Source organism: Onychostoma macrolepis, chromosome 03, assembly GCF_012432095.1.
Source record: "Onychostoma macrolepis isolate SWU-2019 chromosome 03, ASM1243209v1, whole genome shotgun sequence".
In the NCBI taxonomy this organism is placed as follows: domain Eukaryota; kingdom Metazoa; phylum Chordata; class Actinopteri; order Cypriniformes; family Cyprinidae; genus Onychostoma; species Onychostoma macrolepis.
Genome location: NC_081157.1, coordinates 5037313 through 5108852, shown reverse-complemented (window position 1 = coordinate 5108852; position 71540 = coordinate 5037313). Strand labels below are relative to the sequence as shown.

Here is a 71540-nt window from a genome sequence, read left to right as displayed (position 1 = left end):
AATCTAGATTTTTAGCCTTCTGTAGAACAGTTTCTGTGCTGTCAATTATACAAGTAGTGTTTGGGAAATGATGGTTAAAAGCCTGTGGCAGAGTGGCCTTGATGGCTTCACGGGGCAGCCATGGAATAAGATGCTTGGTGTGCTTGTACAAAGCATCTATCCAAAGTTTCACTGTTTTGTCTGTGTTATATTTTCACAGCAAAATCAGTCATTGTAAGCAGCAAAAATCAGAAAAGAAATCCTGCAAAATCCTGGAGGGACTGATTCACATTTGTATTTTAATCTAATTTATATCTGGTATTAAATGGTTTTCTCACCATAGTTTCCTAATATATTTTATTGGACAACATACATTTAAATATGTTTTTCACGCATACCTCAAACTCTGAATTTCTATCAACTCTTTAATTATTTGTATATCATGTTCTATGTAAATGTTTTTGGACAGCAGCGTGTGAACGGGACTTTTATTTTGGCGCGGTGATGTGACGTCATAAGCACGCGCCGCGCTCCTGCATCTGTTGAGACTCGACTGAAGAAAGGTTTGTGTTTAAAGCGTCTTTAAACACCGTTCAATTGACTCGAAAGTTTTACAGAGCGATGGAAAATTAATTGTTTATTGACTGTATTATAATGCCTTATCTAAAGTTTATTAACGCACTTGTGAGTAAATAAGCGCATCCACACACGAGTAACAAAAGTAGCGTCTCATTTCTGCTGAATCGGTTCATCATCATAAACATGAATTCAGTGATGGAGAAACCAGCTGTTTAAACTCCGAGTCAATTGAATCAAATGATTCGCCAAATGATTCGATGACGTCACATGCTGGTCAAAACACAAACGTGTTTAATGCAAACTTAAACCATGAGAAAATGTTTTCATTAAAGTGCAGTCTGATCAATGTGGTCAACAAATCATTAGATACAAAATATAAGTCATAAATACCTAAATCTTAACTTTAATGTTGTAGTGCTAGTTTTGAGTGTTTTGTGTAATCAGGTAATTTAAGGCCATTAACTCTCACTCTGACTGACTCCCTTAACTGACTACTGAACTAGTGTGCTGACTCCCTTACTAGAGTGCTGACTACTGAACTAGTGCGCTGACTACTGAACTAGTGTGCTGACTCCCTTACTAGAGTGCTGACTACTGAACTAGTGCGCTGACTACTGAACTAGTGTGCTGACTCCCTTACTAGAGTGCTGACTACTGAACTAGTGCGCTGACTACTGAACTAGTGTGCTGACTACTGAACTAGTGAGCTGACTACTGAACCAGTGTGCTGACTCCTTACTAGAGTGCTGACTACTGAACTAGTGCGCTGACTACTGAACTAGTGAGCTGAGTACTGAACTAGTGCGCTGACTACTGAACTAGTGAGCTGACTACTGAACTAGTGCGCTGACTACTGAACTAGTGTGCTGACTCCCTTACTAGAGTGCTGACTACTGAACCAGTGTGCTGACTACTGAACCAGTGTGCTGACTACTGAACCAGTGCGCTGACTACTGAACTAGTGCGCTGACTCCCTTACTAGTGTGCTGACTACTGAACGAGTGAGCTGACTACTGAACGAGTGAGCTGACTACTGAACTAGTGCGCTGACTACTGAACTAGTGTGCTGACTCCCTTACTAGTGTGCTGACTACTGAACTACTGAACTAGTGCTGACTACTGAACTAGGGAGCTGACTACTGAACTAGTGCGCTGACTACTGAACTAGTGCGCTGACTACTGAACTAGGGAGCTGACTACTGAACTAGTGAGCTGACTACTGAACCAGTGTGCTGACTCCCTTACCAGAGTGCTGACTACTGAACCAGTGAGCTGACTACTGAACTAGTGCTGACTACTGAACTAGGGAGCTGACTACTGAACCAGTGCGCTGACTACTGAACCAGTGCGCTGACTACTGAACCAGTGCGCTGACTACTGAACTACTGAACTAGGGAGCTGACTACTGAACTAGTGAGCTGACTACTGAACTAGTGAGCTGACTACTGAACTAGTGTGCTGACTACTGAACTAGTGAGCTGACTACTGAACTAGGGAGCTGACTACTGAACTAGTGTGCTGACTACTGAACTAGGGAGCTGACTACTGAACTAGTGTGCTGACTACTGAACTACTGAACTAGTGTGCTGACTACTGAACTAGGGAGCTGAGTACTGAACTAGTGCTGACTACTGAACTAGTGCGCTCGCTGACTACTGAACGAGTGTGCTGACTACTGAACTAGGGAGCTGAGTACTGAACTAGTGCTGACTACTGAACTAGTGCGCTCGCTGACTACTGAATGAGTGTGCTGACTACTGAACTAGGGAGCTGAGTACTGAACTAGTGCTGACTACTGAACTAGTGCGCTCGCTGACTACTGAACGAGTGTGCTGACTACTGAACTAGTGTGCTGACTACTGAACTAGGGAGCTGAGTACTGAACTAGTGAGCTGACTACTGAACTAGTGCGCTGACTACTGAACTAGGGAGCTGATGGAGAGATTTAGTTTGGGTTTATTTTGCTCTCTGTTTATTGTTCTCTTCATCTTAAACACACAGAAAAACTCCTGCTGAAGCGACTGAGATCCACGTGACACTGTTATAAAGATGGCGATTATTAAAGAGGAGAGTGAAGACTTCAGGATTGAAGCAGTATTCAGAGTGAAACATGAAGATACTGAGGATCAAACAAAGACCGTGTTTATTAAAGAAGAGAGTAACGATGTGAAGATTGAGAAAACATTCAGAGCCAAACATGAAGATACTGAGGAACAAACAGGTTGGTTTCATTCTCAAAGCTGAACTCAGTCATTTGATCCTGATTAAATGTCCAGCTCTGCAGGAATGAATGATATTTATGAAGAATGTGATATGAGCGTCCTAGTTAAAGAGGTTTTATTTGATGCCTGCCTTCATGTGAACCTGAGATTCGTTATTACGACATGTCACATATTAAATTAAGAAAAATAATAAATAATGCAGACGTTGTCTGAACAAAAACCTTCTTACGCTTAAATATTGTTCACAAATCTGTCTAAATCTGTGTTAGTGAGCACTTCTCCTTTGCCGAGATACTCCATCCACCTCACAGGTGTGACATATCAAGACCATCACCTCATGTTGCAGCATGATAATGCACGGCCCCATGTTGCAAGGATCTGTACACAATTCCTGGAAGCTGAAAACATCCCAGTTCTTGCATGGCCAGCATACTCACCGGACATGTCACCTATTGAGCATGTTTGGGATGCTCTGGATCGGTGTATACGACAGCGTGTTGCAGTTCCTGCCAATATCCAGCAACTTCACACAGCCATTGAAGAGGAGTGGACCAACATTCCACAGGCCACAATCAACAACCTGATCAACTCTATGCGAAGGAGATGTGTTGCACTGCGTGAGGCAAATGGTAGTCACACCAGATACTGACTGGTTTTCGGACCCCGCCGGAACCCCCCAATACAGTAAAACTACACATTTTAGAGTGGCCTTTTATTGTGGCCAGCCTAAGGCACACCTGTGCAATAATCATGCTGTCTAATCAGCATCTTGATATGCCACACCTGTGAGGTGGATGGAGTATCTCGGCAAAGGAGAAGTGCTCACTAACACAGATTTAGACAGATTTGTTAACAATATTTGAGAGAAATAGGCCTTTTGTATACATAGAAAAAGTCTTAGATCTTTGAGTTCAGCTCATGAAAAATGGGGGCAAAAACAAAAGTGTTGCGTTTATAATTTTGTTCAGTGTATGTGTAACATTAAACCCAACAGTATATAACAAAAATGTTTATTTTACGTAAGGCAAACATTGAAACGTTATTGATCAACTTTACATTCTGTAGAGTTACTGCTGCTGTACGCATTTGTTCTTCATTTAAAGGGCTTGGATGAGCAAATAAAACCAACAGTGGGCACTAATTTATAACAAACTTAGGTCACACTTTATATAAGGTGGCCTTAACTACTATGTACTTACATCAACAAAATAAGTACAATGTACTTATTGTGTTCATATTGTATTGCAAAACACTTTTACTGCTATTGAGGTGATATATGGGTAAGGTTAGGGACAGGTTTGGTGGTATGGGTAGGTTTAAGGGTGGGTTAAGGTATAAGGGATGGGTCAACAGTGTAATTATAAATGTAATTACAGAAATTAATTACATATAGGTATTTTTTAAAATATAAGTACAATGTAAAAACATGTATGTACACAATACATGCATTGTACCGAATTATTAATTTAAATGTAAGTACATAGTAGTTAAGGCCACCTAATATAAAGTGGGACCCAAACTTATTATATTTTTTTGTGAGTGGCAAACAGTTCAAATCAAAGACTGAAACTAAGAAAACATCTGTTGTGACTAGGGCTGCACGATGAATCGAAATGAAATCGCGATTAGGCAGAAGCTGCGATTGTCATGCGTATCTTTCAGTGAAGCACGGTTCTGTGATCAGTAGTAAATCTCCATCCGAAGGCCAGAGAAACTCCAAATACGCCCCGCAGAAGAAACCCAGGATCGCTGCAGCTGAATAAACAGAAGATTTAAAGGGGTCATCGGATGCCCATTTTACACAAGTTGATTTGATTCTTTAGGGTCTTAATGAACAGTCTATAACATACTTTGGTTAAAATTTCTCAATGGTAGTGTAAAACAACACCTCCTTTACCCTGTCAAAATCAGCTCTGTTTTCAGCAAGCCGTTCTAGTCCATGTTACGCAGCACGTTTGAGCTTCACAAGAACCAATGAGGTTCATTCTTGCGTTATGCATCACGTTTGAGCTTAAGGGAATCACATGACTAGATTGGAACCATGACTAAGACAAAATAAAAGACGTGTAAACAATGAACATGAAACAAAACCAAAAACAGGCATGACAATCTGCACAAAACAGAAAAAGCAGATGGGCTGAATGAGATGGTTTCACTCTTTGACAGCAGGTGGCGCTTATAGAACAACAGTGATACAGCGTTTCCGTGGTTGCCACTGTTAAACACAGCAGCGCTGCGCCTATTAACACTAATTTAAATGCGTTATACGGAGGCAAGATGAAAAGAAAACACCATGTATACTTTTCTGAAAACAACCAGTTCCCCTCAGAAACACATTTATCTAAAATTCAAAATTTGGATTTTCGTCCTATATTTCACGCATCGTGAACAGTGATCTGGTTCTGTCTGCTAAGATATTTTCTCCTCTTTGCATCTTCAACGTCTCTGGCCTCTGTTAACGGCCGTTTACAGACTAATTATAATAACAATATTTCCACACAATTGGCATTTGGGGAAAATGATTGCAGTGCAGTTTTTGTGCACTCCACTGTATAAATTAAATATAGATTAATCATTGTTAAAGATTACTAACAGATTAGATCACTTGAACTTTAAAATTAACAAGGCAAACGATAACCTTTCGTGACGACACTGCAGTGGCCCAATCGGGCAAGTGACAAATCCGTCAACTCTCCCGAGCATCCTTCACGCTGGCCTTGGGCCATCGGGCACTCCTTATTGTCGAGCCCTGCCCCTGGCTGTGGTATGGAAACACATCTTTGCACACTTGTTTTGAAGTCCAAAGCTTTGATTACAATATAAATAATTGGTTATCAGGCAAATGTTACATCTCGTCCATCGAAACATTTGGATTCATGCTTAATGACAGAGGCTTTTTGTTTTGTGGCTTGATCACTCGAATTTCCACATTTTAATATTAATAACAACTAAAATGAGGGAACAAACAAATAGGTTAAGGCATGGCCATGTTGTACTAATTGTTGTACTTAAAGAGAGAATAAATCAATGTAACATGAGCCGTGGCCACAAATTTAAGTCATATGAATGAATTATTAATATTTTTTATATCTACATTCAGCATCACATTTCACACACTTGAGTAATTCAGTGTAGCTTTCCTCCAGCACAACATCTAATATAAGTGTCTGGCTCGTGCAGAAAATATTATTCATTTTTTGGACGTTACGAACAGTTTCAGTTTCTTTGGATTGTTATTATTTTAGTCAATGAATCAATCAGTGATTAATTATTAGCATCCCTAATTGAGATAAGTTTATAATCAACTATACCTCCTGGGTCAAACTGTGCTTTTTTTAATAAAGGCCAGCTTAAAGGTTTTTGGGACATGACCTAAATAAATTTAGTAATATTGTGAAGAGCAGCGTTTCTCAACTCTGGCCCTCAAGGTCCCTTTTCTGAAATGTGGTTAAAACTACCCTGCCTTTAGCTTTCAAATAATACAGAAGACCTAGATTAGTATGTACAGGTGTGTTTGATTAGGGTTGGAGCTAAACTCCAAAGGAAAGGGGGTTTCAAGGGCCAGAATTGAGAACTTCCAACAGGTGTTTTGGGGCAAGTAGGACAGTGGCCTCCAGAGCAGGTTTGGACATTTCTGATACAGGGTTTAGCATACATGCTGTTGGTTTTGATGTATTACATACCTTAAAATTTTGATGTCTGATGTATTGTGCCATTAAACTGGGGATAACTTTGATTTGTTTGTGTTTTTTTCACCCTAATAGCAATAAAAGTGGAGAAAGAAGTACTCAGTGAAATTGAAGAGAAAGATCAATATGAGAATCTTCATGATTTCACAACTGGAAAAAAATATTTTAGACATTTGCATACTGAAAAGACTGCCACACAAAAAAAAGCTCAAATAAGTTATTTCACTTTCAATCATCAAGGAAACCTCAAAGTCCACACTGTAGAGAAGCCTTTCACCTGCCAACAGTGTGGACAAAGTTTTGCTAAACATGGAAACCTTATAGTTCATATGAGGATCCACACTGGAGAGAACCCTTTCATCTGCCAACAGTGTGGAAAAAGTTTTGCTCAACATGGAAACCTTACAGTTCACATGAGGATCCACACTGGAGACAAGCCTTACACCTGCCAACAGTGTGGAAAAAGTTTTGCTCAACGTGGAAACCTGAAAGCCCACATGATAATACACAATGGAGAGAGTCCCTTCACCTGCCAGCAATGTGGAAAAGGTTTCACTTTTAAAGGAAGCTTTAACGCCCACATGAGAATTCACACTGGGGAGAAGCCTTACACCTGCCAACAGTGTGGAAAGAGTTTCACTCGAAAAGGACACCTTAACTTGCACATGACTGTTCACACCGGAGAAAAGCCTTACACTTGCCCTGAGTGTGGAAAGAGTTTTGCTCAGCATGGAAGCCTTAAAGGCCACATAATAACTCACACTGGAGAGAGCCCTTTCACCTGCCAACAGTGTGGAAAATGTTTCACTCGTAAAGAAAGTATTGACAGGCACATGAGAATTCACACTGGAGAGAAGCCTTACACATGCCAACAGTGTGGAAAGAGTTTTGCTCAACTTGGAAACCTTAAAGCCCACATGAGAGTTCACACTTAACAGAGTCCTTTCACCTGCTAACAGTGTGGACAAATTTTCAATCATAAAGGAATCCTTAACAGGGACATGAGAATTCACATTGGAGAAAAGTCTTACACCTGCCAACAAAGTGTAGAAGTTCCACTCCAAAAGGAAACTTTAACAGACACACCTTGTAAAGCCCACATGAGAGTTCACACTGATTAGAACCCTTACACCTGCCCTCAGTGTGGAAAGTGTTTCACTTAAAAACCAGTCTTTAATAGGCACATGACTATTCCCACTGGAGAGAAGCCTTACATCTGCCAACAGTGTGGAAAAGGTTTTACTCAACATCAAACCTTGAAAGACCTCATGAAAACTAGTAAGACTTCTCTCCAATGAGAATTATTAATTTGTTCTTTACTTAAGGGTTAAAAAGTTCAAAATACCTGAGCAGCAGGCTTAGTTAATCCCAAGTGGTGTTTAGCTGAATATGTATTTCCTTTCAATAACAAAATAAACAGTATTTGTGGAAGCATCTGATCATAGTGATGTTGATTTTATTCAGCACTGCAGTCAAGTCTTGTCCCATTTATTTATACAATTGATTTCTATAAAGCAAGTAGCTGTAGCATCTGCTTGGGAATCATTGATGATTATTTCACCTTTATGTCTTAAGCACTATTCGGACGGGACTAGTTTTCTAAACTACGTTTGAGTTTCGATTCTTATCACCTAACGTCTGTGATTTTCATGTACCAATTCAGACGGGACTAACATCTCTGTGTTTATTACAGAGGTGGGAGGGGCTGTTTTGTACATCTGGGCGTTTCAGAGATCACGTGCTCTGAATGCGTGCATTGCGTATAGTTATTCGGATTGATTACCATTAGTATAATCACAGCTTTACTACAAATACCATGGTGAAGCTAAATGGCTAGCATAGCAAAACCATGTTAATGTGTGGTTACTTTAGTTCAGGGGTAGGCAACGTTGGTCCTGGAGTGCCAATGTCCTGCAGAGTTTAGCTCCAACCCTGAAAAAAACCTCACCTACCTGTAGCCCGAGTAATTCTGTAGGCCTTGACTAGCTTGTTCAGGTGTGTTTGATTAGGGTTGGAGCTAAACTCTGCAGGACAGCGGCACTCCAGGACCGACGTTGCCTACCCCTGCTTTAGTTTAACTATTTCATTTTTTTATTTATTTGTAGTAATCCCATGTTTAATTTTCATAAAGGCACATATGTAATTAAAACATTATGTAATTGAGTACAGAAATGAATGTGAATAATCTTACCTGATGCTGATATTACAATAGCCAGTCTTGACAGTTTACGTGATCTGGCTCTTGATTTTATTTGCCACCTGTACGTCAGACTTCGTACTTCCACTCCATTTCAGTTGGCTTCTGTACTCAGTCTAATATAGCAGACCATCTCCCAGTTCATCTCCGGCTCCGCAGCAGCCGTCCAACCAACGAACAGAGGGCGGGCTGAGAGCCGTGACGTAGACGCTAAAGGCCGAATTTAAGATTGTAGTTTAGGTGAGGGAAATCTAAAACGACAGCGGACATGGAGACACGGGATGCTATTCGCTCTGTTGTGGAGAATATTCCCGGCATTTGCCAACTGAAGCCCGAACAAGAAGAGTGTTTGGTTCACATTTTGAATGGAGGTGATATTGTGACCCTACTCCCGACAGGTTTTGGGAAAAGTTTTATTTATCAACTGTTACCGATCGTCAACGAGAAACTGGGGAGGCCAAAGGCGAAAATTGTGGATGTGTAGATTTACTTCACAGCCATCTTCACTCTGGTATTTCGCTCGATGGTTTTGTTTTCGCCGCATACCTGTGTTTACAGCGGAAGTTCGAGGCGGCTGAGCCGGCAAATAACATACTTCATATCCAAACGTTATGTGATTGGCTTACAGGTACACCAATGATTTTAAACTTCAGACAAGCGCCCGCCCACGAGAAAGTAAATGTTTGCTAATTATGCCCTTCCAGACTCTGTCTACGAAGCAAAGTGAAGTAGCAGAGTTTGGTATTATCAGGCTAGGGAGATGGTGCTGCCCAGGAACCTGAATGACTCCACTGCAGTCACAGTGCTGTTCATGATGGTGAGTGGGGGGAGAGCAGGGGGGTTTCTCCTGAAGTCCACGATCATCTCCACTGTTTTGAGCGTGTAGAGCTCCAGGTTGTTAAGACTGCACCAGACAGCCAGCTCCTTAACCTCCTGTCTGTAAGCAGACTCGTCGCCGTCCTGGATGAGGCCGATGACTGGTGTCGTCTGCAAACTTCAGGAGTTTGACAGAGGGGTCTTTAGAGGTGCAGTCATTTGTGTAGAGGGAGAAGAGCAGTGGGGAGAGAACAGAGCCCTGAGGAGCTCCAGTGCTGATGGTGCGGGTGCTGGATGTGTGTTTTCCCAGCCTCACTAGCTGCTGCCTGTCTGTCAGGAAGCTGGTGATCCACTGACAGATGGAGGTGGGGACGGAGAGCTGAGTTAGTTTATTCTGAAGGGTATCTGGGATGATGGTGTTGAAAGCGGAGCTGAAGTCCACAAACAAGATCCTTGCATGTGCAGATGTTGGAGAATGTAGTGCAATCCCATGTTGACTGCATCATCCACAGACCTGTTTGCTCTGTAAGCAAACTGCAAGGGGTCCAGCAATGTCCTTCAGGTGGGCCAACACGAGCCTATCAAATGACTTCATCACCATAGACGTTAAAGCAACAGGTCTGTAGTCATTAAAGGTGCAATAGGAGATCTCAGAAAATGCTAACTTTAGCCTGATAGCACTGAAAGCGAATGTCCCACCCTCCCTGCAATCACTGTCCAAAGCCACGCCCCCTGAACACGCATACGCAAAATACCAGAGACAACATACTACAATAGGCTATATCAATGGTTTCCAATTACAGTCCTCGCGCCCTCCCCGCTCTGCACTTTTCATATGTATATCTTATCACGTCTGACAGTTGTTCTATTCGACCGTAAGTCATAAGTGCCCTGCGAAGTGGACATCACCAGATATTCTGCCATGATTCCAGTTCAAAGCGAGCATATATGTTCCATACAGACGACATTAAAGTGTGCAAGATGTGAATTTAAACTGTATTTATTTACAGAGGTATATTATGTCACACTTCTCTAGTAAGTTTCGTCTGTGTGTAAGACGCTGTGCAGCGCAAATCCATGAGTGAATGTTCCGAGGTGAAATAAACTTCAACAGATTTCCCTGCTCAGGGAGTAGGGAGCAATGAACACTGTGTAGGGAGCATGTCAATCGGAACACAGTTCATGCACGGAGCTCTCTTCTAACGAGCTGGTCATCTGAACCGAGTGTGTTAACTAAGCGAGACATGCAAAATATGCAGAGCAGGGAGCGCGAGGACTGGAACTGGGAACCGCTGGGCTACATCATGTGTCATTCACCGGTGAGAAAACGTTATAGCACACTACAATACCAGGAAGGAAGACTGGGTTGTTGATGTTTGCCTGCCATTCTCGCTCTGTCTGCAATAGCGTACGTGATCGTACGCTATTCGTGATCGTACGCCTACATTCCTCGTACGCTATACGTGATCGTACGCTATTCCAATGAGAAGAAAGTCACATTCTGTACCAGGCACCAAATGCCTGGAGGCCAGCGAACTACCCCCATGGTCAATACACATAACGCACATACATAAAGACATTATCTGTATTTAGGCCATAATTAAGTGCTTATAAATTGATCTAGTCAAGTCAAGTCAAGTCACCATTATTTATATAGCGCTTTTACAATACAGATTGTGTCAAAGCACTTAACAGTATCAAATTGGAGGATCTAGTATATATGCATGTTGTATATATTTTCCCCTATCATATTAGCCTAGTTACAACTCCTTTATTTGTATTAGTTCAACTCTAAATGCTTATATCCAGGTGCATGAATGTATCTCTGCTTTAACAGTGAGAACGTTATTCTTCTTGGCCAGTAGAATAATCTTTGAATTGATAAAAGATTGTACTATGCGTTCGGTGGACGAACGGATCAGTGATTGTAAAATTAATTATAGTACAGTAATCTTAAAGCTGATATACATAATAATTAGTTATAACAAGTTTTGAATTATTATTAATAATAATAATAAGAAAAATAATCTGCCAGTGGGGTAAGCAAAATAATCTTGATTTCAAACAGAAATCAAGATTATTTTTCTTGTTTCCAGCAAAAACTCACTTAATTTTGACTTGTTTTTCCTGAAAACAAGACAGTAATTTTTACTTGTCTAGAAAATCCTTGATTCAAGAATGTTTAGATATTTTGGCTGGAAACAAGACAAAAAAAAATCTAAGTGAGAAAGCATTTTTTGCAGTGCACTTCCTGATGATTTTTTAAAAGATTTTCTACGACTAAGCGACTAATAAAATTTTGGTCGACCAAGCGTCTTCTCGTCAACTAACAGTCGACTGTTGGGGGCAGCCCTAGTGATTACATAATGTATGTTGCATGTCATTATAAGTAATGTGCTACATGTGATGCATTACTTTACTTGTTACATCAAAAATGTCATCTGATTACGTAATGCATGTTATACTTGTACGCATTACTCGTAACAGACAATAATAACACACCAATATTGTGTGTAATTTTTATTATGTTTAATACAGTGTCTCTAAAGTTAAAAACAAATGCATACAGTCCATTCAACTGGACATATGAAAATCTCTTTGAAAAATGTGTGTGAAAATTCAATCAATTCAAATCTTGTTTTTCATGCCTTAAGAGGAATAAAAACACAGAAAAAAAAATCCTGACTATGGTCATCATAATTCATGCATGAAAGGGTTAGGTTGTAATTTATAATATTTGAGAAGGTCTGTCTGGTGGTGCTTAGTTCCACTTAAAGCACGAAGGCTGTCTTTATACATGCTGTAGTGCACCGATATTCAAATGGTGGACCAAACAGACATAACGGTAAAGTGAGCAGCGCTTCAAAATGATGTTTTATAAAGTACGTTTGGGAGGAGCAAGTTCAAATGATCTAACAAATCAGCTTGAGAGGAGGCCTATATATATATTCATAGCCGACTCGCCTACATTCCTCAGCAGTTTTTTGCATGAGTCTTTCCGGCGGTTCGCCCCGCACACTTACCCAGTCAACCACACCATTCACAAGGCTCACATGCTGCTCGATGCAGTTCCACAGTATGCCCATCTGTTTGAAATGACTAAGCTACCCTCCTTCGACTGCCAGCAGGGCTTACCCATCCAATGCTGTGAGTATTGAACTCCCGGTCGAAGCTGCTGAGCCCTATTTAAGTTAAAACATTTGGACGGATAAGCCCTGCCAGCAGTTTGAGTACTGAACTCCGAAACTGCAAAAGCCCTCCTGATCCAGCGACCAATTCCCCCCCAGTGATCACCGCACCATCAGCTTGCACGCTGCTGTTTTGGGAGGCTTGTCGATATAGTTTCCTGGGTGCTGTCCTGAGTTTGTTTGGCATCATTGGGGAGTACTCTGGGTTCGGGCCAAATTACGAGCTCTGAGCCCTCCCCTCGGACAACACGCCAAATACGCATATTTTACACTTTTACTCTATTTGATCATTTGTAAGTTGTGAAATGGATATCTGAGTGATGTATGTGTGCTATTGTGTAGTAGAAATCACTGTTGTCAACACTGTTAACATGAAAATAGTGTAAACATAAGTTATCTAATTTATTTTTAAATTTTAGCACAACAGACAGATAGGACTCAGAGGTAAACTCAATCTCAAGACGTTTATTCACAGGTTTGTAGAACAGCATACGGGTGAGTATCAGAAACAGAGTTGAATTCAATGGACTTAACTTGTTGGTAACAGTTCTCTTGTTTGTTGCAGGTGGATGCCGGTTTGCAAATCTGTATCGTGGTGTTAAGGAACAGATGCAGGACGTGAACCAGGTGAGTAGCCAGGTAAGTTTCTCCGGCGGGACCAACGAGACCAGCCACTGAGGTGTGTGTGTGTGTGTGTGTGAACTGCTTAAGTATGTGTCCTGATGAGCTGGTGAAAGGTGCAGGTGCAGGTGATAGAGAGAGGGGATCATGGGAAGTGCTGTGCTGAGGGTGACAGGCATGGTGAAAGGAGCTGGTGAACTGGTGTTAGTATTGTTGAAAAATTGAGGAACAATTGTGTTGGATAAAAAGTGAGTTAACACAACAGTAAATACCTCAACATGTGAATGCAGGATTGAGCAGATAAATCACAGCTGACTGACTCTTGTCTGGATGTTACAGGACAGATGAGACACACGTGTGTTTATCCGGTAGAGATCGACTGATGAAGGCATCAAAGGCTTTGAGTGAATATACTATAGAAATGAATAAAACATCATCTTAAATCTCAAGTTGCATTTTAATTACTGCAATTGTAATTAGAGTTATTATAGCACAGGATTAAAGGAAAGAAAAAAAGGAAATACCTGAAACAAAAAGACTTCTTTTGTATTATGTTTGTGCATTTTTTGTAGGATCTGAAATGTCCGCAGACTGATGTGAGCACTAAGGATGGGAAGCCCACAGCAGCATCCAGGAAGTAGTATATTGCCATGAATGAGATGAGACCCTCCATCACTCCACCTGCCCTTATTACCTCAGTCAACTCACTCCACTGACTGATATTATAAGAACAGAAATTAGCAGGGCAGACTTGACAAAAATGACCTTTTGTGTTCAGAAGACAAACACAAACGCATACACACACACACACACAGAGGGATCGAACAATGTCAAGATGAGAAAAAGTATTTTCTAAAGCAATTTTTAACTCATTTCAAATTACATTCATGATTTTTAGAAGGTTATGATAGACATCCCACCCTGCAAAAACCCATTTCAGGTAGGCAGTTCAAACTGCCCCAAAAATTAGCGTGAAACCTGGCATTTATTTCCTGCCTGGAGGAAGAAGAAAACCAAACAGAGCGAGATGCAAGAACCTGACAGCTGCAAATTTTATATTTGGTTGAGATATACATCATATTGAGATATATTTATATCTTAGCATATTTTATATTTTTTGTTTAATTAATAAAAAAAATAAGTACATAAAACAAAACTTTCATCGGTGCGTCACTTAAGGACGCGCAGTTACCTCTAGGGCTGGGCAATATATCGAATATTAGCAATAATATCGCAATACTTTTGACGACAATGTAATATTTTTAAATATTGTGAATATCGAATATTTCAAATTCAAGCATACTTTCCCAAAATAATGCTTAGAACGTCCAATATTATGCCCCTTACGTATTACCACGCAAGAAACGTGAGGTGGGGGAGGGTCCTTTTTTTTTACACATTAGCAAAATGGAGACTAGTGTTCATTTCGTTTATAAAAAATATGACGAAAAATGTTCATTGATGAGCTTTTTTTCACATGACTAAAGGCCTTTCCACACTGACCGCGAAAAAGCGAAAACGAATTTCGGACGCGATGACACGCTGGAATATAACAAGTAGAGGACTTTTAACCTACAGTCTATGCTTTCAACCAACATTGTTAATATTTGTTATTGGTTTCTTGCACTAATAAACATGTTTTCCTAATACGGTGTTATTACATTTTCCAAATATTTCGTTAGTACTGCTTACAAAAAACACTTGCACAGCTCTCCTTTCTTGTGAAAATATACATTAAATATGAGAAGCCATTGTCATTTGTTTTACATTAGCATTTTACATACTACAGCAATTTTACATATAACAAGTGTTGACCAAATAATGTCACAATAACAACAGTCAGTACAATCCAGCAATCAAAAAGGTAGTATTCTAATAAGCTGGAGGATAATGAAACAGAAATGATATAATAAATAATGGTATGTAAATAGCTACTGTAATAATAAAATACTGTTTTTGTACATTGATGCATGTTAATTTTGTGAATATGAAAACAAATTCTATTTATTTTATGTTTTATGAAATGGCCATGTTTTAGAGGATACCATAAATATATTGGCTATAACAGTAAGTGAAAAAATACAAGCACCTCCTTTAAATTACTCTATTTTTCATTTCATATGTGCCTCAGTGGTTGGCCAAATTCCCCGCAGATGACGTAGTGGTCCTATGGCTGTGCAATTACTACTGTCATCTTGTCAGCCCTTTCTCCACCATGGCTCCTCCCACCGTCGACTCTGCCGTGGGCCGCCATCCTGGCTGGCCTCTGGATTACCACCTGGCTCCTCCTGCTCTGGGCTCCTCCCTGGCTCCTCCCACTCTCCACTGGACTGACTTTTGGTTTTGCCCCTTTCCCATTGCCTGCCCTCCTCCTGCTCCACGCCCACCTCCAGAACCCCCACCCTCCCTCCTCTGTTGGACGATATTTGTCGGCGCGGGGACGCACAGTTCCGGGAGGGGGCGTTATGTCACATGTTGACCCAGTTGACTCAGTTCCCTTATTGGTTAATTAGCTCCACACCTGTTTCTGTTCCCCCTTGATTACGTTGATTATTTGAAACCTGTGTTCTCCCCTCATTCTTTGTCTGCTATTATATGTTTGTATTATGTGTTTTGCTACCCCTTGTTCCTGGATATGCTCTGTTTTCTTTATTTGGATTTTTATTAAAAGACTTTGTTTCTGTGAGAACTCCTTCGTTGTGCGCTTTAACTAGCTAACACATAACAACATGGCTACAAAAATACAATTTAAAACATTTTAAAACAAAAACACATAGCTTCCATATACTCTTATAAGGTTATTAATAGTGTTATGTACAGAGAGACATGAAAAAATAAAAATAAAATAATTACAATTTATTTCTTGGAAAAATTGAAAAAGTTTGCTGGAATGGTAAAACTCTAAATAAATAGTAAAACACTACATTATTCTACTAACCCTAAACCTACCCTACTGAGAGTTAGTAGACATGTAGTTGCAAATTAATGAGAATTAGTTGACATGTAGATGACATGTCTAAAGTGGACTATCAAAATAAAGTGTAACCCAAAACAAAACAAAAACGCAGCCTCACGCGGTAATCACCGTTTATACTGGAACACAATTTACAGCAGATACAAATGCATTTCATCTGGCTCTACAGTGAACTTAATTTATCTAGCTACAAACAGGCTAATCTAAACACCAACATAGCCCAATTACTTCAAAAATAAGTTGCTTGCCATTATCTTGCTCCTTCACATTTTACGTAGCCTCTGGAAATATGGACAGTTGCCTGAAGCGCCTAAAAGTTAGGCTTCAGGAGTGAGATTGGTTGGATGAGGGAAAGAACATTAAGGTAAGCCAATCAGAGGCAGAGTAGGGCAGGTCCATTCCTTTGCCAACAGTTCTTCCTCACAAACATTACAACACACGCGCTCTCACACTCTTCCTAACACATGCACTACCCAAGTTACCAAGAGTTATATACAGGTGCTGGTCATATAATTAGAATATCATCAAAAGTTGATTTATTTCACTAATTCCATTCAAAAAGTGAAACTTGTATATTTTATTCATTCATTACACACAGACTGATATTATAAAATATAATAAAATACCTAACTACATAATACTACTATTGTTAGAAATTGCAACAAAATTAAAATAGAAATATAAACTTTTGAACTGGTCAGTCAGAGGAGAACTGACCCCCGACTGAGCCTGGTTTCTCTCAGGGTTTTTTTCTCCATTCTGTCACAGAGGGAGTTTTGGTTCCTTGCCGCTGTCGCCTCTGGCTTGCTCAGTTGGGGACACTTAATTTCTAGCGATTATCGCCGATTTGATTGCACAGATACTATTTAAACTAAACTGAGCTAGACAATGACATCTCTGAATTCAATAATGAAATGCCTTTAACTGAAAATTGAGTGTTTAATCTTATCATTATACATTACTGACACTCTATCCTCCAATTTGATACTGTTAAGTGCTTTGACACAATCTGTATTGTTAAAGCGCTATATAAATAAAGGTGACTTGACTTGACTTGATATATTTCAAATGTTTATTTCTTTTAATTTTGATGATTATAACTGACAACTAAGGAAAATCCCAAATTCAGTATCTCAGAAAATTAGAATATTACTTAAGACCAATACAAAGAAAGGATTTTTAGAAATCTTGGCCAACTGAAAAGTATGAAAATGAAAAGTATGAGCATGTACAGCACTCAATACTTAGTTGGGGCTCCTTTTGCCTGAATTACGGCAGCAATGCGGCGTGGCATGGAGTCGATCAGTCTGTGGCACTGCTCAGGTGTTATGAGAGCCCAGGTTGCTCTGATAGTGGCCTTCAGCTCTTCTGCATTGTTGGGTCTGGCATATCGCATCTTCCTCTTCACAATACCTCATAGATTTTCTATGGGGTTAAGGTCAGGTGAGTTTGCTGGCCAATTAAGAACAGGGATACCATGGACCTTAAACCAGATACTGGTTGCTTTGGCACTGTGTGCAGGTGCCAAGTCCTGTTGGAAAATGAAATCTGCATTTCCATAAAGTTGGTCAGCAGCAGGAAGCATGAAGTGCTCTAAAACTTCCTGGTATACGGCTGCGTTGACCTTGGACCTCAGAAAACACAGTGGACCAACACCAGCAGATGACATGGCACCCCAAACCATCACTGACTGTGGAGACTTCACACTGGACCTCAAGCAACGTAGATTGTGTGCCTCTCCTCTCTTCCTCCAGACTCTGAGACCCTGATTTCCAAAGGAAATGCTAAATTTACTTTCATCAGAGAACATAACTTTGGACCACTCAGCAGCAGTCCAGTCCTTTTTGTCTTTAGCCCAGGCGAGACGCTTCTGACGCTGTCTGTTGTTCAAGAGTGGCTTGACACAAGGAATTCGACAGCTGAAACCCATGTCTTGCATACGTCTGTGCGTAGTGGTTCTTGAAGCACTGACTCCAGCTGCAGTCCACTCTTTGTGAATCTCCCCCACATTTTTGAATGGGTTTTGTTTCACAATCCTCTCCAGGGTGCGGTTGCTTGTACACTTTTTTCTACCACATCTTTTCCTTCCCTTCGCCTCTCTATTAATGTGCTTGGACACAGAGCTCTGTGAACAGCCAGCCTCTTTTGCAATGACCTTTTGTGTCTTGCCCTCCTTGTGCAACGTGTCAATTTGGGATTTTCCTTAGTTGTCAGTAATAATCATCAAAATTAAAAGAAATAAACATTTGAAATATATCAGTCTGTGTGTAATGAATGAATATAATATATAGGTTTCACTTTTTGAATGGAATTAGTGAAATAAATCAACTTTTTGATGATATTTTAATTATATGACCAGCACCTGTATAGGTAGCCTTCCTACTGCTGTAGGTAGGCGTTTGACCTGGAAGGGCAAAAGGTTCTTGACCGCATCAGCAGGAAACTGATGGACATTTTAAGCCTCCTTGTGTGTATGTAATGGATATTAAATTGGAGATAATGCACGTTAATAAACTGTATGGTGATGCACCAGAAGAGTGGTCTTCTTGTTCCTTATGGAGAGATGCAACGAGGTAGTAAACAACGTAACATCAAAGTAAGAAAGCATGTCAACCTAATTACTGCAGGATTAAACAACACCGTAGCTTAAAGTATTAGATTTAGCTCCAACACATATTTTAAACAGTGCGCTAGAAAACGGCGAAATTTCAAAAACCTAGGGAATATGCTAGCTGAAAGACATCAACTAATGCAAGCCTATTTGATTGCTGGCTCCATCTTTCCTCCAAATGTGCAAGTAGGTGAAGCAGATGGGTTTCACATTCACATATACAACACCTGCATTCAAGCAGCTGTAAGGATGCAAGCATTTGATTTGTAACATCAACTGCTACATACAAACCACGTACAAAACATCACTGGCTGTTGTGGTAGATCACACTGATGATGTGTACATATTTTGGAAAATTTAAATGACTCTTTAACCACAAAGAATAAGTTTGATATGTGTATCAAAGTCTGAATCAGTGCCGGTTGTTGATCTGGGTCTACACGGTCTGCAACAAGAGTCAAATTCTGAATATTTCTGTGTAAACGCAGAGAATCTAGCTATTACCATCTGCTAGTATATAAACACTTTAACGCTAATTTCGTTGCACTTCACCACTCTGTCTTAGGTAAGAAGGTAAAAGATGGAAGCTGTCATCAGAAGTGCCCTCTCAATGCTGGATAATGATCGACTGAATGACTTGATAGCAGAATTGACGAGAATGGGTGTGAAAACTGACGATGACCTCCAATATGTAACATCAGATGACCTCAAGGACTTCCTTTCACCAATAGATTGCAGGAAACTAATTCATTTCTTCAAAAGCAGAGTTTAGTCATTTATATTTAATACAACCTGAATTCCGGAAATGTTGGGACGCTTTTAAATTTAAAATGAAATAAAAAATAAAATGAAAACTAAAAGACTCTCAAATCACATGAGCCAATATTTTATTCACAATAGAACATAGATAACAAATGTTTAAACAGAGAAATTTTAAAATTTTACGCACAAAATGAGCTCATTTCAACTTTGATGCCTGCTACAGGTCTCAAAATAGTTGGGACGGGGGCATGTTTACCATGGTGTAGCATCTCCTCTTCTTTTCAAAACAGTTTGAAGACGTCTGGGCATCGAGGTTGTGAGTTTCTGGAGTTTTGGTGTTGGAATTTGATGGCATGGCGGATTGTGTTTACCGACAGTGGTTTCTGGAAGTATTCCTGGGCCCATTTAGTAATGTCAATGACAGAATCACGTCGATGAGTGATGCAGTGTCGTCTGAGGGCCCGAAGACCACGGGCATCCAACAAAGGTCTTTGGCCTTGTCCCTTACACACAGAGATTTCTCCAGTTTCTCTGAATCTTTTGATGATGTTATGCACCGTAGATGTTGAGGAACATTGTTTTTAAAGTATTCCACAATCTTTTTATGCACTCTTTCACAGATTGGAGAGCCTCTGTCTCTCTTTACTTCTGAGAGACTCTGCCTCTCTAAGACATCCCTTTTATGTTACAGACCCGATGTCAATTAACTTAATTAGTTGCTAGATGTTCTCCCAGCTGAATTCTTTTAAAAATGTATTGTTTTTTCAGCCCTTTGTTGCCCCCGTGCCAACGTTTTTGTTGATCACAGTTAACGGGCCTTCCTCCAGAGTGAATATGTTGGTGATTTTTAAATATTGTTTTGGTAAACTTTGTCACAGTCACACTTTATTTCCAGAATGATCTTGAAAGGTCTCTCTCACCAGTGTGAACTCCTATGTCTAACGGATGTGAAAGGACACACTCACACATGGGATTTCTTCAGATTTGATTTATTCTTTTTGATAGAAAAACAGGTACAAATCAGGTTGGCTGAAGGAAACAATATACTGCAGATATACATATGACACTTTCACTCGACTCGTATTACAATTAATTATCAGAAATTTTAAGACAGACACAATGACCACATGAAATGCACTCGTTCCCGCTTGTGAATGCACGAGGAAATTCAACATATTTATAATGACCTCAACAACCGTGTTAAATACATTACATACTCATGTTCAAATACATCAATTCATTCAATTGTGTCGAAAATATTCACATAAAACATATTATTTCCACAATCAATACATTAGTGAGTTAGAGCGTGAAAAATCGTACATACCCACAGCAGCGACACTCAAATCTGCTGCGGTATGGAAAGAGAAGAGGAACAAAATACTACATCTGCAAAACCATTAACAGCCACAGGAGGGGAGCCTTCAAACACCAACAAATACAAACAAATCCCTTATTTTACGAAATTCACACATCTTTACTCTTTAAATTAAATGTTCTTTTTAACTGTGTTACATATGTGAGTCTTCAGGTTTCCTTTGACTGTGAAACGCTTTGCAAAATGATGGCATATAAAATAGTTCTCCCCTGAATTAAATCTCATGTGGGTTTCTTCACATGATTCCACACATATTTCATGTGAATCTTAAGATTTTCTATTTGTGAGAAGCTCTTCCCACAGGCTTCTCTCGAGGGTGTTGTTTTTTAATGTGAGCATGGAGGCTGCCATTATGACTGAAACTCTTTCCACACTGAGCACATTTACAGCATTTCTCTGGCAAATGAGTCTTCATGTGGTAATTAAGGCTTAACTTATGTATGAAACGCCTTCCACACTGATCACATTTGAAGGGTTTCTTTCCAGTGTGCCTGATCTTGTGACACTTAAGGCTAAATTCTGTTGTGAGGGTCTTTCCACAACGATCACATGTGTACAGCTGCTTTCCAGTGTGAATTCTCATGTGGTAATAACGGGTGCATGTATGTGTGAAACTCTTCCCACAATACTTGCAAGTGAAAGGCTTTTCTTGAGTGTGAACTCTCATGTGGACTTTAAGGTTTTGTTTTCCATGGAAACTCTTTCCACACTGTTCGCATTTATAAGGCTTCTCTCCAGTGTGAATTTTCATGTGAGATTGAAGGCTGTTTTTCTGTGTAAAACTCTTTCCACACTGCTGACAGGTGAAAGGCTTCTCTCCCGAGTGAGTTCTCATGTGTCCTTGAAGGTGTGGTTTTTGAGTGAAACTCTTTCCACACTGCTGGCAAGTGAAAGGCTTCTCTCCTGAGTGAGTTCTCATGTGATTTTCAAGGTGTCCTTTTTGAGTGAAACTGTTTCCACACTGTTGGCAGGTGTAAGGCTTCTCTCCCGTGTGAGTTCTCATGTGCCTTTTAAGGGCTCCTGGTTGAGTGAAGCTCTTTCCACACTGTTGGCAGGTGAATGGCCTCTCTCCAGTGTGAACTCTCTCATGCAATTTAAGTTTTCGTTTTTCATCGAAACTTTTTCCACAACGACGGCAGGTGAAAGAGCTGTTAGATTTGGTTTTCTGAGCTCTTTTTCGTTTAGAAGTTGTTGTTTTAGTCTGTGTAGGTTTTTCACCAGTTATTAAATCATGGTGTTTCACATTCTGATCTGTCTGTTCCATTTCATTCAGATCTTGATTCTCCTCTTTTAGCACCAGCAGGCCTAAAGCAAAAAATAAAGAGACAAATACAAGTAAACCACAGTTTGAAGCCACAAAGCAAAAGATGTGAAAATCAACATGAAAGCTTTAAAGCCGGGACACGCCAAGCCGACTTCAAAGAACTATCAATGATGAAATCCGACTGTGTTGTTGCCTTGCGTCTGCAGCATCTGAACCAAAAAGCTGCGCTTGAACACACCGCTTGCAAACTAACATGTGCTTTCTGCGCTTGCGTAAGAGGAATTAGCTGTCTTTACCAGCAGCTATCCAACCAACAACATGCATACTAGATCTTATTAGTACTAAACTACTGTAAGAGGTGTTACATGTAATCTCAGAACATCTCAATATTTTTAACTTGGAACTTTCTTTAGGACACACCTAAGTTAATTAACAAACCCCTTATAACTAGGGCTGGGTATCGACCTAAGGGGTTAAGCAAGAAAAAAGCATTAGGTGTGTTTGACCTGACACAGAGGTAAGCAGAATGATTTGACCTCAATGTACCGCGAAAGTGATTCGAAAGCTTGCGGAGCATCTGCTCGTGGTACTTTGCTGTCATACACCGATTGGTCTGCGCACCTACTAGTTGACACCGATGCCCAGAGACGGCTCACAAGTGACCCCCATAGATGTAAGCTGCGTTTACAATAGTGCATTTTCATTTAAAATGGCATTTTTAAATGCAAACTCGTCCATACTAGCATTTGTGCAGCGCTTCAAAAAAAGATCTTGGTCTACACCACACGAGCGAAAACCACTATCAAGTGTTTGTTATAACTTCCGACTGCAATCTAATGTGTGTTTTGGCCATATAATGTTGCTGAAATATGTTATTTGTAGCCTTTTATATCAAGCTAATCACTACATCTGCTTAGCATTTCTTACATAAACAATCTGTATTTTTAAGAAAATAGGCAGAATTTCATGAAAATCGCATACAAATCATTTACCGTCATGCGAAAACGCACTAGTTTAAATGTAGCCTAAAAGATGTGAAAACTGAAAACCATTTGAACCAATGTCTGAGCATTAACCAACAAAATGGACAAAGTATGGCTGTGGCTCAATACACAATGGACCCGAAGGGATTGTTGTGCGCTGATTTTCATGGAGACGTACAGAGTTGGGTACTGTCCTCTTTTTGGAAAACCTAGTTATAACGCGGTATTGTAATCTAATTACTTTTCCTGGTAACGCAGTAAAGTGGTGTGTGGCCAAGTATGGTGACCCATACTCGGAATTTGTGCTCTGCATTTAAAGGGCATACTGATGCGCAAAACATGATTTTTTACTTCATTTTTTTTTAACACTGCATTTGTAAAGTAAAGTAAAGTAAAGTAACGTAACGTAACGCCACGCCACGCCACGTAACGTAACGTAACGTAACGTAACGTAACGTAACGTAAAGGGGCAGTTGTGGCCTAATGGATAAAGAGTCAGACTTGTAACCCGAAGGTCGTGGGTTTGAGTCCCAGGTCCGGCAGGGATTGTAGGTGGGGGGACTGAATAACCAGCACTCTTACCACGACTGAGGTGAGACCCTTGAGCAAGGCTGCTCCCCAGGCGCCGCAGCATTGGCTGCCCACTGCTCCAGGTGTATGTTCACTATTGTGTGTGTGTGTGTGTGTGTGTGTGTGCACTTGGATGGGTTAAATCACTGGAGAATGTCAGCTACAATGAGATGCAATGAAAGGTTGCCAATCACATTTCAAAATGTTACACTCGTAACACATATTTTAGTCTGGGAAAAGTTCAACAAGTGAATGTGTACAAGTTTATGTCACAGTAACACTAATAAAGTAAAAAATAAATGACTCATCAGAATGAGATCCTCCGCTGGATTAAACCGTGTCGGCATCACAATTCATGGCTTATTCCTCACAGCGTGTCTTCTTCCAAAAATGAAAAGTAGCCGAGATGAACTTGATTCTTTCTACAGAGGTAACGTGAGCGTTTACATGTTCACGTGTCTCAAGCTTGGTTTCGCGTGGATGATTATCTTACAGCACGCGATGTGCGTGGGGGTGTGATCACATTATAACTGAGCTCAGACGGGAAAGACTGGACCTCACATTGGTTTCATGTGGATTATTTTATCAGAGAACATTTGTTTTCGACATGACTTTCTTAATTTAATAATAGACACTTCAAGCTTTCTTTAGATATATTTCTCATGTAATTTTCGTTCATTCTAGTGACTCGTTTCAGGAAGGTATTCACAGAGACTGAGAATGCAGAAAGTGCACCCTATTTGTTTTCTTTATTTTACAAAACCAAAAAAAAAAAACAAGTTTTGTTGAATAGGCCTACTTGTGTATTTTTTTAGTCAATATGAAACGCAATGAAATAATGCTTAGGCTTGATAACTTGAAAAATAAAGTAAACTTGAAAGTAAATTAATTAGTAATCTGATTTGTAAAATAAACTTTTGTCTAATTTAGCCATATACAAATAGCCTATATAATTTACAAAATAGTTGATTACTGTCAACGTAACAAGATAAGAAACACTATCAAACATGTTAGGAATAAAATTAATAATGAATGTGCATATATTGTGAATGAATTTAGTTGCCTAGTACCCTTCAATAAATTCACTTGTCTAAGTAAATGACTATCAATCAAAATTCAGCTTTGGGAGGGACTGAGATCCAGGGAAAGACAAGGAGACTGAGAGAAAACCAAAGAGAGAAGATGCTGGTGTTGAGAGAGGAAAAGTTATATTGTCAAATAATTTATGCTACTGCTCACTGGCATGGTTTTAAAGCTATTGTTATCCAATTTTTTGGCTTTCAAACATCTTTAAATTCTTATACGAAGATCAATAAAATCAAACAGTTTTTTGTTTATTAAACAGTTAATTGTTTGGCAGTCAATGGGACAGTCACAAGCCGCCCGGTTTTAATCTAAAATATCTTAAATTGTGTTCTGAAGACGAACAAAGCTTTTACGGGTTTGGAACGACATGGGGGTAAGTGATTAATGACAACATTTTCATTTTGGGGTGGAGTAACCTAGTGCTGGGCGGTATACCGGTTCATACCGTGTTTATTTTTCTTATGATATGAATTTTTATAATAACGCAATACCGGTGTCATTTAAATAATGTTCGGAATGCGACACTGTTTGAGAGGGGTCTCTTCACTATTGCATGGCGAGGACACAGCTGTATGTGTTACTAAGCTATATTTAGCCACTTTCAGACCCTTTTAGCGGCTTTTTTCCATAGAATATACAAACTGACAAACCTAGCGAATGTTTTGGATAAACCTTAGCTATGGTTCAGTTGGAAGATATCGCCAGTGCTGCCCCGCGAGCGCGAGATCTGACTCCCGGCTCAGTGTCGCGTCTCTCTGCGTCTGTTCTGTGCAGCGAGCGTCAGAGAAGCACCGCATTCAGTTGGCCGTACCGCAGCAGACTCGTCAATAAAGGAGTACAAAACAGCATTTTCAAGCACCTGCCGCTAACTGACTGTTTGGGATTATAAATATGAGCATAGTTCGTCTGTTAATATTATGCACTTTTTTTTGTTTAATTTTTTGTTTGTTACTCAGACGCAGGCAGTGCGCTGCATAGCCGCTCTTTAGTGTAACGTTAGATGCATGTTGATTTTATCAGACGATGTCGCGATTATAAATGAGAGTGACTCCTGGTTAACATGTATTAATGGGTCGTGTTTAGTCACTATTTAGTGTGGAATTTTTCTACAATATTCGCTCATCATGACAGTAAAGTAGGGCATTCCAAGTCAATCTACTGCAGTTTTACCTCCCTCAATTAGTAGAAAATGTGGTTAACACCTGGTTATGCATGAAAATATATGAGGGTAAAAAAATACTGTCATATACTGTGAAACCGGTATAATTTTGAAAAATACCGTGATATAAATGTTTGGTCATACCGCCCAGCACTAGTGTAACGCTTTAATAGAGTGAATGCTTTTGAGGATTCAAAGAAAAAAAACATTAATGACATGGTTTGCCTCAGGCAAAGTAAATGTTTTGTTAGATACTGTTTCATAATGAAGTAATAGAAATGAATGGTCTTTAATTAGTAAGTAGATATTGGGTTTAATGTTACTCAAACTACTTGTTTCTTTCGGGTACTTCTATCACTTCTCTGAATTCTGTAATTTCTCCTAAATTACTTGGTGACGTCAAAATAAATGTCCAACACTGAAGTGAGATCTTCTCAGGTGCACTTAGTATTAGTCTGGTCATGTGATCTCAACATGTCTGTCCACGTGAGGCTCTGTGTCAAATAAAACCTCTTTAATTAAGACTCTCATACCACCTTCTTCAGAAACAGTGCTGGACATTTGAATAACTGGATCAAATGAGTGAATTGAACTTTGAGAATGAAACCAACCTGTTTGTTCCTCAGTCTCTTCTTGTTTCAGACTAAACACTTCTTCAATCCTGAAGTCTTCACTCTCCTCTTTAATAATCGCCATCTTTATATCAGTGTCACGTGGATCTCAGTCTCTTCAGCAGGAGTTTTTCTGTTTAAGATGAAGAGAACAATGAACAGAGAGCAAAATAAACCCAAACTAAATCTCTCCATCAGCTCCCTAGTTCAGTAATCAGCGCACTAGTTCAGCAGTCAGCGCACTAGTTCAGTAGTCAGCGCACTAGTTCAGTAGTCAGCGCACTAGTTCAGCAGACAACGCACTAGTTCAGTAATCAGCGCACTAGTTCAGTAGTCAGCGCACTAGTTCAGTAGTCAGCTCACTAGTAAAGGAGTCAGCACTAGTTCAGTAGTCAGCTCACTAGTAAAGGAGTCAGCACTATTTCAGTAGTCAGCTCACTAGTAAAGGAGTCAGCACTAGTTCAGTAGTCAGCGCACTAGTTCAGCAGTCAGCGTACTAGTTCAGTAATCAGCGCACTAGTTCAGGAGTCAGCACTATTTCAGTAGTCAGCTCACTAGTTCAGTAGTCAGCTCACTAGTTCAGGAGTCAGCACTAGTTCAGTAGTCAGGGCACTAGTTCAGTAGTCAGCTCACTAGTAAAGGAGTCAGCACTAGTTCAGTAGTCAGCGCACTAGTTCAGTAGTCAGCTCACTAGTAAAGGAGTCAGCACTAGTTCAGTAGTCAGCGCACTAGTTCAGTAGTCAGCGCACTAGTTCAGTAGTCAGCTCACTAGTAAAGGAGTCAGCACTAGTTCAGTAGTCAGCACTAGTTCAATAGTCAGCTCCCTAGTTCAGCAGTCAGCTCACTAGTTCAGTAGTCAGGACACTAGTTCAGTAGTCAGCTCACTAGTTCAGTAGTCAAGACACTAGTTCAATAGTCAGCTCCCTAGTTCAGCAGTCAGGACACTAGTTCAGTAGTCAGCTCCCTAGTTCAGCAGTCAGGACACTAGTTCAGTAGTCAATTACTTCAAGCTACACATGACAATTAATAAGATGAATACAACACATCTGCTTGAATGCCATTATCAATCACTATCGAGTGTTTGTAATAACTTCTGACTGCGATCCGATGTGGATTTTGGTCAAATGATGAGGCAGAAATATGCTGTTAGTAACATTCTAGAAGAATTTGATCTGGAAGTTACACAGTTACAACTTCTGTGGGGTGTGAAGAAAACGTAGTGTAACTAATTACTGTTGCCAGAAAGTAATAAGTAAAGTAACAATATTACTTTTGAAAGGAGTAACTAGTAATGAATAATATATTACATTATTTGAGTAACGAGCCCAACACTGCACATCACAACTAAATATTGAATGTCTGTATAACTTGCTCTTTTATGAATTTGCAGCGCTAGTTTTGAGTGTTTTTTTCTATTTAGGTGATTTAACTCTCACTCCCTTACTAGTGCGCTGACTACTGAACTAGTGCTGACTCCTTTACTAGTGAGCTGACTACTTGAAGTAAGTTCAGTAGTCAGCTCACTAGTTCAGGAGTCAGCTCACTAGTTCAGTAGTCAGCTCACTAGTTCAGTAGTCAGCTCACTAGTTCAGTAGTCAGCTTACTAGTAAAGGACTCAGCACAAGTTCAGTAATCAGCGCACTAGTTCAGTAGTCAGCGCACTAGTTCAGTAATCAGCGCACTAGTTCAGTAGTCAGCTCACTCAGTAAAGGAGTCAGCACTAGTTCAGTGGTCAGCGCACTGGTTCAGTAGTCAGCGCACTGGTTCAGTAGTCAGCTCACTAGTAAAGGAGTCAGCACTAGTTCAGTAGTCAGCTCACTAGTTCAGTAGTCAGCTTACTAGTTTAGTAGTCAGCTCACTAGTTCAGTAGTCAGCTCACTCAGTTCAGTAGTCAGCGCACCAGTTCAGCAGTCAGCACTAGTTCAGTAGTCAGCTCACTAGTAAAGGAGTCAGCTCACCAGTTCAGTAGTCAGCTCACTAGTAAAGGAGTCAGCACTAGTTTAGTAGTCAGCTCACTCAGTTCAGTAGTCAGCTCACTAGTAAAGGAGTCAGCACTGGTTCAGTAGTCAGCTCACCAGTTCAGTAGTCAGCTCACTAGTTCAGTCAGCTCACTAGTAAGCTCACTAGTTCAGCAGTCAGCTCACCAGTTCAGTAGTCAGCTCACTAGTAAAGGAGTCGGCACCAGTTCAGTAGTCAGCTCACTGGTTCAGCAGTCAGCGCACTAGTTCAGTAATCAGCGCACTAGTTCAGCAATCAGCGCACTAGTTCAGTAGTCAGCTCACTAGTTCAGTAGTCAGCGCACTGGTTCAGTAATCAGCGCACTAGTTCAGTAGTCAGCTCACTAGTAAGCTCACTAGTAAGCTCACCAGTTCAGTAGTCAGCTCACCAGTTCAGTAGTCAGCTCACTAGTAAAGGAGTCAGCACTAGTTCAGTAGTCAGGGCACTAGTTCAGTAGTCAGCTTACTAGTAAAGGACTCAGCACTAGTTCAGTAGTCAGCGCACTAGTTCAGTAGTCAGCTTACTAGTAAAGGAGTTAGCACTAGTTCAGTAGTCAGCGCACTAGTTCAGTAGTCAGCGCACTAGTTCAGTAGTCAGCTCACTAGTAAAGGAGTCAGCTCACTAGTTCAGTAGTCAGCTCACTAGTAAAGGAGTCAGCACTAGTTCAGTAGTCAGCTCACTAGTTCAGTAGTCAGCTCACTAGTAAAGGACTCAGCACTAGTTCAGTAATCAGCGCACTAGTTCAGTAGTCAGCGCACTAGTTCAGTAGTCAGCTCACTAGTAAAGGAGTCGGCACTAGTTCAGTAGTCAGCTCACTAGTTCAGTAGTCAGCGCACTAGTTCAGTAATCAGCGCACTAGTTCAGTAGTCAGCTCACTAGTAAGCTCACTAGTAAGCTCACTAGTAAGCTCACTAGTTCAGTAGTCAGCTCACTAGTTCAGTAGTCAGCTCACTAGTAAAGGAGTCAGCACTAGTTCAGTAGTCAGGGCACTAGTTCAGTAGTCAGCTTACTAGTAAAGGACTCAGCACTAGTTCAGTAGTCAGCGCACTAGTTCAGTAGTCAGCTTACTAGTAAAGGACTCAGCACTAGTTCAGTAGTCAGCGCACTAGTTCAGTAGTCAGCGCACTAGTTCAGTAGTCAGCGCACTAGTTCAGTAGTCAGCTCACTAGTAAAGGAGTCAGCTCACTAGTTCAGTAGTCAGCTCACTAGTAAAGGAGTCAGCACTAGTTCAGTAGTCAGCTCACTAGTTCAGTAGTCAGCTCACTAGTAAAGGAGTCAGCACTAGTTCAGTAGTCAGCTCACTAGTTCAGTAGTCAGCTCACTAGTAAAGGAGTCAGCACTAGTTCAGTAGTCAGCTCACTGGTTAAGTAGTCAGCTCACTGGTTCAGTAGAGCACCAGTTCAGCAGTCAGCTCACTAGTAAGCTCACTAGTAAGCTCACTAGTAAGCTCACCAGTAAAGGACTCAGCACTAGTTCAGTAGTCAGCGCACTAGTTCAGTAGTCAGCTCACTAGTTCAGTAGTCAGCTCACTAGTTCAGTAGAGCACTAGTTCAGTAGTCAGGACACTAGTTCAGTAGTCAGGGCACTAGTTCAGTAGTCAGCGCACTAGTTCAGTAGTCAGCGCACTAGTTCAGTAGTCAGCACTAGTTCAGTAGTCAGCTCACTAGTAAAGGAGTCAGCACTAGTTCAGTAGTCAGCTCACTAGTAAAGGAGTCAGCACTAGTTCAGTAGTCAGCACTAGTTCAGTAGTCAGCGCACTAGTTCAGTAGTCAGCTCACTAGTAAAGGAGTCAGCACTAGTTCAGTAGTCAGCTCACTAGTTAAGTAGTCAGCTCACTAGTAAAGGAGTCAGCACTAGTTCAGTAGTCAGCTCACTAGTTCAGTAGTCAGCTCACTAGTAAAGGAGTCAGCACTAGTTCAGTAGTCAGCTCACTAGTTCAGTAGTCAGCACACTAGTTCAGTAGTCAGCGCACTAGTTCAGTAGTCAGCGCACTAGTTCAGTAGTCAGCTCACTAGTAAAGGAGTCAGCTCACTAGTTCAGTAGTCAGCTCACTAGTAAAGGAGTCAGCACTAGTTCAGTAGTCAGCTCACTAGTTCAGTAGTCAGCTCACTAGTAAAGGAGTCAGCACTAGTTCAGTAGTCAGCTCACTAGTTCAGTAGTCAGCTCACTAGTAAAGGAGTCAGCACTAGTTCAGTAGTCAGCTCACCAGTTCAGTAGTCAGCTCACTAGTAAAGGAGTCAGCACTAGTTCAGTAGTCAGCTCACCAGTAAGCTCACTAGTAAAGGAGTCAGCTCACTAGTAAAGGAGTCAGCACTAGTTCAGTAGTCAGCTCACTAGTTCAGTAGTCAGCTCACTAGTAAAGGAGTCAGCTCACCAGTTAAGTAGTCAGCTCACTAGTAAAGGAGTCAGCACTAGTTCAGTAGTCAGCTCACTAGTAAAGGACTCAGCACTAGTTCAGTAATCAGCGCAGTAGTTCAGTAATCAGCGCAGTAGTTCAGCAATCAGCGCAGTAGTTCAGTAATCAGCGCAGTAGTTCAGTAATCAGCGCACTAGTAAAGGAGTCAGCACTAGTTCAGTAGTCAGCTCACTGGTTCAGTAGTCAGCTCACAGTTCAGTAGTCAGCTCACTAGTAAAGGAGTCAGCACCAGTTCAGTAGTCAGCTCACTAGTAAAGGACTCAGCACTAGTTCAGTAATCAGCGCAGTAGTTCAGTAATCAGCGCAGTAGTTCAGTAGTCAGCTCACTAGTAAAGGAGTCAGTACTAGTTCAGTAGTCAGCGCACTAGTTCAGTAGTCAGCTCACTAGTTCAGTAGTCAGCTCACTAGTAAAGGAGTCAGCACTAGTTCAGTAGTCAGCTCACTAGTTCAGTAGTCAGCTCACTAGTAAAGGACTCAGCACTAGTTCAGTAGTCAGCACCAGTTCAGTAGTCAGCTCACTAGGTAAAGGAGTCAGCACCAGTTCAGTAGTCAGCACCAGTTCAGTAGTCAGCACCAGTTCAGTAGTCAGCTCACTAGTAAAGGAGTCAGCACTAGTTCAGTAGTCAGCTGACTAGTTAAGTAGTCAGCTCACTAGTAAAGGAGTCAGCACTAGTTCAGCAGTCAGCTCACTAGTTCAGTAGTCAGCTCACTAGTAAAGGAGTCAGCTCACTAGTTCAGTAGTCAGCTCACTAGTTCAGTAGTCAGCTCACTAGTAAAGGAGTCAGCACTAGTTCAGTAGTCAGCTCACTAGTAAAGGACTCAGCACTAGTTCAGTAATCAGCGCAGTAGTTCAGCAATCAGCGCAGTAGTTCAGTAGTCAGCTCACCAGTAAAGGAGTCAGCACTAGTTCAGTAATCAGCACACCAGTTCAGTAGTCAGCACACTAGTTCAGTAGTCAGCTCACTAGTTCAGTAGTCAGCTCACTAGTAAAGGAGTCAGCACTAGTTCAGTAGTCAGCTCACCAGTTCAGTAGTCAGCTCACTAGTAAAGGACTCAGCACCAGTTCAGTAGTCAGCGCACCAGTTCAGTAGTCAGCTCACCAGTTCAGCAGTCAGCTCACCAGTTCAGTAGAGCACCAGTTCAGCAGTCAGCTCACTGGTTCAGTAGTCAGCGCACTAGTTCAGTAGTCAGCGCACTAGTTCAGTAGTCAGCGCACTAGTTCAGTAGTCAGCGCACTAGTAAAGGAGTCAGCATTAGTTCAGTAGTCAGCGCACTAGTTCAGTAGTCAGCTCACTAGTAAAGGAGTCAGCACTAGTTCAGTAGTCAGCTCACTAGTTAAGTAGTCAGCTCACTAGTAAAGGAGTCAGCACTAGTTCAGTAGTCAGCTCACTAGTTCAGTAGTCAGCTCACTAGTAAAGGAGTCAGCTCACTAGTTCAGTAGTCAGCTCACTAGTTAAGTAGTCAGCTCACTAGTAAAGGAGTCAGCACTAGTTCAGTAGTCAGCTCACTAGTAAAGGAGTCAGCACTAGTTCAGTAATCAGCGCAGTAGTTCAGTAGTCAGCTCACTAGTAAAGGAGTCAGCACTAGTTCAGTAGTCAGCGCACTAGTTCAGTAGTCAGCTCACTAGTTCAGTAGTCAGCACACTAGTTTAGTTCAGTAGTCAGCACACTAGTTCAGTAGTCAGCTCACTAGTTCAGTAGTCAGCACTAGTTCAGTAGTCAGCTCACTAGTAAAGGAGTCAGCACTAGTTCAGTAGTCAGCGCACTAGTAAGGGAGTGAGAGTTAAATCACCTGATTAGAAAAAAACACTCAAAACTAGCGCTGCAAATTCATAAAAGAGCAAGTTATACAGACATTCAATATTTAGTTGTGATGTGCAGTGTTGGGCTCGTTACTCAAATAATGTAATATATTATTCATTACTAGTTACTCCTTTCAAAAGTAATATTGTTACTTTACTTATTACTTTCTGGCAACAGTAATTAGTTACACTACGTTTTCTTCACACCCCACAGAAGTTGTAACTGTGTAACTTCCAGATCAAATTCTTCTAGAATGTTACTAACAGCATATCCACAGTAAATATACAGTAAATCAGGATTTGTAGGTTATATACACTAAATTACCAGCATGAGAACATTTTCAGCAGGTTTGAAACAGTTGTGTTTGTTGTTCTCGCTGCATTTACACAGTTTTGACCAACAGGTGATCAGCGAGCGGAGATTCGAATCACTGAATCATTTGAGAAGCAACCGATTCAATCGAGTCACTGAATCATTTGAGAAGCAACCGATTCAATCGAGTCTCAAAAAGCTCAGTTTCTCCGTCGCTACTTAGAAGTGAGCTCATTAGTGTTTATGATAAACATTCACGACACGAGACGCACCTTTTCTTTTACTCGTGTGCAGATGTGTTTACTCTCACACAATAAGATCTATTAATGTTAAATAAAGCATTTAAATGCTTAAAAATACAGACCTTTCTTGAGCCGAATCACAACAGACGCGGGAGCGCGCGCAGCCCTATGACGTCACGCCGCCAGAGCAAAATAAAAGTCCTCTCTCAAACCCAGCTCAGTCAAAAAGTCCTCTCTGCCCTTCAATAAAACATAAATATTGAGTTAATTATGAAAAGCTAAAACTGTGATTTCCAGGCCTAAAACAATCCTCTCTGCCATAAAACCAGCTCAGTCACAATGAACAGCTTTCATACAGAAGCAGATTACAGAGCTCTCATTGGCCAGCTGTTCTTACTGTATGATCAAAGATTAAATATAAATCTAATCATAATACTATGTATTACTTATATAGCCTAATTATCAGTTATTGTCATTTTTTGCTTTTTGTCAATTGTATAATAAAAAGAAAACAAACAGATAGAATACAAAAAGAATAGAGAAGCTAGAGTTAGAGGGTCAAATAAAGATGGAAGATGTGTTTTTAGCTGATTCTTGAAGACGGCTCAGGATTGAGTCGAGCAGGTCATTTCACCAGGAGGAACATTTAGTGTAAAACTAGGCCTGAAAAATGCATTCATTTCTGGTATTTATTGCGATAACCATATCAATGACGATATCCAAACACCAGCTTTTGCAGATTATGTTATGTTGAAGTTGTGTTCCAGTAACTGCTGAAAAACATCACACAACAACAATTACACATTAATAATTGAAATCAATTACAAGTTTAAAATGTAAACACAGATTCTGTATTTAATTATACTCTCGTGGTGCAAACAGTGGCAAAAGTAGTGCAAATGTAACGGAGTGAAGAGGAATGATAAATTATTGTATAGATGGGGACAGCGTCATCTGTGTGGTGCGTGAAGTGATTTAGCGCGTGGAGTAGGGAGCAGTGCGGGATGTTTCGGGTTGAAGCGACCGCAGTAACGTGATATTGATATTGATATTTTATCAGGGTGTATTTTATCCCACCGGAACGCGGTTTTTACCGGGAATCCCCACTGAAAAGCGATTGGGCTAATTTTGAGTAGCAATTGGGCAGGTTTTGCTGAGAAAACGTGGCAATCCTCGTAGCGACCGCAGAGTTAACGAAGCATTGCTGTGGGTAAGCTCCCAACAAACACAGAACGTTCCCCTAACGTTCACATTTGGTTCCCAGTTAGATTTTTGGGAACCAAATAAGTACGTTCCCTGCAGGTTATTTTAAAGTTTTATTTTTGATTTGACAAGTAATTGAAGAGAACATGATATTAACTGAGAAGTTTTTGTTTACGGACCAAAAGAGAGACTGTAGCTTTCAGTGAATATGTTGGGACTCTGTCAAGTCGTGTTTGGCGTCGAATGTGTTGCTCAAAATTGAGTTATAATGTGTTTATATTACGAGACCTGATTGTAATCAGTTTGTGTGTTGTCTTTATGTAGAAATGGTTTATTCTCGTACTGAATCAGTGAAACCCTATTTACACACGCGGTCTCCATTGTGCAGAAAGCAGACCACCCAGGCAAGACCGTCACACAAACAGCAAAAGTAACAATCACAACCATGTCTTCAGTTGGGTTTCAAAATTACAGAAGAGTTCACAACTGCAAATAAATCCTAATAAAGCCACAAACATGTTAAAGTAACCTGATAAATTAAAGAAGTTCAGCGTGACACAGTCAATGACACACTCTTAGAATGTAAATAAAATACATATGTGGAACATGCTACTAACAATTAGTTCATCTAAGTTTTCAACACTCTTGTCCCATGGAACAAATTGTAAAATTAATGCAAACATTGTATCAAAAAGTAACGATCCCAACTATGTCTTCAGTTAGTTTACAAAATAGTGCATCAATTAAATTAAAATAAAAGTTCAGTTAAACTGATCTCAGCGATTGGTGTTCTCTGTTCTCTGCGTCCAGGCTGATTGTCACTTTAGTGGATACGCTCGTCTCGGCTGGTGGAGATGGTATATTTCAATCATGATCAGGAATGCTGTTCTCTGGTGAGACAACTGGTGAAGATAAAACTAGAAAATTGATGAATATCGGACATAAGGTTGAATAACTCCATGAGAGGAAGACATAATGCTTGGGTTATTATCCCCACACAGGAAGCTAGGCAAGCATTGTCTCCTTCAGCGTAGGCATTGAGGAACTGAAGATGATGATGTGCTAGCATGAATAGCATTATCACACTATCGTTAAATGAGCGATTTAAGAATAATTACAAATGTAGCTACGCCAACCTGCAGCCCTAGAGAAACTAAGGATGAATAGCTAAATAGCAGTGTTAATGTGGACCCTCTTAATAGCCAGTGAAATGTCCGTGTCATCGAAGTCCTTCCTGGGTGAGTTCACATAAATCAGTCCTTGAAATGCCTCTCAATGATAAACATAAAATCCTGGTAAACAGTTTGTGTGTTGTCTTTATGTAGAAATGGTTTATTCTCGTACTGAATCAGTGAAACCCTATTTACACACGCGGTCTCCATTGTGCAGAAAGCAGACCACCCAGGCAAGACCGTCACACAAACAGCAAAAGTAACAATCACAACCATGTCTTCAGTTGGGTTTCAAAATTACAGAAGAGTTCACAACTGCAAATAAATCCTAATAAAGCCACAAACATGTTAAAGTAACCTGATAAATTAAAGAAGTTCAGCGTGACACAGTCAATGACACACTCTTAGAATGTAAATAAAATACATATGTGGAACATGCTACTAACAATTAGTTCATCTAAGTTTTCAACACTCTTGTCCCATGGAACAAATTGTAAAATTAATGCAAACATTGTATCAAAAAGTAACGATCCCAACTATGTCTTCAGTTAGTTTACAAAATAGTGCATCAATTAAATTAAAATAAAAGTTCAGTTAAACTGATCTCAGCGATTGGTGTTCTCTGTTCTCTGCGTCCAGGCTGATTGTCACTTTAGTGGATACGCTCGTCTCGGCTGGTGGAGATGGTATATTTCAATCATGATCAGGAATGCTGTTCTCTGGTGAGACAACTGGTGAAGATAAAACTAGAAAATTGATGAATATCGGACATAAGGTTGAATAACTCCATGAGAGGAAGACATAATGCTTGGGTTATTATCCCCACACAGGAAGCTAGGCAAGCATTGTCTCCTTTAGCGTAGGCATTGAGGAACTGAAGATGATGATGTGCTAGCATGAATAGCATTATCACACTATCGTTAAATGAGCGATTTAAGAATAATTACAAATGTAGCTACGCCAACCTGCAGCCCTAGAGAAACAGTGTGAAGAATGAATAGCTAAATAGCAGTGTTAATGTGGACCCTCTTAATAGCCAGTGAAATGTCCGTGTCATCGAAGTCCTTCCTGGGTGAGTTCACATAAATCAGTCCTTGAAATGCCTCTCAATGATAAACATAAAATCCTGGTAAACAGTAGGTTCCAAATAGTGACTAAATAGCTTTTAAGCAACAGCAGTTTCCAAGAAGCTCTGGCCAACGAGATCAGAAGGCTATAGCTGGCTTAAATTTGGCTTAGCTTCATGAAGACACGTTCGGATGAATGGAGAGTGAAGTATAGACCACTAACGCTAGCTATGAAGTCTGTTTAGCTTGTTTTTTTTTAACAATAACTGGAGAAATTCCGATTTTACCTGCATATGTAAGATCACTCACTGTCCGGGACCGCGATTGTTATTTGAAAAGGTTAACTTTAACAGACTAAAGCAGATTGCTTTAGAAACTAAAATTTCCAATTGGAGCCTCTACTTCATCGATTCGGGCATAGACTATAAACATGACACATGAGAAAGAAAAAAAAATTGCATCTACTCATTCTGAAATTCACCTCCATCACAATCAACAATCAACCGAGCAGTAGCCCTCAGATTCTTTGAATGAATGAAACCCACACAGGACTCCCCTCCTGTCATTCCTGACATACCTAGGTGTGCAGTCTTTAAATACAGTATCTCACTGCACCGTAGGCACTGGGTCTGTGAATACGGCACCCGGCACTCCTGTCTGTATTGTGCAGAAAATGCACTCCAGTTCACGACACCTAATTTACATAAAAGAACAAACAATATTAAATCATTTTGAAGATAGGCAAAAGAGCCAATGTATTTTTAAATATTATAGGATGGTGTTAGAAAAAGAGTGTTGTTTGCTTTGTCTGTAAAGTACCTAAGAGATTTAATTTATAATCAGCATTAACCAACTAAATTAAAAAAGTCAAAATTTAGGTTGGCTTGGCTTGAGAAAGCATAGCCTGAAACAATTTGAAAGTTTTACAGTTGAGGGCAATACAGTCTTTTTAGTTTTTTTACAATCAGGAAAAAAAAAAAAACACAGATAGTTGAGATGAGACAGACAGAAAGATGAGAAGAGAGACAGACACTCAAATACTTTTTACAGTATTCACTACATGTTAAGGAGTTAAAGAACTATCTGTCTAGATATATGAAGTGGGCCTCTTCTCTGAATTTCGTCTCACTGACAATGTCCCTAAAAAGTCATATGAGCATGAAGGTAAATTTAAGAGGTAACACTTTACAATAAGGTGTCATTGGTTAACACTAGTTAATGTATTAATTAACATGAACTAACAATGAATAATACATTTGTTACAGTATCTATTAATTTTTGATAATGTTAATGAAAAAGATTTGAAGAAGTTTTGATTATCAGGGCCAGTATAAACATTTAGAAACGCTGATTGTGTGTATGTTTAATTCAACATCTTCCCTGTTTCCAGTAGCCTACATGTAAGCAGCTTTCTCTACCACAAAGGAGATTATAATGCTCTTTGATCCAACGCTGAAGTACAGAACTAACATTACATCTGAAGAAAACATGTATTGCTTTCAGTTGTTTAGTTTCTGTAACTTTGCATCATGGCTTGTGTGAAGCTGTGCTGTAATACTGGGGTTCCCCTCATACGTCACACTCCAGGATTCCCCAACGACGCGTAACGCGCCTCAGTGAACTAATACAGTGATATAAGACCTCAGATCTCAGAATACACTGTATCTAACTGTTTTGAAAAAGAAATGGCTGTTTTGTTGTCTGTTGAGGAAGTACAGACGTTACTCTCATTGATAGTCGAGGAGCGGATCCAGCAAGAGAGTAATGGAGCAACGCGGAATTAAAATGTTTTTCAGGAGTCACGGCAGTAGAGGTGGCACATCTATAACGGCATGTAAATAATCTCGCCCACTCTAAAGCGGTACTAAACTGCAGTGGATATAGTTTGCATAATCATCAATGAAGTGTATTCTGAGGTCTTATATCACTGTATTAGTTCACTGAGGCACGTTACGCGTCGTTGGGGAATCCTGGAGGGTGACGTATGAGGGGAACCCCAGTTCCAGCACAGCGTCACACAAGCCATGATACAGAGTTACAGAAACTAAACAACCGAAAGCAATATGTCTTCCTCAGATGTAATGTTAGTTCTGTGCTTCAGCGTTGGGTAAAAGAGCATTATAATCTCCTTTGTGGTAGAGAAAGCTGCTTACATGTAGGCTACGGGAAACAGCGAAGATGTTGAATTAAACATACACACAATCAGCGTTTCCACAAGTTTATGCTGGCCCCGATAATCAAAACTTCTACTTAGCGCTTGCGTCTGCAAATCAGTTTTTGTAAATGAATGACTTGATCCACATATGGCCTTCATCAACAGCCGCTTGTGCCACCTGCTGGTGAGAGGCTGACAGCAGCTGGAGATCATGCATCAGTGCTCTACTGCTATTCCTGCGGTTCCCGGATGTGCATCCTGTTGTGGTAGATCACACTGATGATGTGTACATATTTTGGAAAATTTAAATGATTCTGATACACATATCAAACTTATTCTTTGTGGTTAAAAAGTCTGAATCAGTGCCGGTTGTTGATCTGGGTCTACATGGTCTGCAACAAGAGTCAAATTCTGAATATTTCTGTGTAAACGCAGAGAATCTAGCTATTACCATCTGCTAGTATATAAACACTTTAACGCTAATTTCGTTGCACTTCACCACTCTGTCTTAGGTAAGAAGGTAAAAGATGGAAGCTGTCATCAGAAGTGCCCTCTCAATGCTGGATAATGATCGACTGAATGACTTGATAGCAGAATTGACGAGAATGGGTGTGAAAACTGACGATGACCTCCAATATGTAACATCAGATGACCTCAAGGACTTCCTTTCACCAATAGATTGCAGGAAACTAATTCATTTCTTCAAAAGCAGAGTTTAGTCATTTATATTTAATACAACCTGAATTCCGGAAATGTTGGGACGCTTTTAAATTTGAATAAAATGAAAACTAAAAGACTCTCAAATCACATGAGCCAATATTTTATTCACAATAGAACATAGATAACAAATGTTTAAACAGAGAAAATTTAAAATTTTACGCACAAAATGAGCTCATTTCAACTTTGATGCCTGCTACAGGTCTCAAAATAGTTGGGACGGGGGCATGTTTACCATGGTGTAGCATCTCCTCTTCTTTTCAAAACAGTTTGAAGACGTCTGGGCATCGAGGTTGTGAGTTTCTGGAGTTTTGGTGTTGGAATTTGATGGCACGGCGGATTGTGTTTACCGACAGTGGTTTCTGGAAGTATTCCTGGGCCCATTTAGTAATGTCAATGATAGAATCACGTCGATGAGTGATGCAGTGTCGTCTGAGGGCCCGAAGACCACGGGCATCCAACAAAGGTCTTTGGCCTTGTCCCTTACACACAGAGATTTCTCCAGTTTCTCTGAATCTTTTGATGATGTTATGCACCGTAGATGTTGAGGAACATTGTTTTTAAAGTATTCCACAATCTTTTTATGCACTCTTTCACAGATTGGAGAGCCTCTGTCTCTCTTTACTTCTGAGAGACTCTGCCTCTCTAAGACATCCCTTTTATAGCTAATCATGTTACAGACCTGATGTCAATTAACTTAATTGGATGATAGATGTTATCCCAACTGAATCTTTTCAAAATTTCTTGCTTTTTCAGCCCTTTGTTGCCCCGTGCCAACGTTTTTGTCGATCACAGTTAACGGGCCTTCCTCCAGAGTGAATATGTTGGTGATTTTTTAAAATGGCTTTTTTTGGTAAACTTTGTCCGCAGTCACACTTTATTTCCAGAATGATCTTGAAATGCCTCTCTCTCCAGTGTGAACTCCTATGCGAGTCTTCAGGTTTCCTTTGACTGTGAAACGCTTTGCAAAATGATGGCATATAAAATAGTTCTCCCCTGAATTAAATCTCATGTGGGTTTCTTCACATGATTCCACACATATTTCATGTGAATCTTAAGATTTTCTATTTGTGAGAAGCTCTTCCCACAGGCTTCTCTCGAGGGTGTTGTTTTTTAATGTGAGCATGGAGGCTGCCTTTATGACTGAAACTCTTTCCACACTGAGCACATTTACAGCATTTCTCTGGCAAATGAGTCTTCATGTGGTAATTAAGGCTTAACTTATGTATGAAACGCCTTCCACACTGATCACATTTGAAGGGTTTCTTTCCAGTGTGCCTGATCTTGTGACACTTAAGGCTAAATTCTGTTGTGAGGGTCTTTCCACAACGATCACATGTGAACAGCTGCTTTCCAGTGTGAATTCTCATGTGGTAATTACGGGTGCATGTATGTGTGAAACTCTTCCCACAATACTTGCAAGTGAAAGGCTTTTCTTGAGTGTGAACTCTCATGTGGACTTTAAGGTTTTGTTTTCCAGGGAAACTCTTTCCACACTGTTCACATGTATAAGGCTTCTCTCCGGTGTGAATTTTCATGTGAGATTGAAGGGTGCCTTTCTGTGTAAAACTCTTTCCACACTGACGGCAAGTGAAAGGCTTCTCTCCCGAGTGAGTTCTCATGTGTCTTTGAAGGTGTGGTTTTTGAGCGAAACTCTTTCCACACTGCTGGCAAGTGAAAGGCTTCTCTCCTGAGTGAGTTCTCATGTGATTTTTAAGGTGTCCTTTTTGAGTGAAACCATTTCCACACTGTTGGCAGGTGTAAGGCTTCTCTCCCGTGTGAGTTCTCATGTGCCTTTTAAGGGCTCCTTGTTGAGCAAAGCTCTTTCCACACTGTTGGCAGGTGAATGGCCTCTCTCCAGTGTGAACTCTCTCATGCACTTGAAGTTTTCGTTTTTCATCGAAACTCCTTCCACAATGACGGCAGGTGAAAGAGCTGTTAGATTTGGTTTTCTGAGCTCTTTTTCGTTTAGAAGTTGTTGTTTTAGTCTGTGTAGGTTTTTCACCAGTTATTAAATCATGGTGTTTCTCATTCTGATCTGTCTGTTCCATTTCATTCAGATCTTGATTCTCCTCTTTTAGCACCAGCAGGCCTAAAGCAAAAAATAAAGAGACAAATACAAGTAAACCACAGCTTGAAGCCACAAAGCAAAAAATGCGAAAATCAACATGAAAGCTTTTAAGGCCGGGACACGTCAAGCCGACTTCAAAGAACTACCGGCTACAAAAGCCGACTGTCTCATCTCCTTATGTCGGCAGCGTCTGGACCAAAAAGCTGCTTGAGCACACTGCACAAACTGCAACCGACTACAAACCAACACATGCGTTCTGCACCTGTGTGAGAGGAATTAGCAGTCTATATCAGCAGCTAACAATAGTATACAGTGCCCTCCATAAGTATTAGAACAGTAAAGACAAAATTGCTCTGTTGGCTGTGGAATCAATACATTTGCAAATATGATGAAAAGATGAATATGAGACAAAACTACAGAATGTCACATTTTATTATTAGCCGTTTCAACACATACATGTGTAACCCAGTAGAATACAATTCTTCAGAAATGGGTTATCTTAATGTATTTGTTTTTATTTAGTCCTAATCCAGAGCTAAAATATGAATTAAATATACATCTCCGTATATTGATGTATAAAGAGGTGTGTTCCTTTAAGAGCGTCGTCCAAGTTCAAGGTTGATTGAAATGTACGTGTGTATAACGTGGCATTAACCAGCAAGTTAGGTGTTTCCTTATTTTATTGGTTTATGTGAATTAAGTTCCGCCCTCACAGGTGTTTTGTGTAACGTGAGTGGTTGTTTTTTGGAGAGGAGAGAAGTTGTGAAGAAGTGCGGGAGTTCAGTTGAGAGATAGCAGTGTGAGAGAGACGTATTGTTTGCGATAAGAGAGTGAATATATTTACAAGTTTAAAAATCTTGAACTTAATGTAGATCGTGTGTGAAACACTGACGTATTCATTTGTTTATTTGTTGAGATCGCCGCGTAGTGTTTTACGGCCATCCGGTGCGGTTAATCTGCCGTTCAGGCGCGAATACCGGCTGTGTGAGTATACTGCGCAATTCTGCGCATCTGAACTGATAAGTTAACGCAACAGTTAAAAAAGCAAGACTAAAGACAGTTACCGCAGTTGTTTTCCTCCACAACGAGGGAGTACATTTGAGTACCAGATAGCGCCCCAAATACCCACGTTATTTGGGGTTCCTCTGGCGACGCGGGAGGTGCGTTTCGTCGGCTGACGAGGGAGGGAGAGATCGAGGAGCTGCGCGAGGCCTGCTACAGGATTCCGGAATTGCGGTAGTGTTCACGAGATATTGAGATATCATTGTTTGATTTATTTTGCGCTCAGGAGAGTGAAGAGGCCATTTTCTGTTTCCCGGCCACTACGAACACGAGCCACGATTCAGGCCTGCAACGGGGGGTTTGTGATTGTGTGTGTGTGTGTGGGCCCACTATATTGGTTAATTTAGAGTTCTTCAGTGCACTGAACGCATAGGTGAATATTCAGAGTATATTTGGTCTTATATATAAGAGTTATTGAATACTTTCATCCCCTTTTGAGTTAATCTGTTCAAATCTGAGTGTATTGGACATATATACTTGCTTTAACTCTGTATATTCGGATATATTGCCTGTCTGGGGTAAATTGTGTCATATTTAAAGGACAAAGTGAGTGAGCGAATATTTCACATTCTGAAATCCCTTTATTTTATCTATTTACATTTCTATAATTCTATTCTAATTAAATACTCTACTTTTTTCATATTTTTACCAGTGTTTTATTCTTTCTAAAGTGTTTATGTTGACTTGATTAGTTAAGGTGCGTATAGATTTAATTCTGCGTAGCTTTCTAAAAGAAAATTATTCATTTAGTGACACCAGAGGGGCCTAACTTCAACATCTGTAGGCATTTTATTAATGAATCTGGAGCGCTTTCCTACTTAATTAAAATAAAGACAGGTAGGGGGCGCTACATAAAGTGGGGGCTCGTCCGGGATCTCCCTCTGGCCAGTCACAAATTAGTTGAAAGAAGAAAAGAAGAATTAAGCTCAACACCTACCCTGTAATTGCATTATAAGTAACTGAAAAGTGCATCAAGTGTTATCATGGCTCTAACAAAAGACCCCGGCCTCCAAGCAGAGTTGGCCAACTGGTGCAAAGATGCTAACATTGATGAGACCCATGCTTTAATGCTGTTAAACGTACCTGTTCACACAGAAGTGGCTGAAATTGAAGAGGCGATGGCCGCAGTAAAAGCTCTAGGAAGAGTTCGTGTAAGAGACACAAGAGAAGGACCTACTTCACATTCGCTGCTGGTGTTGTGTGAGTGCAGACAAACCATTGACCCACAGAGCATGCCTCCTGAAGTGTCAAGGGGAGAAAGGAAAGAGCCATGGTCAGTCATAGTAATCCAGACCAAGGAATCTGCACCTGACCCAGTTTCTGCAGGTTTTACGGAAAAGTTTGCAAAGTTCTTGATGGAAGAAGAAAAGTCTCTAAGTGAGGTACAAGCTTTGATTTCTCCCCACAGTGCCACAGACAGTTCCCCTGAGTCAATTATACGCGCCATGGGTGAGGTCCTGGAAAAGACTGTAAAGCACCCGAGTGACGGCAACACATTCCGACGCCTGCGCACATTTTCAGCCGTAGATCCAACCCCCATGGGCAAGGAGAATATGGAAAATTGGATTGACCAAGCTAGGCTGATGATAACTGAGAGTGACTGTTCTGAAAAAGAAAAACGACGCAGGATTGTGGAAAGCCTTAAGGGACCTGCATTGGATATTGTAAGAGCTGTCAGATTCTCAGATCCTGAAGCGAGTGCTTTGCAATATTTGGAAGCGTTGGAGAGCACATTTGGATCATCTGAGTCTGGTGAGGATTTATACTTCAAGTTTTGTCTTATGCGCCAGTGCACAGGGGAGGCTTTGTCTGAATTCCTGAGAAGGATGGAGAAGACCCTCAGCAAAGTAGTGGAAAGAGATGGACTAACCCGCCGTCTGGTTGATAAAGTACGAGTGGAACAGCTGATTAGAGGGGCTGTGAATTCTGACATGATGTTGCTCCAACTTAGGCTGAGAGAAAGAAAAAAATCACCCACCTTCTTTTCTGGGTCTATTGAAAGAAATACGTGAGGCGGAGGAGAGTGAAGCTGCTCGCCACAGAATGTCTGCGAAAGCTAAGGCCATACAATTCCGCGAAGAAGAAAGAGTCAGCACATCTGTTATCCAGGAACTCAAGGCCGAGCTTCAAGAATTGAGAACCCAAATAAGGGGAGTTGAGCCACAAGCCATGTCTACTTCCTCATTAGTGATTAAAACTAAAGGAAAACCTTTCCAGAAGAATGAGAAAACTGATGATTCAGAGGTTCAAGAGTTAAAGAAACAGGTCCAACACTTACAGCAGCAGTTGGCAGTTCTGAGTGTCAGTTCTACTCAATACTCGCCTCATGTTCCAGACCAGCGGCCAAAACCATCCCCGTCTGTGTCCACGTCGTTAAGATACCAGTCCACCCGACCAAGAGATGACTACTTCTGCTACAAGTGTGGAGAAGATGGCCATATCGCCACAAAGTGTCAAGCTCCACCCAATTCTGATCAAGTGATTCAAAAGCTGATTAGATTCGTTACGGCAGGCAAAGGGTGGAAAGCCGAGACGGCTGACAATAGAACTGCTCCAAACCAAGCATGTTTCTCCAAAAAGAGCCAGACAGCCATCCATGAATCCAGCCGTCTTCCTAAAGGACTAGTAGGACCGGCATCAACTGTAGAAGTGAAGCTTAATGGCAGTGTATGTCATGCACTGTTAGACAGCGGATCACAAGTGACGATTGTGTTCGAAAGCTGGTATTCCAAGAACCTGCCTGATGTGCCAATTCACCCTTTGACTGGATTATCCATATGGGGCCTCAGTTCTTCCAGTTACCCTTATAAGGGCTATATCATAGTGGATGTCACCTTTCCCGCCTCTGTCACTGGTGTGGAGGAGCCGTTGTCCATCCTGGCTCTCGTATGTCCTGAACCCCAGGGTCCTTCCCAGTTGCCAGTCATTATTGGTACCAATGCCAGTTTCTTCAAACGCCTTGCTGCTCTTAGCCATGATACAGAAGGAACCAGTGTTGCTCGTGCGTTGAGAATCCAGACTCGACACCCTGCCATCCATCAGCAGCAAAAGACTGAAACTCTCCCTGATAAACCTGAAGGAAAAGTCCGATGGATAGGACCTGGTGATTGCATAGTTCCACCACGGGGAGAAGTGTGTGCTGTCTGTAAACTAGAGACTGACATGCCTTTGCGGAAAGAGATCTTTGTGGTAGACACCCCAGAGGAGGATCGTCTTCCGGCTGGAACGTTCATAACCCCAGTTGTACTCCCATCCTCAGCAGTAGAAGGACAAAATATACAAGTGTTGGTCCATAATGAAACATCAAAAACTGACACACTCACTGTATCGTCTGGAGAACAGAGCTCCCAAGCAATAGACCCGAGTTTGTTTAATTTTGGTGAGTCGTCCATTCCTGAGGCCTGGGAACGGAGGCTACGTCAAAAGTTGTCAACCAGAGGTGATGTGTTTTCTGTCGAGGAATGGGATGTTGGATTAGCTCGTGGGGTTGAGCATCCCATCAGACTAAAAGACACCAAACCATTCAGAGAACGCTCCAGACGCATCGCTCCTGCGGACATCGAGGATGTACGACGTCACATCAAAGACCTGTTAACAGCGGGAATAATTAAGGAGTCAAGGAGTCCGTATGCATCGCCCATTGTAGTAGCACGGAAGAAGAGTGGGGCAATCAGAATGTGCATCGATTATCGAATGCTAAATGCTCGTACCATCCCTGATCAGTACACCACTCCCAGGATCGACGATGCCCTGGACAGTTTGGCTGGTAGTAGATGGTTCTCCGTACTGGACCTCCGCAGTGGATACTATCAAATAGCCATGACGGAGGAAGATAAAGAGAAGACAGCGTTTATCTGTCCCCTGGGATTCTTTCAGTTCGAACGTATGCCTCAAGGAATTACTGGAGCTCCAGCCACATTCCAGCGGCTAATGGAGAAAGCGGTAGGCGACATGCATCTGCTCCAAGTTATAGTGTACCTTGATGACATCATTGTGCTCGGACGCACTCTTGAAGAGCATGAAGAGAGGCTGTTAAAAGTCCTGGACCGTCTGAGAGAGTGTGGCCTGAAAGTGTCAATTGACAAGTGCCAGTTTTGCCAGCCTCAAGTACGGTATGTGGGGCACATTGTGTCTGCTGCTGGCGTATCACCAGACCCAGCCAAGATTGAAGCAGTAACGCTGGAAAAAGCCCACCGACCTAAAGACATTGAGGTCGTTCTTGGGGTTTTGTGGATTTTACCGGCGTTTCATAAAGGATTACTCCGCCATTGTGAGGCCTTTGACAGAGCTCACCAAAGGTTACCCACCCACATCTGGGCAGAACAGAAAGCCAATAGATGGCCAGAAGTACTACAGAGTATCTGAGAAATTTGGAGAGCGTTGGGACGACACATGTACAACAGCTTTCCATAAAATCATTTACTGTCTCACACATGCCCCCGTACTTGCTTTTGCTGATACTGCCAGATCATATGTACTGCATGTAGACGCCAGTCTGAGCGGACTGGGTGCCGTGTTGAATCAGGAGCATTCTGGAGGACTGAGGCCCATAGCCTACGCAAGTCGGAAACTAAGTGCATCCGAGCAACGTTACCCCATTCATCAGCTAGAGTTCTTGGCGCTCAAGTGGGCGGTTGTGGATAAGTTTCACGACTATCTATATGGAGCACAGTTTGTGGTAAAGACCGATAACAATCCACTTACCTATGTGCTGTCAAGTGCCAAGCTGAGTGCGACGGGTCATCGTCATTCTCTTGTCCCACAGCGTTGGGTCTTGGTAAAATGGAACAGCTGACTAATGCAGAGTTGAAGAAGGCTCAAGAGGAGGACCCTGTAGTTGGTGTAGTAAAGCGAGAAGTGGAGTCCGGAAAGTTCCGATACTACCATTGCTCTGTTACAGCGACAGGGACACAAGTTAAACATAAAGAGTAAACTTCTGTACCGAGTCACCAAAAGTTTGTGTGGTAGAGAAAAGACACAACTCGTCTTACCTGAGAGGTACTGGTCCCAAGTACTGCAATCCTTGCACGATGACTCAGGTCATTTGGGAGTAGAGAAAACTACTGAACTCTTGAAAGATCGTTTCTATTGGCCGAGAATGTCCGCATACATAGAGCAGTATGTTAAGGATTGTGGCCGTTGTGTAACGAGAAAGACATTACCCAAGAGGGTTGCACCTTTGAACCACATAACCAGCAGTGGGCCGTTCGACTTAGTGTGCATTGACTTCTTGTCCATTCAGCCTGACTCAAAAGGCATTGGAAATGTTCTCATTGTAACAGACCATTTCACACGCTATGCTCAAGCGTTCACCACCAAGGACCAGAAAGCTCTAACTGTGGCCAAGATACTGTGTGACAAATTCTTCATTCACTATGGCTTACCCTCCCGCATCCATTCAGATCAGGGTCGAGATTTTGAGAGTGGTCTCATAAAAGAGCTACTAAACATGCTGGGAATCAGAAAATCCAGAACATCTCCCTACTATCCACAAGGAGACCCACAGCCAGAAAGGTTCAACAGAACACTTCTTTCCATGCTTGGTACGCTGAATCCTACAGAGAAAACCAGATGGAGTCAACACATTAACAGATTGGTACATGCTTACAACTGTACTAAGAACGAAGCAACCGGGTTTTCACCATATTATCTTCTGTTCGGAAGAGAGGCTCGTCTGCCGGTGGATGTGTGTTTCGGGACTTCGCCTGATGGAAAGGGAGCCGGTAGCCATCGACAGTATGTGGAAAGAATGAAATCAGAGTTACAGAGGGCATATCAGTTAGCCACTGAAACTGCCCAGAAAAGTCAACAGAGGAACAAACGATTGTATGACAAGCGAGTGAAACACCAGAGTCTAACTGTGGGAGATCGTGTGCTGATAAGAAATCTGGCCTTGACTGGAAAGAACAAACTTGGGGACAAGTGGAATTCTGTTCCTTACCTGGTGGTGGAAAAGCTAAAGAACTTACCAGTGTATCGCCTGAAAACCGAATCTGGTATGGGAAGTGTAAGAACATTACATCGAGACCATCTCTCACCAGTTGGGGACCATGTGAGGTTGGCAGATCCTGGAGAACCAACTAAAGTTTCTGCCCCGCCAGAGACAAGGAAAAGATTGATGGAGAGAAAACAGAGAAGAGGATTAGGAGAAACGAATGTGGCCCTGACAGAGAGTGAATTGAGGAACCACTCTGAAAGTGAAGAGGATGACCTGTGGTACTACTACTCGGACAGGGTGGAGAGACAGCACAGGCCAGAGTGTGTTACACGGGAGGAATCTACAGTGGAGGAGGAGCCTTGGAGGTGAATTGGATGGACCCCTTGCCGAAATGGCAGAGCCGATGATCACTGAAGGCGGCCCTAGAGGGCTCTCAGATCAGAGTTCAGATGAAATGGGAGATCCTGGTTTAGAAGGGGGAGAGCCTAAAATAGTTAATGCTACTAAAGAGGTAGTGGAGACTGTTCATTCCCGTCCTAAAAGAGACATAAGACCAGTAGTCAGGTTGAGCTATGATAATCTGGGCCAGCCCACTAACCGACCCTTAACTTTGGTTCATAGAGGGATGGTCATAAATGTAGAGGGTGGGGAAGAGTCAGAACAAAAACCCTGTAACACCATGTGGTGTCACCCTATGGCACAGTGTGTTCATTGTAACCAAGTAAGCTCTTATACTGAGCCGAAAGTTACCATTAAAGTGTTGAGAAGTAATCTCATGGGGTCATGAGCCGTTTAGAAGGGGGAGCATGTAACCCAGTAGAATACAATTCTTCAGAATTGGGTTATCTTAATGTATTTGTTTTTATTTAGTCCTAATCCAGAGCTAAAATATGAATTAAATATACATCTCCGTATATTGATGTATAAAGAGGTGTGTTCCTTTAAGAGCGTCGTCCAAGTTCAAGGTTGATTGAAATGTACGTGTGTATAACGTGGCATTAACCAGCAAGTTAGGTGTTTCCTTATTTTATTGGTTTATGTGAATTAAGTTCCGCCCTCACGGGTGTTTTGTGTAACGTGAATGGTTGTTTTTTGGAGAGGAGAGAAGTTGTGAAGAAGTGCGGGAGTTCAGTTGAGAGATAGCAGTGTGAGAGAGACGTATTGTTTGCGATAAGAGAGTGAATATATTTACAAGTTTAAAAATCTTGAACTTAATGTAGATCGTGTTTGAAACACTGACGTATTCATTTGTTTATTTGTTGAGATCGCCGCGTAGTGTTTTACGGCCATCCGGTGCGGTTAATCTGCCGTTCAGGCGCGAATACCGGCTGTGTGAGTATACTGCGCAATTCTGCGCATCTGAACTGATGTTAACGCAACAGTTAAAAAAGCAAGACTAAAGACAGTTACCGCAGTTGTTTTCCTCCACAACGAGGGAGTACATTTGAGTACCAGATAGCGCCCCAAATACCCACGTTATTTGGGGTTCCTCTGGAGACGCGGGAGGTGCGTTTCATCAGCTGACGAGGGAGGGAGAGATCGAGGAGCTGCGCGAGGCCTGCTACAGGATTCCGGAATTGCGGTAGTGTTCACGAGATATTGAGATATCATTGTTTGATTTATTTTGCGCTCAGGAGAGTGAAGAGGCCATTTTCTGTTTCCCGGCCACTACGAACACGAGCCACGATTCAGGCCTGCAACGGGGGGTTTGTGATTGTGTGTGTGTGTGTGGGCCCACTATATTGGTTAATTTAGAGTTTTCAGTGCACTGAACACATAGGTGAATATTCAGAGTATATTTGGTCTTATATATAAGAGTTATTGAATACTGTCATCCCCTTTTGAGTTAATCTGTTCAAATCTGAGTGTATTGGACATATATACTTGCTTTAACTCTGTATATTCGGATATATTGCCTGTCTGGGGTAAATTGTGTCATATTTAAAGGACAAAGTGAGTGAGCGAATATTTCACATTCTGAAATCCCTTTATTTGATCTATTTACATTTCTATAATTCTATTCTAATTAAATACTTTACTTTTTTCATATTTTTACCAGTGTTTTATTCTTTCTAAAGTGTTTATGTTGACTTGATTAGTTAAGGTGCGTATAGATTTAATTCTGCGTAGCTTTCTAAAAGAAAATTATTCATTTAGTGACACCAGAGGGGCCTAACTTCAACATCTGTAGGCATTTTATTAATGAATCTGGAGCGCTTTCCTACTTAATTAAAATAAAGACAGGTAGGGGGCGCTACACATGTTTTACCAAATAAAAGAACAGCACTTTTAGAGTTCTTCCCACTCACTGATGCGAGCATAAGTATTGGGACAGTTGAACATAAGGCAGATATAAAAGATTAAAAGCTATTGTTTAGTTGCAGATCCCTTGCACACAATCCCAGCAGTGAGTCTGTGACCCGTAGACATCACCAGACTCTTGCTCTCATCCTTTCAAATACTTTTCCCAGCCTTTAATGCAGCCAATTCCAATTGTTGCTTGTTTTGGGGAGTTTCTGCCTTTACTCTCCTCTTCAGCTGCTGAAATTCATGTCCGATCGAATTTAAATCTGGAGATTGACTTGGGCAATCTAAGACTTTCCATTTCTTTGCCCTGATAAACTCCTTGACTGAACTGGCAGGGTGTTTTGGGTCATTGACCTGATGCAATATGAAGCACTTCCCAATGAATCTGGTGGCATTTTCTTGAATATTGGTAGGCAAGATGGTTTTGTACCCTTACAAATTCATTCTGCTACTGTCATCATACATTAAGTCATCAGTAAAGTTGAGAGGGCCTGTTCCAGAGGCAGCCATGCATGCCCATGCCATGACACCACCTCCACCATGCTTTACAGATGAGGCTGTATGCTTGGGATCATTGCAGTTCCCTTTTTTTCTCCACATTTTTGCTTTCCCATCACTTAGATAAAGGTTCATCTTTGTCTCATCGTCTTTTTTGCAAACTCTAATCTTGCCTTTCTATTTTTGGAGCTGGTCAGAGGTTTGTATCTTGCTGTGTAGCATCTGTTATTCTATGTCAAAGTCTCCTGAGGACAGTAAATTGTCAGAGCATCACCCCAGCTTTCTGGAAGTTGTTGGTGATTTTACAGACACGTCTTTTAGGGTTCATTTTCACAGCTTTTATGATTTGTCTGTCATCAACTACTGTTGTTTTCTTATTGGTTGCTGGTGGTTTCCAAACTCTTGATTTCTTCATGCTCTTTGTTTTTGCTCGAGCTCTAATTGACTTCCTCTTTTCTTTTAGCATCCAAATTGCTTGCTTTTCTCTCAAAGTCAGCTCCCTCATATTCATACTGGTTTGTGTGTGTCATCATCAAATGCAAGATTCAGAATGCAGAAGTAATGGATATAACTGATGCGAAACATTCCCTGCTTTTAACATCTGAAGAATTAATGCAACAGGACACAGCTGATCACTTAGAAAGACCTGTGAGGCAACTGTTCCAATACTTATGCTCACATCAGATAGAGGGATGAAACTCTGAAAGTGCTGAACTTCTGAGCTGGTAAAACATCTATGTGTTGAATCACCCAATAATAAAATGTGACATTCTGTAGTTTTGTCTCATATTCATCTTTTAATCATATTTGTAAATGTCTTGACTCCACAGCCAACAGAGCAATTTTGTCTTTACTGTTCCAATACTTTTGGAGGGCACTGTATATTTGTCATTCAAAAGGAGAAAACTGAAACAAGGATATACAAGATAAACGCAGATATACAAAACATAAACAAAGCAGCGCTTGCTAACTATTGTGAATATCAGTTACGTTGATGATAATTCATTGTAATCAGCTCATGTTGTTATGAAAATATTCACAAATTGGAATGCTTGGGTAAGATATTAGAACAGCCTTCTTTCTCTGATTCAGAGTTCAGTTTAGCGAACGAGTCAGTTCTTGTAAATTAAAGCGAAAGTGATGAAAACTAGTAAGTAAATGAAGGCAACAGAGTTATCACTCTTACTGACGGACCTGATCCTGATTCAACATGTTGAATTGGGCAAACTGCCACCGACGTGGAGGTCTGCTACCCAAACCTGACGGGTCCCGAAATGCTCACGGGTTTCAGGTTGGGTTTGGGTTTAACGAATAGCTTCAGGTTTTGGTCGGGCTCGGTTTGTAGCAAAACTAAAACTATATGCAGTAGGCTATGCTGCTTTCATAGATGCATGCACACACACATTACTGAACACAGATATCGAAGATCACACAGCACATATACACAGAAACATTGTGGCGCACAGAAATTTGTATTAATAAAATAGCTTCTACACTGGCTCGCTACATTATATTTCTTAGCAACGAAGTGTAAAATCACTGTTTTTGAAGCAAATAAGCTTTATTGCTTGTAGAGAGAGATGCGCAGATACAGGTAATGCACACACACAACTTTCATCCCTCTCTCTCCCTCATGCGCTAATTAATTAAAATAAATGCAATCTTACCACACTACTTCACCTCTGTGTCTAATAGGCAAGATGGCGACGAAGATGGCAGCCACGGTTTGTTGCTCTTTGGTACTTGTACTTTTTTTGTTTGTTTGTTCTGTCTTAAGCAACTTTTCACGATCAGGTTTACTAGAAACGAACTCCTGGACATCAGAAATAGCACACCAAATAACTTTCTGCCGACATTTGAGCATTCAGATGTTTTACTGGACATTTTAGTTGGGAGGAGCTGCGTTCCTATACAAGTGCCCCCCGAGGACTCTGTGACGTGGTCCGCTCTGAACAGCTGGAAGCCCATTAGATGTAATGCGCTGTCTGGACTCCATTCAGTTACAAATAAACAGAAACATACTTGAATGAAAGAAGGTGTCCTGAAAACGGTTCATAGCGCTTTATTTGTGTGTGACTAATTTTCAGTCCTGATTAATTCATTATGATCAATGTATCACGTAATCTTGTAAAACATCGATGCTTTTGTATTTAAATCTTTAACAAAACATGCAAGCAAACGGCTGCTTTTATCATGTTTGTTTTGTGATCACGCTAGTTCCAGTGATTTATTTCTGACTCGTTTCCGATAATTTCTCTTTGTTTGTCAAATGATGGAGTAGGGTGACGTTGTTCCAGAGGCGTGTAAAGGGTGGGTTTTAGCGCTGCGGAGCTTCTGGCCCGATGGTGGAAACGCAGTGTGATTTCGGGCTCAGTTCTACAGGTCTATTAGCCCCGCCAGCCCCGCCGAAAGGACTGTCTCGCACTGGGCCGACAGTGGAAAAGCAGCTATTGGTGTGCACCTGCCCAGCCATCAGGACTTCAACTCCAGAGTGAAGAAACGGGCAGGTGACATCACAGACCCCTCTCAGACTGGTCGTTGTATGACATCAATGTACCGCAAGAGCGATTCGAAAGCATGCAGAGCCTCTTTGTAGCTCTCGATGTCATACAACGATTGGTCTGTGCAGTGCCGCCAAAGCCACAAGAAGGCAAGCCAAAACATTGTAGCGGACCAGAGGCCGTTTTATTTGAATGGATGTCAATGGAGAAGAGGCTTCACTATGCTGAACACTATGCTCATTATTTAACCCTTTAAAACATAAGCGTTAATGGCAACAAAAAAAGAAAATTCATAATCATATTACTCAGCGACCACTAAATTGAGTAACATAAATTAGGTATCATTTTTAGATATTTAATACAACTCCGATTGGATTCGTCTGAAGCCATACACTTACGATGCCTTGAGGGTGAATAAAATACATGCTAATTTTCATTTTTGGGTGAACTAACCCTTTAAGAATAAATATTAGCAAAATCAAAAATTTTAGCCGGGGAATGACCCTATGAGTTTCTTCAGAAATATCATTAATTTCTGTAGAGCTGGACATTTTCAAATGAGCGAGTTCAGCTTTGAGAATGAAACCAACCTGTTTGTGCCTCGGTCTCTTCTTGTTTCAGACTAAACACTTCTTCAATCCTGAAGTCTTCACTCTCCTCTTTAATAATCGCCATCTTTATGTCAGTGTCACGTGGATCTCAGTCGCTTCAGCAGGAGTTTTTCTGTTTAAGATGAAGAGAACAATAAACAGAGAGCAAAATAAACCCAAACTAAATCTCTCCATCAGCTCCCTAGTTCAGTAGTCAGCTCACTAGTTCAGCAGTCAGCGCAATAGTTCAGTAGTCAGCGCAATAGTTCAGTAGTCAGCTCACTAGTTCAGCAGTCAGCGCACTAGTTCAGTAGTCAGCGCACTAGTTCAGTAGTCAGCGCACTAGTTCAGCAGTCAGCGCACTAGTTCAGCAGTCAGCGCACTAGTTCAGCAGTCAGCGCACTAGTTCAGCAGTCAGCGCACTAGTTCAGCAGTCAGCGCACTAGTTCAGTAGTCAGCTCACTAGTTTAGTAGTCAGCGCACTATTAAGGAGTCAGCACTAGTTCAGTAGTCAGCGCAATAGTTCAGTAGTCAGCTCACTAGTTCAGTAGTCAGCGCACTAGTTCAGCAGTCAGCGCACTAGTTCAGTAGTCAGCGCACTAGTTCAGTAGTCAGCTCACTAGTTTAGTAGTCAGCGCACTATTAAGGGAGTCAGCACTAGTTCAGTAGTCAGCTCACTAGTTTAGTAGTCAGCGCACTAGTTCAGTAGTCAGCTCACTAGTTTAGTAGTCAGCTCACTAGTTCAGTAGTCAGCTCACTAGTTCAGTAGCCAGCGCACTATTAAGGAGTCAGCACTGGTTCAGTAGTCAGCGCACTATTAAGGGAGTCAGCACCAGTTCAGTAGTCAGCACTAGTTCAGGTAGTCAGCTCACTAGTTCAGTAGTCAGCACACTGGTTCAGTAGTCAGCACTAGTTCAGTAGTCAGCGCACTGGTTCAGTAGTCAGCTCACTGGTTCAGTAGTCAGCGCACTAGTAAGGGAGTGAGAGTTAAATCACCTGATTAGACAAAACACTTAAAACTAGTGCTGCAAATTCATTAAAGAGTAGTCAGCGCACTGGTAAGTAGTTCTAGTAAGTAGACTACTAGTAAGTGAACTACTGCAGTAGTTCAGTAGTCAGCGCACTAGTTCAGTAGTCAGCGCACTAGTTCAGTAGTCAGCGCACAAGTCCTGTAGTCAGCGCACTAGTTCAGTAGTCAGCGCACAAGTCCTGTAGTCAGCGCACTGGTTCAGGTAGTCAGCGCACTGGTTCAGCAGTCAGCGCACTGGTTCAGCAGTCAGCGCACTCGTTCAGCAGACAACGCACTAGTTCAGGTAGTCAGCGCACTGGTTCGGTAGTCAGCTCACTAGTAAAGGAGTCAGCACTAGTTCAATAGTCAGCGCACTGGTTCAGTAGTCAGCACTGGTTCAGTAGTCAGCGCACTGGTTCAGCAGTCAGCACGAGTTCAGTAGTCAGCGCACCAGTTCAGCAGTCAGCGCACTAGTTCAGCAGTCAGCGCACTAGTTCAGCAGTCAGCGCACTAGTTCAGCAGTCAGCGCACCAGTTCAGTAGTCAGCTCACTATTAAGGAGTCAGCACTAGTTCAGTAGTCAGCGCAATAGTTCAGTAGTCAGCTCACTGGTTCAGTAGTCAGCGCACTGGTTCAGCAGTCAGCGCACTAGTTCAGTAGTCAGCGCACTAGTTCAGTAGTCAGCTCACTAGTTTAGTAGTCAGCGCACTATTAAGGGAGTCAGCACTAGTTCAGTAGTCAGCTCACTAGTTTAGTAGTCAGCGCACTAGTTCAGTAGTCAGCTCACTAGTTTAGTAGTCAGCTCACTAGTTCAGTAGTCAGCTCACTAGTTCAGTAGCCAGCGCACTATTAAGGGAGTCAGCACTAGTTCAGTAGTCAGCGCACTATTAAGGGAGTCAGCACTAGTTCAGTAGTCAGCGCACTATTAAGGGAGTCAGCACTAGTTCAGTAGTCAGCACACTAGTTCAGTAGTCAGCACTAGTTCAGTAGTCAGCGCACTAGTTCAGTAGTCAGCTCACTAGTTCAGTAGTCAGCGCACTAGTAAGGGAGTGAGAGTTAAATCACCTGATTAGACAAAAACACTTAAAACTAGTGCTGCAAATTCATTAAAGAGTAGTCAGCGCACTAGTAAGTAGTTCTAGTAAGTAGACTACTAGTAAGTAGACTACTGCAGTAGTTCAGTAGTCAGCGCACTAGTTCAGTAGTCAGCGCACTAGTTCAGTAGTCAGCGCACAAGTCCTGTAGTCAGCGCACTAGTTCAGTAGTCAGCGCACAAGTCCTGTAGTCAGCGCACTAGTTCAGTAGTCAGCGCACTAGTTCAGCAGTCAGCGCACTGGTTCAGCAGTCAGCGCACTCGTTCAGCAGACAACGCACTAGTTCAGTAATCAGCGCACTAGTTCAGTAGTCAGCTCACTAGTAAAGGAGTCAGCACTAGTTCAATAGTCAGCGCACTGGTTCAGTAGTCAGCACTGGTTCAGTAGTCAGCGCACTGGTTCAGCAGTCAGCACGAGTTCAGTAGTCAGCGCACCAGTTCAGCAGTCAGCGCACTAGTTCAGCAGTCAGCGCACTAGTTCAGCAGTCAGCGCACTAGTTCAGCAGTCAGCGCACCAGTTCAGTAGTCAGCTCACTAGTTCAGCAGTCAGCGCAATAGTTCAGTAGTCAGCACCAGTTCAGTAGTCAGCTCACTAGTTCAGTAGTCAGCGCACCAGTTCAGCAGTCAGCGCACCAGTTCAGTAGTCAGCGCACTCAGTTCAGTAGTCAGCTCACCAGTTTAGTAGTCAGCGCACTATTAAGGGAGTCAGCACCAGTTCAGCAGTCAGCGCACTAGTTCAGTAGTCAGCGCACTAGTTCAGTAGTCAGCTCACTAGTTCAGTAGTCAGCTCACTAGTTCAGTAGTCAGCACATAGTCAGCGCACTAGTTCAGTAGTCAGCGCACTATTAAGGGAGTCAGCACTAGTTCAGTAGTCAGCACACTAGTTCAGTAGTCAGCACATAGTCAGCTCCCTAGTTCAGCAGTCAGCGCACTAGTTCAGTAGTCAGCTCACTAGTTCAGTAGTCAGCACATAGTCAGCGCGCACTAGTTCAGTAGTCAGCGCACAAGTCCTGTAGTCAGCGCACTGGTTCAGTAGTCAGCGCACAAGTCCTGTAGTCAGCGCACTGGTTCAGTAGTCAGCGCACTGGTTCAGCAGTCAGCGCACTGGTTCAGCAGTCAGCGCACTCGTTCAGCAGACAACGCACTGGTTCAGTAATCAGCGCACTAGTTCGGTAGTCAGCTCACTGGTAAAGGAGTCAGCACTAGTTCAATAGTCAGCGCACTGGTTCAGTAGTCAGCACTAGTTCAGTAGTCAGCGCACTGGTTCAGCAGTCAGCACGAGTTCAGTAGTCAGCACATAGTCAGCTCCCTGGTTCAGCAATCAGCGCACTGGTTCAGTAGTCAGCTCACTGGTACAGTAGTCAGCACATAGTCAGCGCACTGGTTCGGTAGTCAGCTCACTGGTTCAGTAGTCAGCACACTGGTTCAGTAGTCAGCACATGGTCAGCGCACTGGTTCAGTAGTCAGCGCACTGGTCCTGTAGTCAGCGCACAGTTCAGTAGTCAGCTCACTGGTTCAGTAGTCAGCACATAGTCAGCGCACTGGTTCAGTAGTCAGCGCACTATTAAGGGAGTCAGCACTAGTTCAGTAGTCAGCACACCAGTTCAGTAGTCAGCACAGTCAGCGCACTGGTTCAGCAGTCAGCGCACTGGTTCAGCAGTCAGCGCACTGGTTCAGTAGTCAGCTCACTAGTTCAGTAGTCAGCTCACTGGTTCAGTAGTCAGCACATAGTCAGCGCGCACTGGTTCAGTAGTCAGCGCACTATTAAGGGAGTCAGCACTAGTTCAGTAGTCAGCACACTGGTTCAGTAGTCAGCACACCAGTTCAGTAGTCAGCTCACTGGTTCAGTAGTCAGCGCACTGGTTCAGTAGTCAGCTCACTGGTTCAGTAGTCAGCACATAGTCAGCGCACTGGTTCAGTAGTCAGCGCACTGGTCCTGTAGTCAGCGCACTAGTTCTGTAGTCAGCGCACTGGTTCAGTAGTCAGCGCACTAGTAAGGGAGTGAGAGTTAAATCACCTGATTAGACAAAAACACTTAAAACTAGTGCTGCAAATTCATTAAAGAGTAGTCAGCGCACTAGTAGTCAGCGCACTAGTTCAGTAGTCAGCGCACTAGTTCAGTAGTCAGCGCACTAGTTCAGTAGTCAGCGCACTAGTTCAGTAGTCAGCGCACAAGTCCTGTAGTCAGCGCACTAGTTCAGTAGTCAGCGCACAAGTCCTGTAGTCAGCGCACTAGTTCAGTAGTCAGCGCACTAGTTCAGCAGTCAGCGCACTAGTTCAGCAGTCAGCGCACTCGTTCAGCAGTCAGCGCACTCGTTCAGCAGACAACGCACTAGTTCAGTAATCAGCGCACTAGTTCAGTAGTCAGCTCACTAGTAAAGGAGTCAGCACTAGTTCAGTAGTCAGCGCACTAGTTCAGTAGTCAACACTAGTTCAGTAGTCAGCGCACTAGTTCAGCACATAGTCAGCTCCCTAGTTCAGCAATCAGCGCACTAGTTCAGTAGTCAGCTCACTAGTACAGTAGTCAGCACATAGTCAGCGCACTAGTTCAGTAGTCAGCTCACTAGTTCAGTAGTCAGCACACTAGTTCAGTAGTCAGCACATAGTCAGCGCACTAGTTCAGTAGTCAGCGCACTAGTCCTGTAGTCAGCGCACTAGTTCAGTAGTCAGCTCACTAGTTCAGTAGTCAGCACATAGTCAGCGCACTAGTTCAGTAGTCAGCGCACTATTAAGGGAGTCAGCACTAGTTCAGTAGTCAGCACACTAGTTCAGTAGTCAGCACATAGTCAGCTCCCTAGTTCAGCAGTCAGCGCACTAGTTCAGCAGTCAGCGCACTAGTTCAGTAGTCAGCTCACTAGTTCAGTAGTCAGCTCACTGGTTCAGTAGTCAGCACATAGTCAGCGCACTGGTTCAGGTAGTCAGCGCACTATTAAGGGAGTCAGCACTAGTTCAGTAGTCAGCACACCAGTTCAGTAGTCAGCACATAGTCAGCTCCCTAGTTCAGCAGTCAGCGCACCAGTTCAGTAGTCAGCTCACTGGTTCAGTAGTCAGCACATAGTCAGCGCGCACTGGTTCAGTAGTCAGCGCACTAGGTTCAGTAGTCAGCGCACTAGTTCTGTAGTCAGCGCACTAGTTCAGTAGTCAGCGCACTAGTAAGGGAGTGAGAGTTAAATCACCTGATTAGACAAAAACACTTAAAACTAGTGCTGCAAATTCATTAAAGAGTAGTCAGCGCACTAGTAGTCAGCGCACTAGTTCAGTAGTCAGCACATAGTCAGCGCACTAGTTCAGTAGTCAGCTCACTAGTAAGGGAGTGAGAGTTAAAGGGGTGGTTTACTGCTTTTTTTCTTTGCTCGATTGTGTTTATGGGGTGCAATATAACATGTCTTCGTGTTTTGTTTGTTAAAAAACGCCTTATTTTTCATATATTTCACCTTTATTGTAAGCCGCTTTCTCCTCTGTCATTTGAACGACCGGTTGACTTCCTGATTCTCTGAAACCACGCCTCAGAAACAGGTGATGGGCTCAGATTGGTTAGTTGGGCCGGTGTGTTGTGATTGGCTAAACGGCGTACTGCACACTGTCCGGAAACGTTCACGCCCATCACCTTCACGGCGACAGTTGCATGTGCTCCGGTCAAATGTAAATAATGGTGTCAATATTGCCGTATCAGTTTGAGCCAGAATCAGACCCAGAAAGCGGTAATGAAGAGAGTCAAGCAGAACTTCTGCAAGCACGGCTCTTACAAACGTTTCTGAATGAAGTTTGCTGTTGTGATTACATATAATTTTTGAAGTTTGTACACGTTTGTCTTATACACACAAAATAGCATCGAACTAACTGGCTACTAACCAAACAGCGTTGGCTTGTGTTTACGTTCTTGATCAAATAGAAAAATTACGTCATAAAGTATACATGGAAAATACATTTACAAAATTAGTACATAATTACAAATTCGGGTCCAAAATATTTGTACGCGTTTGTCATAGACACACGAAATAGCATTTAACTAACTGGCTACTAAAGCCAGCGTTGGCATTTGTTTACGTCCTTGATAAAACTAAAACATTACGTCTGAAATTATACATGCAAATACATTTAAAATTATGAAATCTTACTCACAGGTTGTGGCCCAACAACCGCTGCCTCTGGTTTTAAAGTTGGAACTGCTCCATATTTTAGTAATAGTTTCTGTGTGAATCCTCTTTGGCATGTTCCGGAGGGAGGGGTTGATGCAAATTTATGGGTTTTTTACGTATGCAACCCGGGAAGTATCTCGTTGTAGTCCCGTATGAGTCGTTTTTGTAGGCATTAAACTTCCTGATTTTTAAAGACGATATCTCCGCTTACGTTGAACTTTCAGCGCAGCAACTTTGCGGATACTGTTCATGCACCAACAGCAACATTACACACTATTTAAAATGAAAAAAGTGAAATCGCAGTAAACCACCCCTTTAAATCACCTGATTAGACAAAAACACTTAAAACTAGTGCTGCAAATTCATTAAAGAGTAGTCAGCGCACTAGTTCAGTAGTCAGCACAGTAGTTCAGAAATCAGTGCACTAGTGAGGGAGTGAGAGTTAAATCACCTGGGGCCGGTTGCACCAGCTGGACGTACACTCGGTTGTAAGACTAGGCTGGATGTAAAATGCGTTTTAAGTCCTGCGTAGAATTAATAACTGTTGCACCATCTGGGCGTAGCGCACGTCTGAGACTAAATCTCACACAGAGTCAAAGGTAGGTGTAAAGTGAAAAGCCTGGACTTGTTTCCATAGTGATAATAAACATAATAAACAAAAACAATTAAAAGACAACGGCGTGTCTGATATACATGCTACACGATCGACGGGCTTTCAGGCGTGAAAGAGTAATGAGAGACCGCACCAATCCTCTAGATATATATGGAGACAGAGAACTTACTGAAAGGTTTGGTTTCAGCAGGATTGAACTGTTATAATTATAAAGATTCTGGCATACCCGGTATTTTTAGCTGTATTGATGGTACTCACGTGTGCATTCAGGCACCATCTACAAATGAGTACCTTTCTGTAAATAGGAAAGGCTTTCACACAATCGACGTACATGTTGTGTGTGATGCAAACATGAAATGAATAGATGTGGTGGCGCGTTGGTATGGGTCTACACATGATGCACGCATCCTTCACTTCTCTGTCTCGTCTCCACTCTCATAACTTCAGTAAAACCGCCTGAAGATGCGGTTCCCTTGTCCTTCGAGCAGGGAACGCTGTCGTGTTTTTTGGAGCTGTCCGCGGTGTTAAACACGGATTGGGATTATCTGCAAAAGTTGAAATTAAAATATAATTTGCTTCAGAAATTTGTGTAGGTTACTCCGTACTCGGTGTAAACAGGTCTATAGCCTATAACTATTTATTAGCCCACTATTTAAGTGGTAATGTTACCTTCGTAGTGCTGTCTGATGAATCATTTGACGTGGAAGAAAAACTTCATCTACGCTGCTTGCACTAGTGTCACAGGCTTCAGGCCGGGAAACGTCTCCAAACACATCCATTATAATGGTGCTGTAGGGTGAGATTTTAGGAGGGGGTCCTCCAGCCGTCGGGGGTTTCTGAGCAGACTAGAGTCTCTCCTGGCTGCCTGAAGAAGATCTTTCCATTTTTACATTTTGTTTTTACTTCCTCGACTGTCCGGTTTCCTGATCCACCCTCAGCTTCATGTACTGCCGCTGTTATCTTTGGCCAGATGTCTTGTTTTTTCTTATTTGTTACTGAATTGTTTTGTTTGCACACTAAAATATGCATATACTTACTGAAGAGTTCAATCATTTTTCTTGTTTCACAATCGGAGTAATTTAATTTCCTTCTTTTCGGTTCAGCAGCCATTTTTCATTTATTAATTGGAGCCGGCAAATTCACGTTGTAACCATAGTAACGCGAACGGCGGGGACGCGCACAGTCTAGCTGAGCTTAGCTGCGCCTAGTCCTAGTTTTAAATGATGCAACAGCTGTAAATATTCATCGGAAAGCTGGACGTAACTAAGTCCAACGCAGTTTACACCCAACGTTTTTAGGTCCAGCTGGTGCAACGGCCCCTGATTAGACAAAAACCCTCGAAACTAGCGCTGCAAATTCATTAAACAGCACAAACTATACAGACAGTTCATAATTAGTTGTGATACGGCAAATCAGATTTTGTAGATTACACACACTAAATTACACCAGCATGATAACATTTTCAGCAGGTTTGTAACCGTTGTGTTTGTTGTTCTCGCTGCATTTACACAGTTTTGACCAACAGGTGATCAGCGAGCGGAGATTCGAATCACTGAATCATTTGAGAAGCAACCGATTCAATCGAGTCACTGAATCATTTGAGAAGCAACCGATTCAATCGAGTCTCAGAAAGCTCAGTTTCTCCGTCGCTACTTAGAAGTGAGCTCATTAGTGTTTATGATGAACTGATTCAGGACACAGCGAGCGAAACGAGACGCACCTTTCATGTGCAGATGCGTTTACTCACACACAATAACGCTTATTAATGTTAGATAAAGCATTACAATGTTACATTCAATATCAAATAATTAATCTTGCATCGCTTTAAAAACTATACAATTGACGGAACTGTTCCTATCAGTTTAAGCAGTTTAAATACTTAAAAACACAGACCTTTCTTGAGCCGAATCACAACAGATGCGGGAGCGCGCGCGCCCCTATGACGTCACGCCGCCAAAGCAAAATAAAAGTCCTTTCTCAAACCCAGCTCAGTCACAATAAACAGCTTTCATACAGAGCTCTCATTGGCCAGCTGCTCAGAGAAACCCTGCCGTTCTTACTGTATGATCAAACATTTAAGTCCTGCTGGAAGAATGTACTGACCAGAGTGATTGACCGATTCTATCTTTAGCTGAAAGAAACTTGCCACCGAGAGGGAAGAAACAACAACTGGGCAGCACTAAAAATGGCAATTTCCAAGGCTTAACTGAGCTGCTAGCACGTTATGATGTTACAATGGCAGAGAAGCATCTTCCAAAAAAATAACATCATACCTGTCATGATGTACTCAAAATGAGTTTTTGCGGTCTATATCTGAATGCACTGTCAGCTAAATCTGTACACGTATTAAAGCAGCAAAATACTTTGCTGTCCAGTTTGACTGCACTCCAGACGTTTCAAAACAGCAGCAGACCTCTGTTAATTGAAGTGATTGAGAAGAATTTGGGATTGGAGTTAAATAGTTGTCGTGGACAGAGTTATGACAATGACTCCAACATGAGCGGGATTCAGAAAGGTGTCCAAGCTTTAATCCTGGAGAAAAACCCAGAGGCAATATTCATTCCCTGCTGCAGCCACAGCTTCAACCTCCTTTTGTGTGATGCAGCATCTTCAAACAGAGAAGCCACTGAGTGACACCAGGTGGGAGGCAAAACTAGACTCTGTTAAAGCCTTGCGCGTTCTTTGGACACAGCCATTATGCTGATCAGTTCTTTGAAAGACTTCTTTGTACGGTACAGAGAGGAGGGATTTCAAAAATCGATGTCCATTGCATGCAAAATGGCAAGTGAACTGAATGGAAGCACAGAGTTTAGGAGAAAACGCCTCGCAAACAGAAACAATTCCATGATGAAACCAGCAATTACAGTGAAGACGACGACCCTGGAGTGCATTTTAGGTGTGGTGTGTTTAATGCAATTGTTGACACAGCTATCCAGGAACTTAGTGACAGGTTAAAAATATTGGCCTTGTCTCTGACAGATTTAGTTTTCAAGATGGAAACCATGACAAAAGAAGAACTGGAGGAATCTGCACTGAGGTATGCACTTACAACAAGTGACATCTCAAGAGACATTGTTCAGGAAATCTACCCTGCAAGCCGAATTCTCAAAGAGCACCAAAAAGCCATTGACAAGCTAAGCTTTATTCTGGAGGAAAATCTAGACAAGGTATTCCCAAATTTGACAGTAGCCTTGAGAGTGCTTCTAACAATGTTGCCTCTGCTGAAAGATCCTTAAAGCAAACTGAAACTCATTAAAACACACCTTCGTTCAACAATGAACAACGATCGCTTAACTCAATCATCTCCATTGAAAACAACCTAGCAAGATCAACGTCATTTGATCAAATAATTGAAAAATGGGCAAGTACAAAAGCAAGGCGTGGGGGGGGGCATTTAGACACAATGTCTTCTCTTTTCTTATTGAAATTCTTTGTCTTTGAAAATATACTTGATGTACTCTACTACTAGTGTTACTTAACTTGTGTTACGATTTGTATATTTCTTACACTTTGTAGCATTTTGAAAAGTGTTTAGATGAAGAAAAACATTTATGCTTCAGTTATAGATGGACATATTTTTGTTGCACCATCACATACCTATATTTTGCATGCCTGTAATAAAGTTGGATTTACTCCAAAGGCCATATAACTTGCCTGTGGATTTCTTTAAGTTTTATTTGTAGCATATCTATGTGTGTGGTTTGAATCTTTCAGCAGAGGTAACGGTTAGTGGCGTGTTAAAAACACTCTTAAGGCTACTGTTGTCACATTACACTTGTCTAGATTTTCCTCCAGAATAAAGCTTAGCTTGTCAATGGCTTTTTGGTGGCCTTTGAGAATTCGGCTTGCAGGGTAGATTTCCTGAATAATGTCTCTTGAGAGTCTAGTTTTGCCTCCCACCAGGTGTCACTCCGTGGCTTCAGTGTAATTTCCACAAATTCTTTCAGAATGTCCCATCTCTTGACAGACGAGGAGAAGTTTGTATACAATCTCTGACAGAGGTGTCGAGTAACGAAGTACAAATACTTCGTTACCTTACTTGAGTAGAAATTTTGGGTATCTATACTTTACTGGAGTAATTATTTTTCAGCCGACTTTTTACTTTACTCCTTGCAATTATCTGCACTTTCTACTCCTTACATTAAACGGGTGCTTTCTCTTCGTCCTTTCGAGACGTTTGAATAAATTAGCGTTTGCGATTGACAATGTTGTGATAAGTAGGCTATACTAACTTTGTAACTCGTTACAGCAACACTGGACACAGCAGACGTATGTAGCCAAGTACGCAGATGTCCGTGGCAGAGACTCCAGAAGAGAACTTGAGTGAAATGTAACTGATGTAGAGTACTCTGTTGTTGTACATACAGGATTGAGTCCACAGTGTTTGTTACATCTTCTAGTTAAATGTGACATTGTTGCCATTAGCTATAGAATTGAGCATAGTACAAACCAGGAAGGTATCAGGATTGAGTTTTTTTTTTTTTATTAATCACTTGGATTAATCATTAATTTTGACAGCACTAATGTTTATTGTATATAGAGAAGCATACAAGAGTAATTGTGACTAAGCCTGCCCTGGGTACAGCATGTTGTTGTCCGTTGCCCTCACGGATTCCTGCAGCTAAGCTTGGATGTACATTTACATTCCAATAAAGGTTAATGATGACATGCCTCTGAAGTTTGACTTTTTGCACCATTACAATACTTATAGGCAACTAGTCATCATATCTTCCGCTCCATGAAACACGTTAATGCTCAGTAGTACACATATATGGTTCTTTAATGTATTTGCATTGTACTAAAATGCGTTCATTTTTAATGGGCATATATGCGGCTGAAACAGGTAGCCTAGTGCAACCCAAATTTTTCAACATTAACATTTTAATATAACATTATAGTCATTATGGCCTTTAGAAAAATGTTTTTTGAGGAGGTGGGGTAGTGCACAATAGGCCCCTGTGGCGCAGCCTAAGCTTTTGTCTTTTAATGGCATTTTTTTCCTTACATTACTTTTACTTTTATACATTAAGTAGTTTTGAAACCAGTACTTTTACACTTTTACTTGAGTAAAAAGCTTGAGTTGATACTTCAACTTCTACAGAAGTCTTTTTAAACCCTAGTATCTATACTTCTACCTGAGTAATGAATGTGAATACTTTTGACACCAGTGATCTCTGAAGAGTGCCAAAGAAAGTTAAACATTTTCTGTTTGAAGATGCTCCATCACATAAAAGGAGACTGAGGCTGTGGCTGCAGCAGGGAATGAATATTGCCTCTAGGTTTTTTCTCCAGGATTAAAGCTTGGACGCCTTTCTGAATCCTCCTCCAATCCCAAATTCTTCTCAATCACTTCAATCAGTTTCTCTGCTAGGCTCTGGCCAGTTGTGTCCTTCACAGCAGTGAAGCCAGCAAATGATTCCTGTACACTTGTTTTTGTCCTTTCATCTGTGTGGACATATCTTATTATAAGGCATGCTCCTGTTTGGACGATGCTTCTCTCTTGCAATTCACTTCAATTGTCTTCCATAACTGCAAGTGAGTTGCCAATTATTTCCATGAAATGTAAGCATGATGGTAGACAGTAGATGGTAGACAGTAGATCGATAACAGTAGGCTTTTGAAAATGGCCTGTTACTCGCCTCGGATCTAGGATATGGCCCATCAGGACATTTCAAAGGCCCTGTCTCAGTCATGTTTTGCCTAAAAGTGTCAGTAATTTGATGGGGTGCCGTCCAGTCTGATGGGTCTTCTGGGTAAGGTCTTTCCTCTGCTTCCTCCTCTGTTGCATCTCTGCATTCTCCATCTAACTCCTCTCTTCTGATGTCATCCTGAAGATGTGGCTCTCCATCTTTCCCTGCACTAGATCTTTTGCAAGACAAACCAATACCTTTGCCCCAATCTGTAATGTAATTCACAATATCCTGGGCCTTATTCATAAAGTGTGTGTATGCACAAATTTAATCTTACATTGTGTGTACGCCTAAATCCACAGCAACATTCACATTTATAAAAACTTTGACGTGGAAAAGTGCTTTGCGTCACGTCAGAGTCCGAGAAGACGTGTGCACTTTTCCTTGTCAGAGTACTGCAGTTTTTTTTGAAAATCTCAGTTATTTTTGCAGCTTGCCATTCTAAATTTAAGGATTTGGACATTGACCGAATTACATTAATTACGCATAATTTACAAGGCGGAGAACTGAAACCAATCAGCTGTGAACAAATGCAAGATCTTGCATACCCCTCAGCAAATGTGCAGTTGCGCCCCTGGTGAGAAACATTGATATTAATTTGTAATTGATAAGATAATTGACATACTCTTGTCACACAAGCATTATGGGAACATTCTATCAATTATGCAATTAAGTAAGAACATATAAAAGCATGTGCAAAATGATAAAACCCTTAGTCTATGGCAGTTTTTAGGGACCACAGTGATTTTCTGGGCCACGATGATGACTGTTTCAGATTTCCAAGGGCTATCCTCTTGGAGCTCTGTGCTGAGTTGGATCCGAATTTGGAGAGAGCGACAGCGAGGAGCCACGCATTACCCGTTCCCTTACAGGTGCTGACAACACTTGGCTTCCTGGCAACTGGTTCTTTCCAAAGGGAACTGGGAGACCGCTCAGGAATAAGCCAGTCGTGTTTGAGCCGCACAGTGCCACCTGTATGGGACGGGATCATCCGCATGTCTACCAGGTATATAAGGTTCCCATACGATGCAGTTGACCAGCCAAACATTAAAGTGCAATTTGCATCGATTGCTGGTTTTCCTAATGTAATCGGAGCGATCGACTGCACACACATTGCTATAAAGGCGCCATCTGAACAAGAATTTGCATATGTGAATCGGAAACATTTCCATTCAATAAATATGCAGATAATATGTAATGCACAAATGCGCCAAAGAAATATTGTGGCAAGGTGGCCTGAGTCAACCCATGATTCATACATCCTTACAAACAGCATGGTTGGGACGAGGCTCCAAGCTGGCAGGGTGTGCGATGGGTGGCTTCTTGGTGAGTGATGCATTTAAAGTTATGGTTCTATCTAAAAGTTTTTTTTTTGTGTGTGTGTGTGTGCATGTAATTATCCAATTAGGAGACTGCGGTTATCCACTGAAGACGTGGCTGTTAACCCCCCTCACCAACCCACAAACTGACAGAGAGCGCAGATACAATGATATCCATTCTCGCACTCGGTCAGTTGTAGAGAGGGCGATTGGGCAGCTGAAATGTCGGTGGCGCTGGCTTGATAGGACCGGGGGGAAGCTGCTATACCGCCCTAACAAGGTGTGCCACATCGTGCTGGCCTGTGGTGTGCTGCACAATGTCACACACAGACCCGGCATACCACTTGGTGACGCGGTGGTACCAACAGATGACCTCAACCCAGGACCAGTGTATGTGCAGCCCAACCAACAAGCCATTTAGGTCCGTCAACATGTGATTGCGGCAATATAACTGGTAATCAGAGACAAAGTTCATTTTTTGACCAATTCCTTTAATGAGTGGCTTACGTCTGTGAGTGCGTCACTGATATTTTTCAGGTGACTGTTAATTTCTCTGATAGCCCAAACGATTTGCTGTTGTGACTCCAGAACAGCATGCGTCAAGGTGCGGCCAAGGCGGACGCCAAGTGCGTGCCAGTGCATGTTCCTGCTATTGCACCATCTAAGTCCAAGTAAACAATCACGTGTTAACTGTATTTTGAGTCTGTTCCTTATTAATGGGTACAAGCATTTGCCATAAATGCAATGGATACATAAAACCTCTGGTGTACTTTTGGTCAGCTACATTGCATGCGTTTGAAAATTAAATGCAGGCTGGTAAGCTGTGTAACAAAGTTAAGCAAATAAATGAGAAAATAGTTAACTTCATGGCAGTCCTGTAGTACTGTATATCCGAGTCTTCCACAGCAACAGATACTATTCCAGAGAGTGTCGCCCACAATAGAGGCAACTCTCTGCTCAAAGGGTGTTCATCGACCCCTGTGCCACCGCCTGTTCTGCCCACACTTTGTCGGTGCGCAGCAGTTCTCCGCTTAACTTCCACCTTTATATCAGACCATATTTTTTTTAAAGTTCATTTACACTGCAATGTTCAGATCCCACTGCATTGATGACTTCAGCCAAACTGTCCCACTCATTTATTTCCTTTTGTTATTAATTCCGGAGGACAAAGTAGCACCTCCAATTCATTTCCGTAAAGTTTCATTTCTTGCTGCTTGCTTTTGCCAAAGTGGAGTCATTACCATATTGAAATTCATTTAATTGAGGGAGGAGACAGGGTGGGGTGTTGTGCTCGTGCATGTGCGCTCAATTTCATGTACAAAGATGATATGCGTACGCAGAGTTTCATAAATCTAATTTTTTTTTTGTGCGTACGCACATTTACAGCTTTGTCCGCATGCAATGTTTTAGTTTAACTCTTTGTACTTGAGGCCCCAGATGTCTCTCACACAAGCAGGATGAACACATACGGAGCATCCAGAAAGTATTCACAGCGCTTCACTTTTTCCACATTTTGTTGTTATTCCAAAATGGGTCGTTGTCCTGATGGAAGGAGAACCATCTGCCCAGTCTGCGGTTCTGAATTCTCTGGACTGGGTTTTCATCAAGGATGTCTCAATGTTTTGGTGCACTGAGGTTTTTCTTATACTCTGACTAGTCTCCCAGTTCCTGCCACTGAAAAACATCCCCACAGTATGATGCTGCCACCACCATGCTTCACTGTAAGGATGGTATTGGCCAGGTGATGAGTGGTGCCTGGTTTCCTCCAGACATGATGCTTGCCATTCAGGCCAAAGAGTTCAATCTTTGTTTCATCAGACCAGAGAATTTTGTTTCTCATGGTCTGAGAGTCCTTAATAAAATAAATAAAAACAAAAAAACAAAAGAATAAGAGTTCAGTTAAAATGAAAATAATAATTAAACTAAAAATTTAATTAAAAAAATTAAATTTAATCTTAAATGCACATAATATATACATATTACCTGATGTAATGAACAACTGTTCAAAATACCGCATGCAGTTACATTACTAATGCAGACACAAATGCATAAAAAATGCAGTAAGCATTAAAGGGATAGTTCACCCAAAAATGAAAAATTGATGTTTATCTGTTTACCCCCAGAGCATCCAAGATGTAGGTGACTTTGTTTCATCAGTAGAACACAAACGAAGACTTTTAACTCGAACCATTGCAGTCTGTCAGTCATATAATGGCAGTCAATGGGACCCGTGGCTTTGAGAGTCAAAAAAACATACACAAAACCAAATTAAACCTTGGTCTGTGCAAGAAACTGAACAGTATTTATATTGTTTTTACCTCCGATTGACTGCTATGTCCAACTGTCCTGAGTGCCTTCACACCACCCGGCGCGTGACATGTCGTCGTCTTCCTTTACGGCGGATCACAGACTTGTAAGTGAATAGCCTCTGTGCACAAGCGCAGTGACGAACTTCCGCTGTCGCCAGAAGTCGGCAAATCTATTTCCGGTTTACTTGCGCGTCGCCGAAAATGTCATTTTTTACTCGATGTCTCCAGGATCTTCCGAAAATAACCGTCAGCGATGTTCATCGCATTGTTGATGACTGGTCCCCAAAGTGATGTTATTTTTTTTGAATACTGTATGTTGAACACAAAAATAGTTAATATTGATATCTTTGGCAGAAGATATGGCTACAGTTACAGTATCTCACTTCATAATCTCCATTTCTTGACCAGAGGTCCATTTTGGTAGTTTGAGAGGAGACAAGCGTCACGTCTTTTGCCAAATGAAATGCCACTGCATCCGTCAATTCATTCCATTGTTTACTTTGCTTATCATAAGGAACGCAATTAGCAAATATTGTACCACTGTTTGAAGAATTTATCTTCCAGAATAGCAGTAAGTTTTAGGAGCTCATTTTTAGTCAATCTCTGCAAGACAGACTTTTCAGGATAGG

The 71540-nt window shown here is 41.6% G+C and overlaps 3 protein-coding genes across 6 annotated transcripts; 1 reads left to right on the top strand and 2 right to left on the bottom strand.

Annotated features, from left to right (window-relative positions):
* The first annotated feature begins 454 nt into the window (after positions 1–454).
* Positions 455–7896, top strand: LOC131537166 (zinc finger protein 239-like). Its single transcript, XM_058770458.1, has 3 exons — positions 455–542; positions 2560–2779; positions 6545–7896. The coding sequence occupies exons 2-3, from the start codon at positions 2608–2610 to the stop codon at positions 7402–7404; spliced, it is 1032 nt and encodes a 343-aa protein (XP_058626441.1). The 5' UTR covers positions 455–542; positions 2560–2607; the 3' UTR covers positions 7405–7896.
* Positions 7897–19827: 11931 nt separating this feature from the next.
* Positions 19828–33306, bottom strand: LOC131536278 (gastrula zinc finger protein XlCGF8.2DB-like). Its single transcript, XM_058769098.1, has 3 exons — positions 33230–33306; positions 26690–26822; positions 19828–22321 (listed from the first exon to the last, which is right to left on the bottom strand). Exons 2-3 carry the CDS (start codon positions 26772–26774, stop codon positions 21294–21296), a joined length of 1113 nt encoding a protein of 370 aa, XP_058625081.1. The 5' UTR covers positions 26775–26822; positions 33230–33306; the 3' UTR covers positions 19828–21293.
* A 5857-nt stretch (positions 33307–39163) lies between these two features.
* LOC131536279 (gastrula zinc finger protein XlCGF8.2DB-like) lies at positions 39164–63544 on the bottom strand. Of its 4 annotated transcripts, XM_058769101.1 has the most exons (4): positions 62263–62982; positions 60964–62138; positions 54741–54873; positions 39164–41865 (listed from the first exon to the last, which is right to left on the bottom strand). In XM_058769101.1, exons 3-4 carry the CDS (start codon positions 54823–54825, stop codon positions 40838–40840), a joined length of 1113 nt encoding a protein of 370 aa, XP_058625084.1. In that variant the 5' UTR covers positions 54826–54873; positions 60964–62138; positions 62263–62982; the 3' UTR covers positions 39164–40837. The 4 variants fall into 4 exon arrangements, with proteins under 4 accessions (XP_058625084.1, XP_058625083.1, XP_058625085.1 ...); XM_058769100.1 differs by lacking the exons at positions 60964–62138; positions 62263–62982 and adding an exon at positions 63487–63544; XM_058769102.1 differs by lacking the exons at positions 60964–62138; positions 62263–62982 and adding an exon at positions 63028–63071.
* Positions 63545–71540: the final 7996 nt, after the last annotated feature.

Excerpts from the sequence above, each read along its gene's own strand:
- LOC131536279 (XM_058769100.1), bottom strand. The coding sequence starts at position 54,825 with ATGGCGATTATTAAAGAGGAGAGTGAAGACTTCAGGATTGAAGAAGTG. Across the intron at positions 41,866-54,740 it reads AGAGACCGAGGCACAAACAG|GCCTGCTGGTGCTAAAAGAG; the intron begins GTTGGTTTCATT and ends TTTTTGCTTTAG.
- LOC131537166 (XM_058770458.1), top strand. The coding sequence starts at position 2,608 with ATGGCGATTATTAAAGAGGAGAGTGAAGACTTCAGGATTGAAGCAGTA. Across the intron at positions 2,780-6,544 it reads AGATACTGAGGAACAAACAG|CAATAAAAGTGGAGAAAGAA; the intron begins GTTGGTTTCATT and ends TCACCCTAATAG.
- LOC131536278 (XM_058769098.1), bottom strand. The coding sequence starts at position 26,774 with ATGGCGATTATTAAAGAGGAGAGTGAAGACTTCAGGATTGAAGAAGTG. Across the intron at positions 22,322-26,689 it reads AGAGACTGAGGAACAAACAG|GCCTGCTGGTGCTAAAAGAG; the intron begins GTTGGTTTCATT and ends TTTTTGCTTTAG.